Below are 72,089 nucleotides of genomic sequence, written 5' to 3' on the forward strand. Positions count from 1 at the left end.
TTTGCTGACTGAAGCAGGAAGCTTTGCTTGGTATTCTGGTAGAAAACACAAAGACTAAAGAAAGATCTTGTATTTCTCACCTCTAGTAACAGATACTCCAAGTTAGTGTTTGAGTCCTGTCACCAGCTCCTGAAGTTTTCACACTAAAGAGAAACTGGAATTACTGAAACAACTGCTTCCCCTAGTGCCTATGTCAAGGATCAAAGCCATTAGTTTTTAAAGATTTTTTTTTTATTATTGAAAGTATTCCATTACAGTATTAAACAACGTTATTTCTAAATATACTTCTGCTCCTATTTCTCCAAAAGCTGCTCTTCAGAACAACATCAGAAAGCAGACAGTTACTGTTTCTGTACCTAGCTCATGTCCTTTCATTCTGAGATCACTGAGACACAAACAATACACATTTCTCTAGCAGAATACAATGACATGTTCCAAAAGTTATCATTTTATAAATGGACTCTTTTTCTAAAAATTGAAACTTCATTTTCACTTAGAGTTACATTTGCTTTTAGGAGCCTAGAGGCTCAGTGACAACAGTTTAGCAATCGGTTATTTTCAACACAAATAAATTCTTAGTTTACATTCTTACTGGACATCTCTCTTAACTGATGTATACTTTAAATGCTATTGGTATAAATTTGTATTCAGTTTAATAGCATAATTTTTTAAAATATTATCTTCTAACTTTTCAGATGCTGGTGATCCTTTGTGTAATGTTAATTGTTTGCCAGCAATATTTATATGGCAAGACGCCCAGTATCAGCTGAACTGTGAAAATGGAAGTACCAAAATATCTCCCATGTATAAACTCTGCAAGAAATAAATATCACCCTCTGCTTAAAAAAAAATCCCACAAACCAATAAAACCCAACACCCTTACTAAGGAAAGCTTCAGACTTCAAAAATGACTGTAAGAGAAAAATCATCAGGAGCAAATTTTACCCTGTCAGAGAACTCTCAGTTTATTCTGCTTATATATTTGACCAAATAGTTATTACTTCTCACATCTCTTTGTAAAATATTCTAACATTTGCTGACTGAAAGTCCTATAGAATAATCCAGTATTTATCTATTGTACAATTACAGTATAATTTTTATTGCTTGTGTAGTTTTGTTATAGTAATTAAAGCCTTGCTGATGATTACAACTAAGACTAAATTTATTCTTTTGAACTCATGACTAAAATAGTTGCATTTTCTGAAAATGTACCATCAACATATTTTACAAAGATTAATTAATTAATAAATATAGATGTTAAACTAATAGTCAGCCAGTAGAAGATGGTTTGATATGACTTTACAGAACTATTTCCTATTTGTCTCTTCTGGGGAACAGAATTTGATAAGATGTAAAATTTGATGCACCTTTAGGTTCTCTTGGAATTATGAAATACAAGTTGGGGAAAACTTCCTTTATGTCTTACTCTCTATTACCTCATCACACAAATCCTACAATACCCAAGTAAGATCAGGTGCAGTTCCATTGTAAAGCTGGCTAATGTACTGTAAGAATGGTGAGAACTTCACTGGGCTACATGTAAATGAAAATACAGATGGTAAATTCAGATGCTTTTCCTGCCAGGACCAAAAGCCCCCCCTGATATGTCTGGATCCAAATTTAAGAGTTTCCAGAACATATAGAGTTATATATACACAAAGCAACCTGTTCTGTCTTCACATCAGACTCTGTTATGAGCAGAAGGTTGGAGTAGAGCCCTCCAGAGGTCCTGTCCAACCTGAATTATCCTATGGTCTTATTATCCTAAGGCTTTGCAATCATACTGTGTACAAGCCCAACAACAGATGTCTGCATCCAGATACTGCAGCAACAGCCCAACCAGTTGGTGGTTTGACTGGTTAGTGGAGTGGGTAAATAGACTCACGGGACCAATTCTGTTGTCACGCAACTTTAATACAAACCTGACATGCCCCAGACTCAGCAAAAGCATCTGTAGTCACAGGTGGATGGTACAGACACAAACATACCTGCCCCATGCCTGCTCTCTGGTTTCTAAAGCAAACCCACACAGCCCAAAGTAAGCTGAGCTCCTGTCAAACCACAAGATTACAAAACAAGGAGAGGTGAAGGATGAACATCAGCAGTTTTCACCGGTTATATTTTCTCTGTGTTCCTCTGTGTCTATTGTTGCCTCTGTACATTTGGAGTGTAAGTTCAGAAGCCAGAACAGGACTTTCCCCTAATGTCTTATGTAGTGACTAAGGAGGTGAAGAACTCAAGCCTCTGACTTGTGTTTCTAGGTGTGTAATAGCAACAACCACATGCTCTGAGAGACTTCCAGGGCAGAGAATTAATTCTGTCTGTTCAACTAATATACCCCTGTGAGAAAAGCATCTATTCTTTAACTGAAGCCCTTAGGAGATACCAGATGTGCCATTACTCATGGCAGCATATTCCAACCATTGATGTCTTCCACTGTTGAAAAATGTGTGTAATTTGTCTGATTTCAGTTTATAGTTATTTTTTCTTGTTACACCTCTCACAGTACAAGATTAAAGATCTCTGTAGCCACTTTCCACTCTTCTTTTTGAAAGTCAGATTGTGCTTTAAGTCTTTCCACGCAAAGGATATTCTCCAGCCTCAAATACTTTGTCAGCATTTTTTTGACAAGGACACCAGAGGCTAGCACATTTGGATTTCCACAAAAATCTGCCCAATGCCATACTGTAGAAGGAATATGTTTATGTAATATAGGATTCCATTATTTGCATAAAACTTGAAATCAATTTTAGCTGGCTTGACCACTGTCAACCTTTTATTTCTTTCCAGTCACTGCTCTCCACAACACAGCCCCTCACCTCTGCAGGCACAACCCCCTCACTGTATTTTTAAGTAATTCCACTTGTACCTGCATTAAAACATCCTGTCTATAAATTGAATGAATTTAGCAAACAATATAGATCTTAGGATAAACCCAGCGTTACTTTCATTTCCTATTTAAACACACTTTTTCTCTTCACAGCACATCAATTTTGCTTTCTCGTTGCTGAAAATACTAATACATTTTTTTGTTTTTCTCAATATTAGGATTTTTATGCTCTCCTGACAGCTCCTTGGAGGAACTTTACCCTTGGAAACTACTGTTCAGTAGCTCCCACCTGCCAGTTTCCTGAATAAACTGGTCTGTTCTCCTGAAGATAGGGTCTCTAGCCTACTGCTCTCCTTCCTCAGCACCCACAGGATCATGAAACCCACTCCTCAGTTGTTACAGCCAGGCTTTGATAACCAAGCCACTGATGACCACATCCCCCAGCTCCTCCTTGTTAGTGAAGGGCAGACCTAGCTGTGATGACCCCAGGTTGGTTTAGCCAGTATCAAGAAGTTATTTTTTATGCCTTTCAGAAATCTCCTTGACTGCTCACATTCTGGTGTGTGGTGCTTGTCGCAGATGTTGAGCAGGCTGAAATTCCCCCAAAACCCAGTCCGTCACCAAGAGATTTCCTTGTTCCTTGCTGAAGTTCTCAGCAGGTTGGCTGCCCGCTTGGCAAAGAGGCTCTTGTTGCATTTTGCCAGATGGATCTTGTCTCTCCCCAGTGATACAAGATCTGACTGATGTCCTGTTTCAGCCAAGGTTAGCTGCTACCCTGATCTGTATGCACTGCAGTGACTCTGTGACTGCTTTCAAAGCTCTGTGTCCTCAAGAGCACACAAACACACACACAGTCCTGGTCTACTCACCTTGTTTCTCCTTAGCTGGGCAAATACCTGGAATACTTCATCTGTGAATAACTCCCATCACCCCAAGGGGCTTAATGATGACAATTAAGTGAGGGATTCAAATTCTCTTACTCGTTTTCTCGTATTTTACCTCATTTAATGATCGATGGCATAGAAAGTGTTTCTGTGTTTATATTTTTCTCTATGTGGCCTGAGTTCAGTTTGCTCATAACACAAAACCTGACTTTACAGGGCATTTAAAAAAAAAAAAATCAGTCTCCTGTATGTTACTAATTTAGCACATTCCCTGCTCCTCTGCTCTAGCCACAATGAGCCCACACCTGCCAGATGCAGGGCAGGACAGCCATCCATCCCACACTCTTTTTGAACAGTAGTCCAATACTCCACAATATCTAATTTTTCCCTTGGAACTTCAGACAGAAAGAGCACTTCACGCCAAGTGTATTTTGTCTTGTTTCTCTAATATGGGTAGGAAGGAATTTCAAGGCAGTATCTGACTTTCTGCTTGAGTGCCTCTCAAGATTCCTGCAGTCTTCTATTGCCTGTTCCACTTGATGCCACATAATTGGTTCCAAACTGAATTATCTCCCAGATAATCTTACAGTCTTCTGCAGTAGTCCAATTACTTTTTGTATTTTTGCTTCAGGGAGACAGCATGCTGTCATATTTTCCTCATGTCTTTTTATTTTTGAAGACTCTGAATCCACTCTGGATTATCAAGTATTTCTCGAAGCATGTCTGATTAATACTTCAAGGAACTGTATTACAGATGTATCTTGCAGTGTTGTATTTCAGTGGATGAAGTTCTGGTTACCTGAAGGTTTGACACTGGCCAAACACCCATTTTGGGGTTTTTTATTGCATTTCTATTTCTTCTCATTCTCCTGAAGCTGTCCTCTCCCATGATTTCTGTAGCAACAGGTTCTGAGTGTAGTCATCCAAGAGGCAAAGATTTTTGCAGCTACTACACTTCTGAAATACACACTTCTAGAATACAGATATTAAATAAAGAACTGCTTCAGGATATTTCAGGCCTCAATAGTTCAGTTATAAGGCTTTCTGAAGCCATATCCTTTGTGTTTCATCTGAAGGAAACATTATTACTACCATTACTCAAGTTCCTAAATAATGCTTACTTCAGGAGATAATAGAAAGTATCATGACTTAATGTTATATGGTTTTTTACAGTGAAAGGATGCATTTTTGATCTAGGCATTACATGCATAGATATTATTCTTAACAGTAACGTTTTTATCTCTACATGTTTACTATACATGAAAAAAGACAGGGTGAGACATTACATGTCAAGCATTGGAACAAGCTGCCCAGGGAAGTGGCTGAGTTACCATCTCTGGAGGTATTTAAAAGATGTGAGATGTGGCACTTAAAAACACAGTGCACTGTGCAGTGCTCAGTTAACAGTTGGGCTCAATTATTTTAAAGGTCTTTTCCTATCTAAATGATTCTATGATTCTGTATCTTAGATGGCCTTATGCTTCTTTAATGCAGATATCAATGTCTTGAACAAATCATCCAGGTTTCTGTTGTAGACTGCAGATGAACAGGCACATCCAGGTGACTCATCTCTTTCCCAAGAAGATGCTTCAAGTTGTTGACTGCTATACAGGACAGTTTTATTTTCACAGATATCTGGTGCTGGGGTGTGCAAATTCCAGACTATGAGCAGCTAAAGAGCTGGTAATCCAGAGACAAAGAAAAGAGTTCATAGCTGCGTGCTTCTCCATGTCCCCCTCTTCCTAGGAGGGACGCTAGAGGAATTACCTTGACAGGACAATTGCTGTCCATATGTCACAAGTCAGCCTGAAGTTAGTTTGGCATTAGTGATTAAGGTGATGGAAGGCAAATTTTTTTCTATTTCTACTTTTTAACTTGCTTTTATTATCTGGCTACAAGTTATGGCCATTCAGCTGCCTCAGTTCTGTAGGACACAAGGGAACTCTGTCCCTGGAAGTGGCTCAGCACTTACATCAAGGAAGCATTGAATCAGAATTGTGTTGGCTGGATAAGATCTTTACATCCATGAAATCCAAATGTTAGCACACTGACAAGTCCACCGTGTCCCCTAGTACCACATCTACACATCTTTTAAACCTCTCCAGAGATGGTGACTCCAGCACTGCCTTGAGCAGCCTGTCGCAGTGCCTGAAAACCCTTCAAAGTGACGAATTTTTTCCTAATACCCAATCCAAACATTCCTAGACACAACTTACGGACATTTCTTCTTGTCCTATCACTTGCTACTTAGGAGAGACCAACACTCCCCTCACTACAGTCTCCTTTCAGGCCGCTGTAGACAGCGATGAGGTCTCCCCTCAGCCTCCATTTCTCCAGACCAAACCACTCCCGTTCCCTCAGCTGCTCCTCACCACTTCTCCCAACTTTCCGCTCCCAGCGCTCACACAGCGACCGCGTGTTACATTTCAGCTCTTGGGCCACAGGAGGTAGAAACAGAACCGCGGCGCCCCAGCGCTAACAGCAGTGCTAACAGCAGCCCGAACCAACCCTCACGCCCTTCCCTGCCGCCATGCCGGGGCGCGACGCTCCGCCCGAGGGCAGGGAGGTTCCGCCCCGCCCCGCCCCTTCACACAGCGCTTCGCGAGCCCCCGCCCCGCCCCCCGGGCCCCGCGCATGCCCGTTCGGTGCCGCTCGGTGCCGCGGGGGCAGAAGGGGCGGAGGCAGCGGCAGCCCCGGCCCCGCAGAGGCGCTGCCCGGCGGGCGGGGGGGCGGGCACCGACCGGGCGGCGCGAGAGACCGGCGGGGGACGGGTTGGGAGTCGCAGGTCGCGAGCGCCCGTGGCGCCGGTGGGAGCCGCGTGCCCGAGCGTCAGAGCCGTCGGGGCTGCGCGCGTCCCGCGGCGGGCGCTGGCGGGGGCGGTGAGGGCGAAGGCTGCCCCGCCGCCTGCCTGCCCGCCCGGTCCCTCCCCGCCCACTCCCGCCCGGCCCAGCCCGGCTCCCCTCGGCTCAGCGCTGTGATTGGGCGGAAGATGGCGCTGGGCGGATGGAAATCCTAATGACAGTCTCCAAAATCGCCTCCATCTGTACCATGGTGAGTGAGGGGCCGGGGCCGGTTCCCCTTCCCTCTCCTGACCTGCCGGGGCCGGGGGTGCGGGGCGGTGGAAGAGGCCGCGGGGAGTTGTACGAGGGGCGGGCTGCGGGGGAGGCCCCCGTGTGCGCAGCGCCCCGGCCGGGGGTGGTGCGGCGGAGTGGGGACGGGGCGGCGGGGAGGTGTCCCCGGCCGGGGAGCGGGAGCCCTGCCGGGGGCGGGGATCGGAAGCGGAGCGGGGTTAATCGGCTTTGGGAGGCTCAACCGTGGTGCGGACGCTGAGGGGAATGGGGTTGGGCTGGCGGCGAGGGGGGAGTCCCGTCTGCCAGCGGGATAGACTCGCGGAGTTACCGAGCACAGCTTGTCCCCAAAGAGTGCCGAAAGCGGGGACGGAGAGCTGTGAGAGCCGAGCTTTGGGTACGGGTTCGGGGCTGCTTATTGCAGGTCTGCTGGTTCTAGGGCAGGGTTTCTACAAGCGCCTTCCTTTTCCCCATCCACCGGGCGACTGTCCCCGGTTCGCCGAGTACTTCACCCGTGTGGTGGGGCTGTTGGTTGCCGTGCTTATCAGCAGACGGGGGCTCCTCTGGTTACCCGGAAAAGTGTTAGCATCCCGCCCGGTCTGCTCAGCCAGGCACGCTCCGCGCCTTGGCATGTAATTTGACTGGTTTGCATCGATCCGAGTCCGATAGGAGGCTTCTTCCAGTGATTGCTTTTTCATTACTCTGTCTCTTGATAAATTAGAGCTATTAGCAGATACACAGATATGATGAAGCTCCTCTCTCTCTCTCTTTTTTTTTTTTTTTTTTTTTTTAAGAGGGGTGTGGAGCTCAGTAGTTTCACATGATGGATAAATGCTGAATTTAAGGAAGGAAATATCTCTTTAGTCATTAGAAGTCACTGCTTGTCATGGAAGAGATGCATGTTCATAGCTGGAGATCTCACATTTGTTCTATTTTCTGTCTCTTCAGTAGTCAGATGAAAGTTCTTGTTCCCAAATCTGTTCCCCCAGTGGAAGGGGAAAACTGCTCTCTAGTGTGTTAATTTGCTGTTGTAATTTGGGATTATAACATATCATAACATAAAACAGTGAGAAATGTTTATATATTGTATTATTGGAAACTGATTTTTGGTTTTCATAAATATTACTGCAAAAAGGGTTTAATATCTCAAACAGACATTTCAGAGATGGCCCATAAGAATTTTGAATTAATATCTGTAAGCCTGTGGGGCACGATTGCTCAGGTAGTTGTTGATCAATTATACTAATGTTTTTTGTGATATAGGAGATCATATATTTTCATTTGGACTTGGAGAGTCTGACTTGTTGAACTCATGACCTGTATACCAAGATCTTTATATGGCCAAATATTGAAGGACACACACCATGTATTTCAGGAATTTTTGTTACATTTAATAGTTAGATTTTAGGTCAGACTGTTGAGGAGTCAATGCAATTGATACTTGAGCTAAGGCAGTCTCATTTTATTGCAAGTCTAGTTAGTATGTTTTCACCCACAACCTTTGTGCCAACAAAAATCCAGTGCTAGCCTCTTGAATTAGGCCCACTGTGGGAGCTCAGGTTTCTGCTCCTGGAAAGCACAGAAGTTGTAGGCCTGGACTGGCTAAGATGATAGTTTAAGATTAATCTGCATGTATGGTTATTAGAAACGATATGGTTATTATGTCGTTGACATTGTGTCACTGACATTTAGATCAGTCCCAAAACAATTTTATGAACTAAAAATCTTATGGTTAACCAAAGTGTCCATGTATATGAAGTTGGAATTCTGATGGCAATAGGTGTTATCTGCCCAACCATAATCATGTGCACTGAGGTGGAAAAACTCCAGGCATAACATCTTTCCTGTGCCTTCCTAATGCATGAGGTGTGGTAGTACTGTGAGATGGGAAAGCTATCATAAGATATTTGCTGTAAATGTTTTTTCAACACTTAATATAAGATTGTGCTTAAAAATATTCCGGTAAAGGTAGTGTGAAGAAGCACTTGGTATTTACTGTAGAGTTGTTTAGAGCAGTGTGTAATGGTCAGGCAGATATTTTGAGTTTTAATAAGAGTCATATACTCATGTGTAAGCAGATATTTTGCAAAAAAAACCCCAAAAACCAAAAAAACAAACCCTAAAGGAATCTACTTGCTGACTAATACTTTTTTTTTTTTTTTTTTTCCTCCGGCAGTTCTACTTTGTGTCACTGTTTGATAAACTGCCAGACAACTTCCTGAAAATTGCTTTAAGTTTTTCTTGCCTTTCCCCATGTCTCATACAAGAACTGTCAGGCTGTTTCTTTTCTTCTTGTGTTTGGTTAGTACAAAACCAGTAACAGGCAATTTTTGTCAAGAGGCAGTTCATGCCTACACAAACCTAATATACACATACACTTTCAATCTGTAACAGAACAGTCTGAAATTGTGTTGCAGAAGTTCTTCCATTACAAACTTGTATTTAATTAGTTCGTTTTTTGTATCCAAATTAAAGTTTCACTTCTGCTGACTCACTTATATTTTATGCATCTTATCCTTGTTGTTCAGGCTCTGAGTATTAGAAAGAAATATATTACATTTTACAGTACTGACGGGTTGTGTGGTTACAGTGAAGGGTGATACCCAGTATTTTTAGTTTGTTAGCCATGGTGCCTTTTGAGATGATCTTTGAAGGGCACATTATATCTACCAAAGACTGGTTCTTCTTTATGCATCATTAGTTCATTAATCTATCTGATGTTCAAACCAGTGATTTCAGAGCTCTTCGTGTAGTGCTGTGTCCTCGTGTCCTGTCACCTTTGAGCTACTTGGACTTCTTTGCTCTACATCACCACTCCCATGACTCCTTGTGCTCATGGCTGGAGATGGTCAAAAATCACTGGAAAAAACCTTTGCCTTTGAATACCTTTCTTGCCACTTGCATGTAGATTTTGTTTATTTTTTTAAAAGTCTTTGTCCTTGTAGTAGAAGTTGAACTTGGTCTTTTACCCTTTTCCATACATTAAACTAAAATCAAAGTCTTACCTGACTGAATTATATTGAGTTTTTATGCATGGCTGAGAAGTGGAAAAGTAACCCATGCTGACTGCAATGAAGATGTGCCTCAAACTATACTCTTTATGTAATAGAGGTTGAATCTGGTACTTTGCTTCTGCTTTCTAGAATTCAGACAATGCTTGCCAGCAGTTGAAAGGTATCAACTCTTAGAGTGACTGAAATAAAGAGAAGATAGAAATTATCATTGTAGCTTTAAAGCTATGAAAAGCTACAAAGACATCAGCCTCAGACATACAGAAGGAAGTTGTAATGGTGGTAGTACTTGTTTTTCAGCGTTTCTTCTCAAAACTGGTTGATTACGTTAGCACAACCTGAAGAAGTTTAATGAAATTTAAAAATCATGCTAATCTAGATGTAGCATTAGACATGAAAATGTTTTCTTCATGTTTCAGTATTTGAGTGTTCTTTCTCTATCTGCCAGTTTAGCGTCTTATACACAGGGTCAGTATCACTGAATGTGTTCAGTGATGGATTCAACCCCCCCAGCACTCGAAACAAATACATAGTTTGTAGCTAGATGTGGCTTGTGTGATGCAACAGTGTGTTCTGCATCACAAGTCTGCGTCTATCTTACAGTCAAAATCTTTGTTTTGTTTTTGAAAGGAGTAAGACTTGAGGAATCACGCCGAATGGCTGGCTGCTGGCCTTTTCCTGACTGCCTCCTGCCTAAGGGTACTGTCACTATTACCCTTTCCCAAGGTTCAGTCACATTTGACAAAGGTGAAGAGGCTTCAGAGGTGCTCAAGTTCCAACCAGCATCTAGGGAGAAAAAGGCAGCTCAGAGGAAACAGCTCCTGTAAGTGCCCAGTTGAGGCACGGCTGCAATGTATCCCCTTTGGATGTTGTAGCAGAGAGGCTTTATAAAAACAATTGTAGGAAAAATTTATAACTAACTGTGAGATATATACATAATAAATGGACTTCATGACTGCTTAAGAAATTACTTGTTTACAGTAGATTGTGAAATCTGCACTTAATGTAAATTGATGTTTGCTAGAGTTTGCAGTTGACCAGAAATGGCTATGGTGTACTCACTCCTGTTCCTTCTAATTGCAGTGTCTGCTCTGAAGCACGAATTATAATATGTAAACAGTAATTGATGATCAGGATAGCAGATTCCATAGGAAACCCATCGGGAAGAGTACAGAAGAAGTGAGAATTGAAAGTTACAGCAAGGAAAGGAAATCTGTAAAAAAAACATTGCCTCAGAGTGAGGAGAGGATAGAAAAGAAAGTAGAGGAGGAGGGGACTAAGGTAACACAGAAAAAACAGCAGTGTTATGGTATTCCTTTACCCAGCTGTCTGACTTGCTTATGTGGCTAAGTTGGCAAGAAGGAACATGTGCCACTGCATTTCACTGGCATTGTGAATCTGCCACCATCAGTGGACTGAAGTGTTTGGACATGTGTTCTGTGGTGATTCTCTTGCAAGCCCATTTGATTTTGAAGAAGTATGTTTTGGACAGTGAGAGCTTAAACCAAAGTAGGCAAGTTCACTCATCTGTTAAAGTTCTTATCAATAGAATATTTCATTATAAGTATGACACTATGATCATCATTTCTGTAGATGTAACGTGCTACAGTATGGTAATAAGTGATGAGTCTGCACATTTGCTCTTTAAAATCCTGGCTTTGTGACACTGCTTAGTATACTAATTAGTTCAGACAAATTTGCTTTAAATTTATATCAAAATATGAATTTGACTCTAAATTAATATACAACAGATGTAAAGTTTGAGAGATGAAAAAAAAATTCCTGAACTTGTGTAGCTATAAAGCAATACTTACATCAGCACAGAGACTCATGTGGTTGGATAATTTCAAATATATAAATGCTCCTTTTTCTTTCTACCTGTGTAGAAAGTTCTAAGGACAGAGAAGGAAATGCAAACTTGGACCTAGTTTTGCTGAAAGAATTTTTCACTGTGTCAGTGGGAATAACTGATCCTGTTAACTAGAAAAACTTGGTTATTTAGATTGGTCATTTATGTAGTCTTTGCATTTACTTTTTAAACTACTGAAGGAACTAATTTGCTTTAAAACTTCTAGGAATTACTCTGTGAAAATGTGTTGAAAGGGTTTCTGTCCATTAATTGCTACTCCAATGTACTTTTCTCTTTCAGAGTTATTGAAGGAAATGTATAAAATCCCTGTAGGGGGAGTAACTTAAGGTTAGGAGGTCTGGTAAAGTTAAATGCTTTTAAAAAATTACTTATGCAATGAGGCCTACCTGATCTTTCAGTTGAGGAGAAAAAAATTTCTAGAACTTCGGGTAGTGTAGAACCAGAATGTCTCTATAGAGTAAACCAGAACTGGAGAACATTTTTACCATCTTTCATAAACTCAAGTTCTTTTTATAATTCCATGAAAATGGGAAATGTTAAAAGCGACATAATTCTTTTTATGAGACAGCAATTATGTGGGTTAAAAAAGCACGTGAAATACTCTGTGGTGTGCAGCTTATCAACAAAAATGGTTGAGCAAATTTGTTTTTCTTTTTTCTGTTTTTTTCTTTTCTCCCTCCACATTGTCAATGATTAGATAAGTAATTTTTCTAGAAAATTAATATAATGCTTGTAGCTGTCTGTACTGTTTAGGCAGTGAAAAATTTCTAAGGTCAATATCAGATCTTCTTTGAAATACATCTCAGAGACTTCCTATCCTGTCTGCTAATTGTAATTTAACCTTCAACTGAAAGTGTATGAGGGTAACAGTTTTGATCTTTGGGGACCCCAATTTGTATCATTATGAGATGTCTTGCACAGATGGTATTGGAAATCCATCTGAACAGAGGAAACTGAAGCAAAGGCACCTGATATCATAAACAGTGTTACTCCAGGAATTTTCCAGTAAATATACAGTAGAAATACAACTTGTCAGTAGTATTTTGGTTTTTAGCAACATGATTTCATTCTGTATTGGGTGGGTAGTAGGTGAAGTCCATTTCAGGTCCATCAGCAATTGGGGAAGAATTGTAGAAGCATCAATAGATCTTACCATGTTTTGAAGATCCACTCTATGAAAGAGCCAAGAACAGAGCCCTAATCCTGAGTCTGAGCATCACATGTGAGAGTAACTTGTCTTTGACTCTAGTCTTTAAACCAGAAGGAAGTATGGCTGTATCTAGTTGCTATGAAGGAAAATATGCTGTATATGCTCAGTAGGGCTCAAGAAGATGGGTGTGGTAGACATACCAAATGTGAAGAGAAGGTAATTTTGTGCTATGCTATTATTTCCCATGCCCAGGCAGAAATGTTTTTGCTTTGTACTCAGTAAAAAAGCCTTTTGTCTTAGGGGTGTATGATTAGAATATACAGAACTATGTCTTAAGCTAATTAGTTAAGAAAATAGCACTAATTGTATTTTAAAAATATGAAATGAAACTAGCCAAATATTTCATAGTTAGATTAACAAGTTGTGTGTTACTAATGCATGTTCTTTTGCAAATGAATGAACAAGAAGGTTTACTGGACCTTGCCCAGTGTATTTCACCTCTGCTTCCTGCACTAGAAACAATACCAAAGAAGTGAGTTTCCATTTTGCTTGCAGTTGTAACAACAAATATGAACTTATTTAATATAGCTATTCTGTTAGCTCTAATCCTGATTCATATAAATAAATGGAAAGGTGTGAATTCACATTCTGATAAAACATAACTGGACAAGAAGAATTATGTATTTCTTCTTTAACAGAAGATTATGTCAGTGTTGGTGTACGCTATCAAATTGTGTACAATTCATTAGTGGCACAGACAGAGAGTCTTCTTCTAATACATGGCCAGAAAAATGAAGGCACTAGCACTAGCAAACGAGGGCTTTGATACTCAGATTTATTTTCTCTGATCAGAAATAATTAATTTTACACTTTTCATGTTTTGTTCAGGAAAACATTGCTATTCCTGGTTAAGGAGTTGCCCTTTTACTTACAATGCCTTTAGGTCATGAGGAAGAATAAAATTTTTGGCTTGTGTTTTTTTTTGTTGTTCACTCACATATAGCTAAAGTAATGTTTTTAAAAATGAGGCTTTCATATACCTATGCAATGTGGTTTAGTTATTTGAGTCACCTTTTTTCTTTACAGTTCCTTGCTTCTTGATGGAGGTGGAGAACACTGTAGGGAAGGATCTAGCATAGTGCGTGTGTGAAAGGATAAATGGATCTTCAGAATTTTGACAACAAATGTTTTGAGATGAGAAATTTCTCTTTTCCTTTTGGAGGAAAATAAATCCATCAATGCTGTTCAGCTGCAGCTGAGTGTTCAGTCACAGGGCCAGCATCTGGCAAAACCCCTCTGAAACCCAGTGTGTGTATGTCAGATCATAAACACCAACTGATTTGCTTCACAGATTGTCTCCAATTAGCTTATCCATATGTTAGCTGTTAGTGTGTCTCAGGAATACTGCTTTGACATGTAGCACCAAAATAGTGTGACCTCTGGGGCAGAGAGAAAAAGCAATAGTAAAAGCAGAAATAGCACTTAACAATATAACTGCTTTAGCAAGTGAAAAACTAAACAAACAAAAAAGCCCATCACATGCCTGCACTTTGTTTCCCTCTTCCCTTATCACTGAAATGTACAGTGCCAGGTTTTTACATTTATTTTAGAACTTTGGGAGAATGTATATTTGTAAAACTTGTAAATCCAGAAAATTCAACTGTACTTAATTAGAAAATTCTACACTTCGCTCTCCCACAGTGTTTTCTGGTCTTTAATGTTACTGAACTGAAATAAAACACAGATTAGGTTGATGTTAAATGGGTTAATTCATAGAAATATTGAGCTATTTTGAAAATAAAGTTGAGAAACTTTAATTAAGGACCTTCCATAGTAAAAAAAGGATTCTTATCCCTTCATTAAGATGTTAGCATCTAAGGGGATCTCGGATAAATCCAATAATATAAACTTTTTCTTGAACTTGGTGGGGGAGATAAGCAGTAAATGTTAAACTGATTTGAACATGCTTAAACTAAAATTACTCATAATTTATCTCATAGTTTTAAGTTACAGAGAAAATGAAGTGGACAGTAGCTGAGCTTTACACCTAACTTTAATTATGTGTGAGGACACTATTTTATAATAATTGATATTTTAACATTTTTTCCAGAATGGTTTTCAATAACAAATAAAAGTTAAGCAACTCTCGATTTCATAATGTGTTCTTGTATATATATCCTAGCTGCTGAACTTTCCACTTTATAAAGCTGTATCACCTTAACAGATATACATGTTCTGTAGGCCTGTGTCACAGAATCACAGAATGTTAGGGGTTGGAAGGGACCCCTGGAGATCAGCTAGTCCCAACCCCTGTTCAGGTTCACCTACAGTAGGTTGCACAGGATGGCATCCAGGTACATTTTGAAAGTCTTCAGAGTTGGAGACACCACACTCTGGGTAGCCTGTTCCAGTTCCCTGAAACCCTCAGAATACATTTTCCCTTGTGTTTCTATTGAACCTTCTGTGTTCCAGTTTGTGACCATTGCCTCTTGTCCTGTCACTGGACACCTCTGAAAAGAGTGGTTCCATCATTGTCTCCGTGCTGGAAGGGGTGCAGTGTAAGGCAGTGTCTGGTGTTGTGCAGGTTTCGTACTAATATGATGCAAAAACTGGTACATGTAACTACCATTGCACTGTGAGCTTTTTTGGACTTCAGTTCCTTCCACTGCTGGGGTATGCCCTTGCGTGCTTCTGCTCAGAAGAGCAGGGAAACTGGAAATAATTGTACTGGGAAAAGTTAATTATGTTCCTTTCTGTCCCTTTGCACAATATCAAAGCCAAGTTGCTGTGTGGGGACTGAGCACCTGTTGCAGGGGTTGTTCAGTGAGCCCCCAAAAGAAGTTCATTTTGGCATATTCCCACATCCCAGTTAAGAGGCAGAGGAAGAAATTCATCCCTGGTAAGTGCATCTTGGCTTGTGGAAAAAGAGAGGCTTAACTTCTGCCTCAAGCCTGTGCTGTCCCCCTGTCCAACAGATGGCAAGGTACCATAGTAGTTGTGGTGTTGCAGCGGTTCTCTGGTTCTGGTTCTCATTTTTGCATCAATAAATAGTCAGCTGGGACTGATAATGTGTAACATGCTGAATGGGAAACCTTTCATAGGAAGGGATAGTTAGGTGTTAAAACAGCTTTTACATGTCAGGTGTGAACATGCATTTTAAACATACTCTTTTCAGCCCCTGTTGCATGCTGTGCTCTCTCACCAGCCAATACACTGCACTGTATAAATGATTACTTTGAGGGGGGGGAATAACATATTTTATGATAGACAAAAAGAGAGCTGTAGAGGGAAGTAGTTTGTGGGGTTTTATATTGGTCTCAAACTTCCATGCTGATTTCTAGTAATAAAACATAAACAACTGTATTCAAAGACAGGTAATGCCATACTTCGAAATAATTTGAAAGTCTAATATTGAGTGAAACAGCCTTGAGTAATAAGGAGACCATAACTATAGTGGAGTATCTTAGCATGTCTTTCTAGTTGTCAAGTCAGGATCTTTATTGTGCTAGAAAACTAAATGCTGTGTTCAGGCCTGTACAAAACAAACACAAGTTTATACCATAATGGTCTTCCTTCCAAAGACAGAACACAGCAGCTGCTCCACCCTAGCTTTGAAAGGAGAGTTTCCTAAATGCCTGCTCTTGAATTTATTTATGTATTTTTAAAGAAGTAGAGATTTTAACAATAGGATAAAAGGACCTCACCATTTCCTTTTTTTCTAGTTTATTTGTAAATAATACCCACCATACCAGACCTCGTGGGTGTATTTCATAAAGCTGCAAAACTAAATATTCAGTAGTCACAGGACACTTTAATCTTAAGTGAGGCTTTATACCCCTTTACACCAACATCACCATTGCTTAACAGCTTCTAGAGTAGTAAGCCCTGCTGAGAAATCCCCAGTAAAGGAGAGGCTTTATCATAATTGCAGGGGATAGGACTAATGAAGAGGCAGCTGGAGCAGTGTTGTGCAAGGAGCAGAGCTGTACTCTCTCAAATGTGGAGTTACACTATCTTTTGCTCTATTCTAATTAAAGTTGTTACCTCCTAATGGGCCTTTGACCGTGTATTTCCAGTTTCAGAACTACTAAGCAGGATTGTGTAACTACTCCTGAGTTCTGCAGTACCACAATCACGTCATAGCAGATACAACATAATAGTTTCATTTTAATTTTTGACATTTTGATTTAGCCTTAATTATGTTCCCCTTCCTCCTGTCTGTAATTAATTTGTGAAATTCTCAATGCTGTTTTCAATGATCTCTGTGATTTTTATTTAATTTTATTGTTGTAATGTCCTATTGTATGAGAATACATGAAAATTATAAACTTACTTTGAGGTGTTTTTGACCAAAACATATTTGGAAACACAGACCTCTAAGCATTTTTTGATTATTCTGAACTAATTTTCTTCAGGTGAAAGAGTGTTAGGTTTTTTATAATAACTATAGAAGTATGAAGTTATGGCATAGAAGACTTGTCGGCACTATGACCTGTATGCAATGATTTTGTGGACAATATGAACATCCTGAGAGCGTAAATCAAAAGTGAAGTCAAAGCGATTATTTTTCTGCATTCATGGCCAATATTACTCTGCCTACAAGCTTGTCTTGGCTTAATTTGCCATGTGTGATTGCTAAGCTGCATCAAAAACTCCACTTTCTCTCCCTTTTACCATTCAGAAAGCAAGTTGCATCCATTGTCACTATTTAGTCTCATTTATTTTTGTCTTCCTCCCTCCTGACTAGAGAGAGCTTCAGTGGAAGTAAGTTTTGTAAACTTATGGTCTGAGATCTGGGGTTACTGGTTTGGTTGTAGCAAGGATGAGGGTGTGTTGGGTTCTTCTCAGGTAGTTAAATTCACTATGTAAGCAGTTGCAGCACTAACAGTTTTTCTTTTGTTTTTTCTAGGGCGCCAATGCCTCAGCTTTGGAGAAAGAAATTGGTCCGGAACAATTTCCAGTCAATGAGCACTATTTTGGTTTGGTTAATGTAAGTTTCAGTCTGTAAGTTCAATGCTTTGAGTTGCTAGGAGGTGGATTTGTTAAATTACAAGGCTAGGACTGAGTGAATAATTAAAACACTGAACTATTAATGTAATTGAATATACATATTAACTGAAATGTGTTTCAATATTCAGTGTATTTGTTGAAATATGCTACTGAAATAATTGTTGAAATTGAACTCTATTACTTTATTTCATTTTACTTATTGTAGGGAATTTTAAAATCTAGTTCTTTTAAAATCACTCTATTAAAAGTTTAAATCTTCAAAAGAAGATGCTTAAAATGTGAAGCTTTTAGTTCATAGTGTGAAGCCAATCCAAGTGAATAAATACAGTAAAAGATAAAAAAGAACCTGTGAAAGACTACTGATGTTGTGAAGCATTCATATCTAGTAGTTGTATTAAGATTTTTTTAAAAATACTGAGCCCAAACAGAAAAGCAGTGGTGGAAAAATATACTGAATTGTTCAATTCAATCATTAGGTTTATGGAATGCTTTAAATTTTAATTTCTGGTATTAGCAATGAAAATGATATCTTGTAAGAAAATGCATTATTCTGAAATGAAACATTAAATCATTTACTGAAGATTCAGAAAGAACATATTTATACCAAGTTGATTTAAGAAGAGCTATCTTCTTGTGTTTCTTAGTGAAACTTATTACTTCTAATAATGTCCTGCAACGATTCTGTGCCTCTAGGCTCTCTGCCTTTAGGTTCTTACACTGACATGGTTTAAGAGTCTGCAGTGGGAGTATGCCCTGTGCAGTCAGTAAGCACTCTGACTGATGGCTGACGTGTGTGCATCTCAAATGCCATGTCTCAAATTAGTAATTTTTTCCCTTTCTCATGAAAGTTGAAATACCTTCCAAACAATGCGTTGTTTCTCTGAAAAGAGGAAATAGAGTATCTTAAGTATGAATACTTTTTTTTAGCTCTATAGCAGAGTTCAGGCTTTCTGTCAAAGTTGTTCTTAGCTTTTCTCAACTCTCTTATTCTGTTGGCAGAAAACCTGTTTTCCTAATTTCTTGTTGAAGTCCGGAGAGAATTTGAGATTTAACAGTAAAATTACACTGTATGCCTAGTCTTGAAGTTTTACATATTTTATATATTTAAGAAAAGTTTCAATAAAGGACAGTCTTCCTCCTATATAATGAATACCAACAAGTTCTGTTTTTTTGTAGTCCAGAGTGAGTAGGAAATCTGACAAAATATGTCTTTAAGTCTTTGCTGACAACCATAAATACAGGAGGCAGGAAGCTAAGATACCTCTGACTGCTCTCAACATTCTGTGTAGTACAGAGATTTTGCTCATTTTAGTTTAAAAAAATAAAGTTTTATGAACCAAAATTCTTTGAATTGTAACAGATAGCAAAATGGGTTTCCATTACACCCATGACACAGTGATAATGTGTGTTTCAGGTATAGTGGCTAGGAAGGAAAATTCAGTCTTGTTGCTTCCATGGTTTTCAGAATCTGTACAGATTGTGTTTACCAACACAGTATGTATGTGCCATAAATGTGTAATAAGCTTGCAGAATTTAAATCTATCAGGAAGAGGAAAGGTAGTGACCTCTTCATTAACAGACAATGACCAGTGGCCATTCAGAACGAATAGCAGCACCAATGAAAATTAAAAGAAATATTAGATAATTAGATAATTTCAGAGTGCTATTAGATTGAGAGGATTAAGAAATCACATTTTTTGCCTTCAATGATTTCTCTAATTGTTTTCTAGCAATTACAAGAAGTTAAGTTCTTAAAGGTTCGTTAACATTTACTGCTAAATTTTTCCAGTCTATTGATATTGTTTGTCCTAACTTTATCCATAGTAATGGAAAAATGGAGATAATGTAGGAATCAGTAGTGCTCTTCTAACTGTGCTAGCTAGCCATTTGAGATGTCTGCAATATAGGAGAGGGTTTTAGATAAAGATGAAAATTCTGAAATAGAGACCTATCAGTGGTAAATCTGGAGTTTATCCAGAGGTAGTGTAAAATAAGAGAATGTAGAAGTGCTGTCTTATCTCCTCTCCAGCTTTGTGTCAGAATCCAGGGATTATCCAGCAGATGTGCTGAAAGCACAATTTGAGAGGTAAAAGAAGAATTAAGAAAGGGCATATGGAGAACCAGATGATTGATGAGATGTTTTATTCTGTCAATGAGAGCTCCTGATGGAAATTTAATCTTAGGCTTGCAAGGACAATACCATTCACTATGTTAGCAGGAAATATTTAAGATGTGTGGTAAGATAAAAATGTTAGTTGCATGATGTCCCATGCACGTGGACAATCAGGAGCATGAAGTCTGTGTATCATTCTTGTTTCCCTCTACAGTGAAGTCATGCAAACTGTGGAAATCCATGCACTTCACAAATTAAATAAATTATTTTATCCAGTGAGGATGAAATAATGAACATTTTTAACCTCTTAATAACTACTCTGGTAGCTCTTCAGCAGTTTACTGGACTTCTTAGAGTGCAAAGTTTGCTTATTCAATCTCTTGCACAAAGATAGTGTTCTAAGTAGATGTAAGTTCTTGCGTAACCATTGTTAGGTTTTGTAGATCTGTGGGGTTCAATACCCAAGTTTCTTCCCAGGTATGTATTGCATCAGGAGAGTAAATTAGAAGGCTTTAAGCCTCAGTGAGTTTTGTGGCAACTTTCCTGATTGTCTCATTTTTTATTAATTTCCACACAGGTTTGAGAGCTGAAGCTTTGATTTTGGAGTAAAGCAAACAAACAAAAACTATAACACAAGAAAACACAAAAAAGATGTGTGTAGGAAGCATACAGAGTGCAGTATTTTTGTGAAAGGAAATAATCTTATTTCTCAGAATTTAGAACAGAAGAACAATATGAGCTGAAAAAAAGAGATTTCTTTGTTTTTATTTTTCTTAGATATGCACATCTTTAAATGATCCTTACTGAAACAGTGATGCAAGCAATAACCAATTGAAAACACATATTGAAGTAACTCCATATATTCGTTATTACCCTGAATGTGATAGAGGGGTCCCAGTAACACTGAGTTCATGCACTGGCTGAAAGTTTAAGGCATAAAATTATAATGACAGTCTTTCTTCGAGGTTTCTACTGTTATTTTTAGGCAGATTTTGCAGGCATTTCTTTTTCCTACAATTATATTTTGCATAAAGATCACTAATTTGTAAAGCTAGTGTAAAAAGATTTTAGTTTTTGAAGTGAAGATGGGTGCGCAGGAGTTTGTTTTTAGACAATCTTCTTCTGCCTCTTATCATTCTGAGTGTGGTTGAAAAAAACATTGTATGAGCTTAATTTGCTGGCTGTTAGTTCCTATCCACAGGCGTGTGGGTGAACATACATTCATAAGAAATTAAGCTCCTGAATTTTGTTTAGTATTCTGAGTTCTCGCTTCATACTTTGGTTGTCTCTCACTGTATGTTTGCCCTTCTAATTATCATCAGACTGCTCCTTTTTTAAAATTGAAATGTTAGGAAATTTCTAAATTGTTGCTTTTTCATCTTTTGACACTTGCTGTAGCAATTTTAGCCCTTTCTCCATTTAAATTAATTTTAGGAACGTTAACATTTTAATATAGTTCTTCATTTGTTGGTATTTCTAATTGTAAACTCACAAATAGTTAGCTTACAATATTAAATAGAATCATAGAATGACTAGAGTTGGAAGGGACCTTAAAACTCATCTAGTTCCAAGCCCCTTGCATGGGCAGGGACACCTTCCCCTAGACCATGTTGCTCAAGGCCACATACAACCTGGCCCTGAACACCTCCAGCAAGGGGGCAGCCGCAGCTTCCTGGGACAACCTGTTCCAGTGTCTTACCACCCTCAAATTAAAGAATTTCTTCCTCATGTCTAACCTAAATCTCCCCTCCTCAAGTTTTAAACCATTTCCCTTTGTCCTCTCACTACACACCCATGTAAAAAGCCCTACCTCAGCTTTCTTGTAGGTCCTCTTCAGATATTGCAAGGTTGCTATAAGGTCACCTTGGAGCCACCTTTTCTCCAGCCTTTTCTCCAGGATGAACAGCCCCAACTTCCTCACCCTGTCTTCATAGGGGAGGTGCTCCAGCCCTCTGATCATTTCAGTCTCTCCTCTGGACACATTCCAGGAGCTCCATGTCCTTATGTTGGGGACTCCAGAACTGGACACACTCCAGGTGGGGTCTCACAAGAGCAGAGCAGAGAGGGAGAATCACCTCCCAGGTCTGTCCTTCTCTGGATGCAGCCCAGGGCCCAGTTGGCTTTCTGGGCTGCAAGCACACATTGATGGCTCATGTTGAGCTTCTGGTCCACCACCCCCCCCAGGTCCTTCTCAGGGCTGTCTGCAATTTGTGCATGGGATCTTGACCAAGGTGCAGAACCTTGCACTTGGCCTTGTTGAACTTCATGCAGTTTACGAGTCTCAAGCCTGTCAGGGTCCCTCTGGATGGCATCCCTTCCCTCCAGTGTGTTGACTTCACCACACAGTTGGTGTTATCAGCAAACTTGCTGAGGATGCATTTGATTCCACTATCCAAGTCACCAACAAAGATGTTAAACAGCACCAATCTCAGTAGCAGCCCTTGAGGAACACCACTCCTCACAGATCTCCATTTGGACACTGAGTCACTGATCACAACTCTTTGGGTCTGACTATCCAGGCAGTTCCTTATCCAAGAATGGTCCATTCATTGAATCCGTATCCTTCCAGCTTAGGGATCAGAATGTTGTGTGGGACAGTGTTGAATGCTTTGCACAGGTCCAGGTAGATGATGTCTGTTTCTCTGCCTCTGTCTACTGAGACTGTGACACCATCATAAAAGGCCACCAAAGTAGTCAGGTGGGACTAGCACTCAGTGAAGCAGTGTTGGCTGTCACAACTCTCCCCTTTATCTGCTTGTGTTTGCAGAGCCTTCAGGAGGATCTGCTCCATAATCTTGACAGGCACAGAGGTGAGACTGACTGGTCTGTAGTTCCCTGGGTCTTCTTTTTATCCATTTTTGAATATGGGGGTTATGTTTCCCCTTTTCCAGTCAGTAGGAACTTCACCAGACTGCCATAGTTTTTCAAATATGATGGACAGTGACTTTGCAACTTCATGTGCCAGTTCTTCCAGAAGCCATGGGTGAATCCTATCAGGTCCCATAGAATTGTTCAAATTCAGGTTCTGTAGGTGGTCTCAAATTGCTTTTCATTTACAGTGGTAGCATCTTCCTTTTCTCAGTCCATTCCTTTGTGTCTGTAGCAAGGAGTGTGTGACCAGAGTCCTTGCCAGTGAAGACAGAGGCAAAGGAGTCATTGAGTATCTCAGCCTTCTCTTGGCTGACCAGTTCTCCTGTTTCCTTCTGGAGTGGGCCCTCATTTTCTCTAATCTTCCTCGTATCATTGGCATACTAATAGCAATTTTTCATGTTGTCCTCAAGCCCCCTTGCCAGATCCAATTCTCTCTGTGCTTTTGCTTTCTTAAGTTGCTTGATTACTTATCTGTAGCTCTACCAGGGTATCTATCCTTGCTTCTATCCTCTATAAACTTCAGTTTTACCACTAAGTGTGTCCAGGAGTTCCTTGCTCATCCACAGCAGCCTCCTGGCACTCCTGCCTGCCTTTCTTTTCATTGGGACACATTGGTCCTGGGCATGCAGGAGGTTATCCTTGAATATGGACCAGCTTTCCAGGGCTCCTCTCCCATGCATGGCTTTATCCCGTTCAACCCTACTAAGCAGATCCTTGAACAGACTAAAGTCTGCTCTTTTAAAACCAAATGCCATCAATTTACTTGGCTTTTTCCTCGCTGCCCTAAGGATCTTGGATTCTACAATCTCATGGTCTCTGCAGCCAAGTCTCCCATTAATTTTTACATCACTCACCAGCCCATCCATGTTGATGAGAACTAGGTCTAGCAAAACTCCTTTTCTGGTTGGTTCCTCTACCATTTGGAGGAGGAAGTTGTCATGTCATACATGCACTCAAGGAACTTCCTGGAATGCTGGTGCTTTGCTGTGTTGTCCCTGCAGCAGATGTCAGGGTGATTAAAGTCCCCTATGAGGACCATGGCTTGTGAGTGCAGAGCATCTCCTATCTGTCTAAAGAAGCCCTTATCCCCTTGATCATCCTACTTGAGTGGCCTGTAGCAAACCCCTACTATATCACTTGCCTCTGACTTACCTTTAATCCTAACCCATAGGGTCTCTGTCTGCTCCTCATCCATCCCCAGGTAGAGCTGATGTAGAGGGTGACACCCTCTCCTCCCTTGCCTTTCCTGTCCTTCCTAAACAGCCACCCCCCCATGTCTCAGTGACACCAATGCCATCACAGCCCTGCAGCCAGGCAGTCGTGTGCAGCCCCTCATCTATTCCCCATGCTTCAAGCACAGAGGCATTTGAGATGTGCCCCTTTTGAAGAGCCTTACTGGCAGGGCTTATATCTACCTGTACACACACCTTCCTCTTGGCCTGTGATTCTCTTCCAGACCCAGGGCATCTGTTTGGGACTCTGTCCTTAGTGGAGTAAAAAAATTTTCTTGAACTGAGGTATGGGTTTCACCCCTAGAATCACCATGCCATCCCTAAGCTCATCTCTGCTGCTCACAGCTTTATCCCTTCCCCCCTTCAAATCTAGTTTAAAGCTCTGTCGATGAACCCTGCCAACTCCCAGCCAAAAATCCTTTTCCCTCTAGGACAAACTACTGTGTCATTGCATCTGCTTCCTTTAAGGAAAAAAAACCTGGTTTTCCTCTTAAGTTCATTGACCTACTTGAGTGAAGACTTGCACCAGGAGAAGCTCATACAAGCATTTTCCTTAGCTTAAAGACATACAAATAGTGGACATTCACTTCCTCAGTTTTTAATATGAAAATCTGAAGATAATGTGTTTTTTAAAATACTCTACTTACTCATTCTTTGACTGTGTCTTGGGTATTTAGAAAGTATTTTTCATAATTTATTAATTTAAAATAATGGAAAAAATATTGCTTTCCACTTTTCTGATTAAATTGCATCTTGTTTGTTATTGTCTTAATTGAGAGAGGGCAAAAACCAGTTACTTCCCTGTTTTCCTTAGGAAGCTAAAGCTTTTATTTCTTTCTTAGAAAGAACCTACTCTTAAAATATTTCTAAATGCACTGTTTGCTATATAACACTCTCCCTGTCACAGTATAATTTTAGAAATTGTTACCTATATATGCTACTATATTTTATATAAAGCATAAATATGATCATTATTTCCACATTTTACAAAATGTGTGTAGCAGCTATGGGCTTCAATTTGCAGGTTGAGTGGCTGCAGCTGAAAGGTTGGATTACTTGTTGAGGGCCTTATAAAGATTTTTCTCACATTTTCAGTGTTTCTTTGAAATAGGTTTCACTGGAGGAGGGCAGCATAAAATGAGAATGGCTGTAGCCACTGACAGCTCATGATGCCTTCACAGAGGTGATGGTGAGGTCTGCAGTTTTGGGGTGAGCTGGAGACAGTGTCAGGGATCACAAGACTCAAGTGCCTTAAGACCTGGAAGGAAGAGGGACATCTGGAGTGTCCTGGTGCAAAGTGGCTTACAGATGCTTTTTGTGCTGACTTTCTTGCCCTCTTTAAAATTGCACATCCCTCTCCCTTTGGTCTTAATTTCAATCTATCAGCTGTGCCACAGCTTTGAATCCTAAATAAGCCATGTTGCATTGTTTTAGAAAACTCCTGCATGCCAACCCTGTCACCCTAAAATGAGAATTAAAAATGTAGGAACAGGTTAAAGCAGTTATTTCTGATAAGATTTGGAGAAGTCAATTTCTGAAGTGTGTGAGAAACTCAATTTGCAGCTGAATTTCTTCACTGTATGAGGTCATGCTGTGCCTTGTTTTTAGTGTTGTGGCTGATATGTGGTATATGGATAGATATTTTTACCTTGGCACATTTTGAGAGTTGTGATATTAGTGATATTTGTTGAATATTTTGATCCTAGTAAATGGAAAATATTACTAATAAATCTACAAGCAAGACAAAATTATAGATTGTTTGAATTTTGACTTGTTTGAATTGCCTAGTTTTTTCCTGCACTTACTTAGAGTATACTTGTTAATCCTTTGCAAAACAGAAATATACTTTACTGAAGAAGAAATGACTTGTAGAAAATTTGCCTCTGGTTATGCATTCTCTTATCCTTTGGATTTAATTTTAACTCTCTACAGTAATACAAAGCAAACTAATAAGTCTTTCTCTTATTTTGTAGTTTGGGAATACATGCTACTGCAATTCAGTTCTTCAGGCACTTTATTTTTGTCGACCATTTCGAGACAAAGTCTTAGCATACAAGAATCAACCAAGGAAAAAAGAGAATCTCCTTACATGCTTAGCTGATCTCTTCTACAGTATAGCCACCCAGAAGAAAAAAGTTGGAGTAATACCTCCCAAGAAATTTATAACAAGATTACGAAAAGAAAATGGTAACTTTTTTTTCTTCTTATGTAATAATCATAGCAATTACGATTAATTCTGAAGTTGACATAGTGGAATTCCTAGATATTTTTTATGCATGGGGAGTGGTTTTGGTCCTGTACAATAAAGAAGAGGTGACCCTAGAATAAGGGTGTAACCCTGGAGCCATTTTGAGAGAGAATCCCATTCTCTCCATCTGTCTCCATGTAGAGCTGAGTATATTGTTGAAATCACTTGTCAAATTTGCCTCTGTATAAATTGTATTTTAATAATCAAGTTTCACTGTAAAGCTTTTTTTCTGTCTTTAAAAAAATATTATTCTTTGAATGCAGAGTCAGTCTCCCAAACTGTGTGTCTGGAAAGGATGATAAGATTTTCCTGCAAGAATCTAGCTTAAAAACTCACAAATTTTTAAATTAATTAATTTTTTTCCAATAGTTAGTTTGACCTACTTTTAAAAGTATTATTTAATTTTAAAATCACTGAGTAGTTTGGGCTAATTTTTTTATTAGGATGTCCTAAATTCTAAGAAATTTCCAGAGATTTTTAACATTTCTTGTGCCTTATCTGCAGGGCTAATTGGTCATCTTATAATCTGCTACTCAATTTGGATACAATTTTATAAAAATATAACAAAAATTTTCTAAGAAATAACTGCTAGATTTAAACTGTATGAGGCATCATATTTAACACTACTGCAACAGAGATTTTCATATTGTTGTAATCTCTCCAGGACTATATATGGAGAAAAAAAAAGTGATTAAATGTTATTATGATCCATCTCCATAGTAACACCAAGAAATAAAATATTATTATGATGTTCCTAATTTGACGTGACTCCTCCAGCAGATGCACACTATGACTTGTAGGACTGTTTTTTTAAAAAAGCTCTCATGTAATGTAGAGTAAGTTCCCTTTGCAGAATAGAGAAGTGTCAATCAGTCCTTTGGTAAGTATACTTTAGTAAGCATGTTTGTATGTTGGTGTCTTTACAAAACTAACACTAGAGGCAATATTGGCCCACTAAGGAATGAGCTGGGAGCCCTGGTGACAGAGGATATAAAGAAGGCAGAGGTGCTGAACGCCTTCTTTGCCTCTGTCTTTACTCCTGCGGGGTTTCCGCATGAGCCCCAGATTCATTTAGCCCCAGAAGCAGTCAAGATAGATGAGGAGTTTGACATGGTAGATGAGGATTGGGTTAGGGATCAGCTGAGTAATCTGGACATCCATAAGTCGATGGGTCCAGATGGAATGCATCCAAGGGTGCTGAGGGAGCTGGCGGAGGTCATTGCTAGGCCACTCTCCATCATCTTCAGTAAGTCATGGGTAACAGGAGAGGTGCCTGAGGACTGGAGGATAGCAAATGTCACTCCAGTCTACAAGAAGGGCAAGAAGGAAGACCCGGCTAACTATAGACCGGTCAGCCTCACCTCCATCCCTGGAAAGGTGATGGAACAACTTGTTCTTGTCACTATCTCCAGGCATATCAAGGACATGGGGGTCATCAAGAGCAGTCAGCATGGTTTTATCAAGGGTAAATCATGTTTGACTAACCTCATAGCCTTCTATGAGGAAATTACTAGGTGGATAGATGATGGAAGAGCGGTAGATGTGGTTTATCTTGATTTCAGTAAAGCATTTGACACCGTCTCTCACAGCATCCTTGTAGATAAGTTGATCAAGTATGGGTTTGGTGATCAGGTAGTGAGGTGGATCAGGAACTGGTTGAAAGGAAGGAGTCAGAGAGTTGTAGTCAATGGGGCAGAATCTGGTTGGAGGTGTGTGACTAGTGGAGTCCCTCAGGGGTCGGTACTGGGACCGGTGTTGTTCAATATCTTCATCAACGACTTGGATGAGGGTATAGAATGTACCCTCAGCAAGTTTGCTGATGACACTAAGCTGGGAGGAGTGGCTGACACACCAGAGGGCTGTGCTGCCATTCAGAGAGACTTAGACAGGCTGGAGAGTTGGGCAGAGAGAAACATGATGAAATTCAACAAGGGGAAGTGTAGAGTTTTGCATTTGGGGAAGAACAACCTGATGTCCCAGTATAGGTTGGGGGCTGACCTGCTGGAGAGCAGTGTAGGTGAAAGAGACCTGGGGGTCCTGGTAGACAAGAGGATGACCATGAGCCAGCAATGTGCCCTTGTGGCCAAGAAGGCCAATGGCATCCTGGGGTGCATTAGAAAGGGTGTGGTTAGTAGGTCAAGAGAGGTTCTCCTCCCCCTCTATTCTGCATTGGTGAGGCCGCACCTGGAGTATTGTGTCCAGTTCTGGGCCCCTCAGTTCAAGAAGGACAGGGAAGTGCTTGAAAGAGTCCAGCGCAGAGCTACTAAGATGATTAAGGGAGTGGAACATCTCCCTTATGAGGAAAGGCTGAGGGAGCTGGGTCTCTTTAGTTTGGAGAAAAGGAGACTGAGGGGTGACCTCATCAATGTTTTCAAATATGTAAGGGGTGAGTGTCAGGGAGATGGAGTTAGGCTTTTCTCAGTGGTGACCAGTGATAGGACAAGGGGTAATGGGTGTAAATTGGAGCACAGGAGGTTCAAGTTGAATATTCGAAAAAATTTTTTTACTGTAAGGGTGACAGAGCCCTGGAACAGGCTGCCCAGGGGGGTCGTGGAGTCTCCTTCACTGGAGACATTCAAAACCCGCCTGGACACGTTCCTATGTGATGTACTCTAGGTGGCCCTGCTCTGGCAGGGGGGGTTGGACTAGATGATCTTTCGAGGTCCCTTCCAACCCCAAGGATTCTATGATTCTATGATTCTAAAGTTGACAGACTGTGATAAACATGGAGAATGGTTCAAATGGAAAGCAGAAAGTAAAACACAGAAGCCATTAAGTTCATTTTTAAAAAGTGTTCTTTTTAATGCTTGATTATGTCATAACACTAAAATCCTAAGAAGGGGATGGGAAATGGAAAATGTTCATTACATAAATCAGATGTGAAACTTGAGCTCTGGTTGGCTTTTGGGGTCTCTTAAATTATACTCTCATCTTTTGCATGAATAAGTGGCTAAATTGTCAGGCAGAGATTAAATGAGCATCATATATGTGATGAAGTGCTTATTGTAAAAGTATATAATTTTGAGATTTGAAGAAGAGTGAGTTAAAGGATCAGGTAGGTGTGCAACACCAGTCTAGATTCTGCCACAGGCCGTACCCATCTAGTTCAGGGTAATGACTGAGAACATAATTTTAATGTATTTCAGACTACAATGCTGCTATTCCATATTTATATTCAAAGTCTGAATACAACATACATATATTAATGACCTTAAAGCCTAACTGGCTGGGAAGCAGCTGCCAGCTTAAACTCAGCAGAAAATACTGTTACATTTTCTTAAATTTCTTCTAAGCATAAAATGAACAATTCAGTCTTCATTTTGTTGTCCTTTGTGCTAATTTACTGGCTGGGCTCATAGCCCTGAAAGGTTTAAAAGGTAACACTGAAGAATCTCTGAAGTGTTTTACCTCAAGAGACTTGTGGCTCTTGTTCTACTTGACCTACTTCATTAAATAAAGACCTTACACTTGGCTAGATTCAGAGCTGAACTTACTCTTTCTTCTAAAAATAGTGTAGCAGTTCATTAAATGATCTACTTGGTGGATACTCTTGGCTGACCTATTGCACTACTTAACCTCTCCAGATTGTCTGGATTAGCATCAAATTATCCTAACTTTGATAATAACTCAGGATTTTTTTTTCTATTTGAAGTTTATTGCTGGATGGCATCAAATGAATGATAGGAAAGCTTCCATGTAATCCCTTTATGCACTCAAAGCTCAAGTTTGACTGAGTATCTTTCTTACTCATCTTTTCATCCCTGGTAACTATCCCTCTGGTCAAGGCCAGTCTCTTAGTATATGCTTGTACTGCAAGAAAATTCCAATCTACAATTAATTAAAATAGTTGCACATTAAAAGACTGATACTGATATTAGCCAGTGATATAGAAGGCTTTTTAAATTGGGAGGTAATTTTCCTTGTAACGATTCCCAGTCAGATAGAGATGAGGAAACTACTACTAAATCTGATTCAATGCCTTCATGGTTTCCTTAGTACCATTCCTAATGTGAGGATTTGTAGCAGCAAAGGATTTCTCAGGTTGATATCCCAGGGTATGCAATAACCAGTACTTAAAGGTTGTACCAATTTGGCTGGAAAAAAGAGAGTAGATTTTTAAGAAAGATAATTCAACTTTATGCTTTAATCTGTATCTTTGCTAAATATTGCGAGTAAGTGCCAGTGAAACTATTCCTGTTCCACTGAATTTACCCTAAAATTATTAAGCTTAGAAATGTTGACAAACTAATGACAAGAAGTGGAAAGCACAGCAAATCCATTATTTATCTATCCAGCAAGTCCACCAGTAATAAAGGTGCCACAAATGCCACTCTCCAAAAGCTGTATTTCAAATCTTGAAAGACAGATCTGTTTATTACTTGAGGTCTTAACCTGAAACCTGTTTGCTCTTGCTGTGGCTAGTACTTTTGGCTTCTACAAATACAATCTTCTTAAAAAACTTTGAGAAAGAAAGTAGTTGTTTAGTTAATAAGTTAGTTAAAATCTTATTTTCATTGCTACTAGTGATGAGACTGTGCTTATGACAGCGCAGCAGTGGAGTTAAAACCCCAAAAGTGAAAACAAATAAAGCAGTATTTTAAGCAGTTATTTTTCATATTCTTTCTTTGATAGAACATACAGATTATGAAAAAAGATTCCTGTCTTATGTCCTGAGTTTATTTCTGGAAAATACCAACATATAATGTCATTGGAGATGCTCTGTGTTATCCAAGACATTGACCTAAGCTTGTCAGTAACACCATAACCCCTGTAGGATATCCAGATAATTGTGTCCTGGCATCTGGAGGCTGGACAGGATAAGCTATAACATTCTAGGTGGCACTCACTATCTGTGCACCTCTGTTTAGGTAGTTGCATCATGCCATAGTTTTCATGCATAGTTCAGAATTCTGTTCATTCTGATCAGCTGATCATTTCTGTGAATGTAAGCTGACTTGCCCTCCCCTCTTCCCACCCCCTATATTTTTGTTTTAGTTTATGACATGGGTGTTGTAATGTCATGAATTTTTCAAGACCTTAAATTAAGACTGTTTTTGAAATTCAGTATCTTTTTTAAAAAGTTTATGTAGTATAGCACTAACCAACTAATAAAGTTTTCTGTTGTTTTATCTTGTAGAGCTTTTTGATAACTACATGCAGCAGGATGCACATGAGTTCTTAAACTATCTATTAAATACAGTTGCGGATATCTTGCAAGAGGAGAGAAAACAAGAGAAACAAAACGGTCGCCTACCTAATGGCAACATTGACAATGAAAATAACAACCCTCCAGACCCAACCTGGGTTCATGAGATCTTTCAGGGAACATTAACTAATGAAACCAGATGTCTTACATGTGAAACTGTAAGTCTGTACATGCTTAAAAAAATGCCTTGTTTCAGAATGTCGTGCTTCGTGAGTCATTTATCCCAAGAGTTTAACATACTAAATTAGTTTCTTTCTTTAGAAATCTTACATTCTTGTGAACATTAGCTTTTTGGGGTTTTTTTCTTGTTACAATTCATGTGTCAGAATGAATTGTAGGTTAAGGCTTTTGTTCAGTATTAGGAAAATGCCCAATTGAATTTTTGTCAGTGTGATCATAATCAACTTGAGAATTTAGGTTAGAAAATTCTGAATTGATGTATGCCTAAGAGCAGTGAAGCCTGCTACCTGGGGATGGGGAATTCTTCTCAAATTTAATGTCTTAATACCTTAATTTCATGCTTAGTGATACCTTGTATAAATAAGTATTCTGAATCAGTTTCCACCAATTTCTAGTTTTTAAACTTAAAGCTGGAAAAAATCAAGATACTATGGTTGGCTCTTGACACTGGAACAGTAGACTGAAATTCTCAAAGAGAATAACTTAATGTGCAGGTAAAATAATCCTTTCCTAAATGTCTGTCCACAGAAATTATTCTAATACAAGGCCCTGAGAAATAAAGTCCTGTAGTGAGTTACACTAAAAGTTTTTTCTAGAATGGTTCTACAGTCAGCAAAAGCATGTATTTCCAAAGACTTTATAATTGAATTTTACCTGCTTATAGGTAAAAAAAAAGCAGTACAATTTGAAAATTTCAGTAAATTCAGTAAAGCATGGTCTATGCCTTAGATACTGTAAAAAGGTAGATTATTATATTTTTTTGTCTGACTATTCACAGCTATTTTCCTTAACTTGATCAGAGTGTGCACTTTATCAGGATGATGTTGGTAAAGAGGAATTAATCAGATTAAATCTGTATATTTCATATGTCAAAATAGTCAAATAAAAGTAGTGAAAACTTATAAATAACAATTATTATTTATACTGGTTTTGTTTATTTTTACTACTTTTCTCCATTTTATAGAAATACCCACCTCTTTCATTTCAAAGCAAATAGCTTCCTAATGTCATATGTGGTGTAACTGCATGCTTCAGTAAATCGTGGCACTTTGGGTAATTTAGCTGCTGATTTATAGCTACTTTTTTTTTTTTTTCCTGGTAGATTTCCCCTTCCTAGTAACAATTTCATAGCAACTGTGACTTGCTTCTCTTTTAGTTCTGGCACTTATTTTTTTTCTTGAAACACAGGTTCAGGTTAGTCTCTTGACATGACTGACACTGTTACCTTTCCTCACTGTGCCATAGTGAATCACTGCTGTCAGAATTTTGATTTAGGTAGAGTCCTATAAATAATCTTACAATGTTGATACACTCTTTGGCAGCATATTTTATTGGTTGTTAGGCCTATCACAATTTTGAGAGTTCTATTAATATTGCTCAGTTCTATCTTTCTGTTAGCTTGTTGCTTAGCTAGATGTGCCATGTCTGTTTGCCACTGTGCCTCCTTGGCCAGCTGAACTTTAAGTTCAGGGTTCTAATATGCTTGTTCTGGTATATTAGTGTATTTTCCAAGCCCTGATAATTTGGAAACTATTTTATTAGCTTCTGTCCATTCAATATGTTAGCTTGTGTTTAACTAAAACAGTAACCTGATAATGGGCTCTTGGAAACACATCTAAGTAATATTACTGTGAAGAGTGTTTTATTCTCAGATATGATAATAGATGATTGTTTAATACTTGTTGGAAGCTTCCTGTGTCTGGAATTATAACTTAAAATGCCAGGAGTACTTGGATGTAGCTCATCTAGAAGGTTACACAGCAGTAGAGGATGAACTGGTGCTTCTACAAGACAGTAACCTTATTATCAATTTTAATTTGGGATTTAATGCATACTTAAATATAAAGCACAATGCATATTTGCTCTAATTGAGGACAGTCATCTTCTGACTGGCCAAACCTACTTAAAGTTCTTAAAATTATCATAGCAATATTTTATTCTAATTTCAGGTGTTGTGATTATGGAAGTCTTCTTTTCAGGGCACATGGGGCTCATTGGTTAAAAATGAACTGACTCAAATTAAGTATGGACAGTGGAATATAAGGAATATGATATGATTTTTTAACAAAGATTTGTGTCATGGGTCAAATCACAATAAGTAAATTACAAAACAGACTTTAAGTTGTCTTTACATGCTTTCAGTGTGATTTCTTGTCACGTTCCTTGATTGAGGTAGTTTGATGAGGTAAGTATTATAATTTTTTGCCACTAATTGATAAAAATACTCTAGGAGTTCATTGGTTTTAAAGTTTTCTCTCAATTTAAGGAAAAAATAACACTGAACTAGAAAATAACGTAATGTATTTCACTGAGATTAAATTTGAAATGGCTTAATGTGGGCAGTACTTCTACTGAGAAAAATAGAAAATTGTCATGGATCAAAAGCACCAAACATATTGGTAATGTTTTTCTCCAGTTGATAGTCTTGCTCTTGTGTTCAAATGTCTTAATGAGGCATAAAATTCTTTGGCTCATTTCTGCTTTGGACTGAGAGAAGGCAATAAGGCAAATTTCAGTGGTCTCTCTTTCATGAGGATTATAGTAGCCTTAACTGTGCCCTACTTTTTCTTCCCTCTTTTTTTATACGACCAAGATAAATCATGCCCTTAGTTTCAGCTTCATCTAAAAAATACTTTCTGTCTTAGCACACGTGGGAGCCTCCAGCTGAAAAAGCTTTGTCAGTGAGCTGATTCACATTCACTAGTGAAATGTCAATCTGAAAGAAATAGAGATTCTGTGAGTGTTAAGCTTCTGAGTTTTCTGGTCTGGGTGGCATTGGTCATCAGAGTACAGCTGAGCTGTTTAGTTCCAAGTTATGACCACAATGTGAGAACAACATAGCCTCCTCTTTAACAGACTATTGCAACACCCAAGTTCTTCACTATCATTGAGATGCTCTTATTAGGAACACTCAGATGGCTTTTTGAATCTATTAGGGCTTGATTCTGCAAGTGATGAGGTTTTTTGGCTGTGTCAATCTCTTTTTAATTCTATAGATGAGTGAAATATATAGCATTGGTGACTTCAGTCTTATCAGCTTAGTGATGTTTATTTGAAACAGAACCACTGTAGGGGAGAGGGGGGTTAGTTAGAATGTGACTCTTAAAATAACTTTTTAAATTATTATTATAAAAGGATGAGTCAATGTTGGGAAAAAAAGATATTGTTTGAAGGCTAATGTTCAAAAATGTTAAAAATTAGGAGCAGCAATTTCTGAATTATCAATTTAGGTGGAAAAACTCCACTTCTGTACCCTCTCAAGAAATGTTTCTTCATGATCCTTTTCATGAATTTTTTGTGAACGTCTGGTTTCCCTACTAATGTCCTTTTTAACCATGTACAACACATCCTTTTACTCTTCTCCATCTCCTCCCACAGCTTCTGTATGGGATAAAGCTACCTATGGAATCTTTACTGGTTCATGGAATCTTCTTTGATTACACCAAGAGAGGAAGAACTGACTAATTGCATGTCTGAATAACACTGATCATGTGACTATTTAATTCCAGCTGTCTGAGCTGAAGACTGCAGCAGAGTATTTTCTAGAAGTAATTTTTTTCCCTGAGCTGTTCTTAATCCCTAGGCTAAGATGATTTACTTCCACCAGAGTTCTTAGTGTTACAAACTCAAGTCCAAAAGTGACTTGTCATGGGATATTTTGAACAATTGTCTACACACCCAAACCATAGGACATCTCTGAAAGGAGAAAATAAAGATGGCTTTTTTTTTTCCACCCTAGAAACACCTTGGAAGCTTAAAAGTATAAATGTTACACTTCAGCATCTAGAATATGTCGTAGGTGGGATGTTTACTTGCATGATGATATATCTTTTGAACATGTAAACTTATTCTTGGAAAGATTAGCCACAGAAAAGTGGAAGGAATCCTTGCCCAGTCCTCTTGTACATGTTAACAAAAGCTTTTAACTTACGAAATTAAGTTTTTGGATTTGCCCAGCATCATTAAGTCTCTAAAATAATTGTCTTGACCACCTATATTTTTCTTTTTATTAGCCCATTACTGTGTGTATTTCATCTCTTGATGATCAGAGAGTAACTTTCCGATTTTTATTGAGTTGTAAAGCAACATAAGTTTCATGTTTCAAAGGTAAACTTACACTAATTCACCTGTAGCTGTTTAATTTTTCCTACTTTCAATCAAGGAACTGCAGCCAGGAATCTTTGCTGAAAGCATTTACTTGTATAATTAGGAGTCATAAAGGGCAGAGGACATTCTCCTCAGTGGCACTGAGTGTCTCTGAGTAGTAGGAAACACCAGCAAAAAAAAAAGTTAAGATTGCAGATTGCCATTTCCTAGGCTTTTTAATATCATAGTTAATTTTTTTATCAGCTAGGGATTTGTATCACCACTATTTTTCAGGATTTGTGATCAAATTTATTCTCTACTTCTAGGATTTTCTTTTTTAATTGTTCTTAGGCTGTGGCTATGTACTATTCTGCCTCTATCAGACCAACTCCCAGGCTCTCATTTACCAACAAATTTGCTATTTGCTGCTCATTTATGAGTCTAGCCAGGAAGAGGATTCAAAATATTTGTGCTCCTTCTTAGGGACACTATCATATGTAAATCCTTAACTTTCAGTTGGAGCAAGTCATAGGGAAAGAACAGAGGTGGAAGTACGAAACAGAAGAATCCTAATGCTTGTAATTTATTTTAGAAAAGAGTGTGGTGTATAGGGAACTTGGCATTAATATTGCTGAGCTGAAATCACAGCCCAATGACAACTGGCATTTTATACCCCACAGACACGTAGAGACTTCCTTCTTCCTCTTTCTGAACAAAACTAGATGTAGCAAATCTCTGAAATTTCTATTTCAGAAAATATACTGGCCATTTGTAAAAAAACCTGAAGGCTGTTGTAAGGTTAAAGATGCATTCTGTCAAGAGCAAATGATAGTGAAAAACTGAGGCAAACTGATAGGTGTGTTAGAGTCTAGGCAAGGGGACTGTGCAGTGGGTGGGGAGCTGCCTGACAGGGCACACTCAGAGTGGAGGTAAATGTTTCTTTTTCAAACTGGCAATTGGTCACAAGTGGGGACCCCCAGGGATCCATGTTGGGCTCAGCACTGTTTAATATCATCATAACTTATCTGGAGGTTGGAATCAAGTGCACCCTGATGAATTTTGCAGAAAAAACACAAGTTGAGTGGGGAAGTAGACACTCCAGAGGGAGAACCACTTTCCAGAAAAACCTGGACAGGTTGAAGGAGTGAGCTAACAAGCACCCTGTGAAGTTCAACATGGACAAGTGTAAGGTCTTGCATCTGGGAAAACATAACCCAAGAGTGCAGCACAGACTGGGATCCACCTGGCTGGAGAGTAGGGAGAGTAGCTCTGTGGAAAGGGACCTGGGGTCCCTGCAGCAATAACATGCTGGGATGCATCAACAAGGGCATTACCAGCAGAAACAAAGAGTCATCATACCATTCTAGTCATCTCACACAGGCCACAGCTGGAATACTGTGTTCAGTTCTGGTCTCTTCTACACAAAAAAGATGGGGACAGTTTGGAGAGGGTCCAGAGAAGGGCCACAAAGATGATGAGAGGACTGGGAAGCCTGCCATATGAGGAAAGGCTGAGAGAACTGGATTTGTTCAACCTGGAGAAAAGAAGGGAGGAAACCTTATTGCTGTTCTTGGTAGCTTGGTGGCTACCAAGAAGATGGAGACTCCCATTTACAAGAAGTCACATGGAGAAGATGAGGGGCAATGGGTGCAAGTTAGTCCTGAGAATACAGCAGTCAGACACCAGAAAACAATTTTTCACAATAAGAACTGTTAGACATTGGAATAATCTCACCAGGGAAGTGGTAGATTCTCCAACACTGGACACTTCAGACTCAGCTTGACAGGATTCTGTGCCACCTCATCTAAACTGTGATCCTATCAGAAAAGTTGGATTAGATGATGCTTGAGGTCCCTTCCAACCTGGCATTCTATAATCCAAAGTAGTATAACTAATTGTAACTATAAACTTCTGACTCTTTTTTTTTTCCTGCAGATAAGCAGCAAAGATGAAGACTTCTTAGACCTTTCAGTTGATGTAGAACAGAATACTTCAATCACTCATTGTTTAAGGTAGGTACAAAGATCTAAATTTTGTTAATTTGTCTTTCATCGTTAATCTAAAAAGCAGGAATAAAACTAAAAGCTTAGCAAATTTTAGTTTTTGTAGACTTAAGAGTATAAAATTTTTTATATTGTACATGTTTGTATGTGTATTTCAGATAAGGAATTAGTATCTATAGCATTTCTCTTTTTTTTTTTTTTTATTCAGGGGTTTCAGCAATACAGAAACTCTGTGCAGTGAATACAAATATTACTGTGAAGAATGTCGCAGTAAACAAGAAGCACATAAAAGGTACCTCAGGCTGAGGAGGGAAAAAAATAACCCAAGCATACAACGAAAGCAGTCTTTATGTCCTTATGTGTGTGTATGAAGCAGGGGGAGAGCTTTCTTTTTCCTGTAATTTTTCTCACTTTTTTTCTCACTTGTCTCACTTTTCTCCCACTTAAAGAGTAACCTGTTTCATCCCTCTTGCTTGAATTCATTGCATTACTTTTAATCATTTATTTTACAAGCAAGAAGAATGGTGTTAAGACCAAAAATAAGTTTAGAAGATAAGGTAAAACAGAGTGATTAATCAAAGATTATGGATGATGATGAAAAGACACTGATTTCATGTGACTTTTTAAACTTGTTTTTGTCTTGGTAATAAAATATTATTTCCAGTTTCTGTAAGAATCGGTTTGATATCAGTTTATGTCTGATTCAGTCAGAATGAGGCTTGTAACTTTTTTTTTGTTAACTGAATTACTGGTTTCTTAGTAGTGCATAATTCATCGTGCAAAACTTCTGCTTGACAGTTCTGAAAAGCATCAGAAGCTCTATGGAAGCCTGAAGTTCATTATGTTTTAAAACAATTCTTGTCTGCCTAGTAATCCTTCTAGTGTTGTTTACTCCTTAAAAAACCCTCTGATGTTTAGTGTCTGATGTTAGTATCTGAGAAAGGTTTGGCTGCTTATAGATGAATTGAAGAGGTGATAACACTAAATTGCTCTACTACTTATAGCACTGATTCTGGTTATTTGGTTGATCATAGATTCAGCACATTGCTTTTGGTGTATCTCATCTGCAAAGTCTGCCTTCACATGTTTTCTAAGCTTGCTAATTGGTGTGCATTAGAGGGTTGCAAAGCCAAGGCTGCCCTGTTGTGTTTTCTATTGCCTTAGCTCCTTTTCTGGATGGGAGGTGATGTGATCCCTTACCAATATAAGCTGTGTTGACATAAACCTACTCTGTAGGCACTGCCATATTGGCAAAACACAGCTCTTTTTGTTTATATTTTGTTTTTCATATGGGGCTTAAGTTCAGTTACAGCACAGTTGTAATTTTCTTTCATCTCTGTAACATGGGGCTTATCTGTGGTTGTCTACTCAGTTAGCAAAGGTGTTGTACTGAATGTCATTTTCAGTGGAAGAGCTCCTATTATCAAACACAATTGCATTATAAGAGGGGAACTTCTATTTGGAAAGAAGAAATAGAGCAGAAATCATATCCCTATCTCAGTAACATAATAAAAATATAACTCTCCCTAAAAATAGTTGCTTCTGTCATCTTTCTGCTCTTCTCCAGCTTGATTCATTTCCTATTCCCTTGCAGTGTAGCAGGATTTCCTATGATTTACTGTCAGTCTCAGTTTAATGAGAAAAAGGGAAGGAAGATGATTTCTTAAGGATTCTGTCCCCAGCCCTTTGTCTTTTACAAAAGGATTGTCTTGGACAAACATATTTCCTGACATGCTGAAAATGCAGTCACAGTAGGAATGGCTGAAACATGGACTATGTTGTTGAGACTTTTGAGCTGCCTTTCAGGGCTGAAGATGGTTTGAAAACATCAGCACAGTGCTAATCTAAGGCCAATGAGCTGTGCCTAGGAGCTGGGTTGCCCTGTCAGTATGGGCAAATTTACTGCCCAGAGAGTGGGAATCTGTTTGCTGCCAGGCCAGCTGTAGTTGGGTGATGAGGATTTGTAGGCACTGAGGAGTGCCCAATACCTCAGACTTGGGAAAGGGGCCAGTGAGCCCTCAGTAAGACTGGATTATTGCTTTCTGGCTTTGACTGCTATAAAATAAGTGGCACTTCTGTAGAAAATGCTAGAGCACAGCATTATCTATCTTGTTTGAGTAGCATGAGGTGAGGTGAGTAACAGTGGGCTATTTGTATCCCTTAGCAATGTTAATGGCTTGATAGGAAAACTTGGAATGATGCGTGTGTAACAAAATGCTGTAACAAAGATTTTTTAAAAATTTTTGTTTGACTTGGCTACTTTACTGAGAAATTCAACTGGAATAGGGTCTCTGGAACAACTTTGTTGCAAAGCCTCTATTGTATACCAAGCTAGATTTAGGTTTTCCTTTGGGAGCTCAAGAAAGCTTTGGGGAGATGTGTTTAAAAATTGAATTCTGTGCTCTACAGTCATCGTATTTAAATTGATATGTGGGTCCATCATGGCTGTTCTTATTATAGATTATTATTTTAAATACATTTGCAGTTCTCTCAGATGTTAAAAACCACTTTTAGCTTAGCAACACAGGACAAATTCAACACTTGTTAAATGATTGTTATTTGAACTTCTTTTAATGCTTGCAAAAATTTTTAAAGACTTCAGTAAGGCAGCTTCCCTGTTTGTTGATATGAATTGAATGTTTTTGCTGTACATTGGAAATACTGTTGTCTTTCTTTTTGTTTTTTGGGTTTTTTTTTAGGATGAAAGTGAAAAAGCTGCCTATGATTCTAGCTCTCCATTTGAAAAGATTTAAGTACATGGATCAGCTGCATCGATATACAAAACTCTCTTATAGAGTAGTTTTTCCTTTAGAGCTTCGTTTATTTAACACCTCGGGAGATGCCACCAATCCTGACAGAATGTATGACCTTGTTGCTGTGGTAGTTCATTGTGGAAGGTAAAAACTCTATTTTATGACAGGGGGTTTTGTGGAAGTTTAACTATATTTCAAAACAAAACACTCAGTATCAAGTAACTTGTTATTGGATTTAAGACCTCTTAAAAGGAAAGTTTCTGAGGAAAGACTGCATTGTGGAGACATCCTGCTAATCCCAACAGAATATATGGCTTTCTTGCTATGATAGTTCTTTGTGGAAAGTGATTACAGTGTATTTAAAGTGATGGATCTTTGTATGAACTTAACTATGATTTAAAAAACCCACAAAATATGCAGTATCATGTAACTGCAATAACATTTAAAGATAATTTATGAAAAAAAAGTTTCTGAAGAAGGGAAGCATTATAAACCATATTTCTTTATAAAATATTTCCCTTAGGGTGGGCTTTCATGAAGGCTTGAGCAATGTTTTCTGAAATATATCCATAAATTATGAATTTTATTGATTACTTTGTTTCCTTGCTATCAAAATATGACTATAAGATTTGTATTTGATTTTGCTATATACAACAAATGTTCTTATGGTTTCATGTCCTAAAATCAGGGCTGCTCTACAGACAGCTGGTTGGTAGATAAAAGCCCTGAAGTGGAAAATACTGAGTTAACCTATAGAATCATAGAATAATTTGCATTTTTAGGTCAACTACTTAAAAGCTCAAAGCAGCACTGGCATTGACATCAGATTAGGTTGCACTGTGCTCAATTTCATGACTAAGAATACTAGTCATGCCTCTTTGCACAATTAGTTCCAGTCCAGAAAAGTTCTCACAGTGATTTTTAATTTTTTTTTCCCTTCTATCTGGTCAGAATTTCCCTTGCTACACTTTGTGATCACTGCCTCTTTTCCTTTTGCTGTGCATTTCTGAGAAGAGCCTGGCTCTGACTTCTTTATAACTCTTCCTTTTTGGGTAGTAAAAGACAGTGGTGTGATTCCTCATTTAGTCTTCTCCAGGCTGAATGAAGCCAGCTTGCTCAGCCTCTCTTCATCCATCTGACAAACGTAGTGGCCTGCCCCTGGACATCCTCCAGTTTATTAGGCTTTTCCTTAAATAGACAAAATCATGTCTGGGATTCCATGACCAGTTCTGGGATTCCATGACCAGTTCTGTGTCCCAGAATGCGGAATGGTGGGGATTATCATCACTTCAGTGTCAGCTCTGCTCTTACAGCACAGCCCTGCGTGTCCTCAGTCCTCTCACCAAAGTGATGCCCTGCTGCCTCATCTTGTTCACTTTCTTGGCCCAACCAGGCAGCTGATTTGCAGCTGGTGCTGTTGGATGGAGTTAGTCTGGCACAAGACTTTGTATTCATGCTTGTTAAACCTCATGTGATACTTACTAACCCATTCTTCCAACTTCTTGAAGTCCCTCAAATATTAGACCTGGCCTCAAGTTGCCAATTCCTGCCCTTTGTTCCACCCCCATTCTTCCCAAGGTAGACCTGTGATTAGATGTCTAGATCTCAAGTTGGTCAGGACAGTTTTGGAAAATAAGGACTATGGACTTTGTTCCATAGTCTTCTGGGACACTCTTTTTCTGGATTTTAGGGAAAAGAGAACCAGTCTATTTCTGACCCTTCTGTCCAGTTCTGACCAGTTCTTTCTCCTTCATTCAAGCTGCTGTCTTGGCAACTTATCCGTTCTCAGAGCTGTGGAAGGCTGTGAACTCTGTTGTCATTTGGTTATGCAATTTGGTGCACAGATGTGTCCTTCAAAGATGGAAACCTTCCCTCCCTGATCTAGACATTAAAATTGTATGAGTACTTTTAGCCAGTTCAGACAATTCCAGAACTCCTTGAACTAGTTGTCCACATTCAGATGTCAGGTTCAGCTATTTCAGGAAATGTTATTTCTTTATTTGAAATCTGATTAGAAATAGAACACACTTTTAAAGTTTTGGATTTTTATTATAGTTGTGGGGAAATTTCTTGTGAGCCATAAACTGAAGAGCTTTGCATTTTAACAGTTTTAACTTAATTTAGGGCCCTTCTCATTGCTGTGAGGATTCTTGAGGCTGCCAGTTTAATTCAGTTTTTGTTTAAAGTGGACCAGATAAAGAGATTCATGACTGAGCCTGTAAATGAATAGCAGCTCTACAGATTTTCCTTTCAGAAGATTGAAAATAGTTTGGTATCTGTCCTGTCCCTGTGAAATATCAGAATGTGTTCTTAATCTCACTTATTTAAAAAAAAAATCATGTATATTTTCAGTGCCTGAAGTTTTAATCTTTTTTTTTAGCACATAACTAGAAGTAGAGATAAATAAGACCTTATTATGATGAAGGTGATAAAAGTAGAGGGGAAAAAAGAAATATTTAAATAGGAATTTTACTGGTAACCATTTTAATTACACTCAAGTAGAATCACAGAACCATTAAGGTTGGAAAGGACCTGTAAGATCATCAAGTCCAACTGTCAACTCAACTACACCAGCCAATGAAACATGTCCAAATATTGCTTCTCTACAAGGAAAAAAAGAAAAGAGCTACATTCATAAATACATGCATGTTATTTTCTGTGATCTTTTCTGATTTTATTTTACAGTGGCCCTAACAGAGGACATTATATTGCAATAGTGAAGAGTCACGATTTTTGGTTGCTTTTTGATGATGATATTGTTGAGGTAAGCTTTGTGTAACCCTTGACTTCTTTCTTGTATCACCCAGAGCACATGAACCTCCCTTCTGTATGGTATTACTTAAAGAAAATACACTGGTATGATAATGACAAGAAATTTCTACCCCAGTCCTAAATGGGCAATAACTGAGTGCAGAGCTGTGCCTTTACAATTTGAATATACAATGCTATGAATTGCATTTTGGTTTTATACTTTTAAAAATAAGCTCCTTTGTTTATGGCCACTGTCTTTCACTTTTGTTGAATAAGCTATTTCTGCAGCCAGAAGACATGGCAGATGAAGAGATATATAAATTGATTTTATTGGAATTCTTTTCTGGGGACGATTTTTTTTGAGCAAGGCATTTGTTCATATTTTCTAGGAGCTTATGATTTAATGGAATGGATTACTCTGGTAGTCTGCTTTATCAAGTATCCTGGGTTGTTTCAGACAAAGTTGTAACAAATACCAAAATAGGAAGAAAGTTCAGATTTTAGAGATTTAACCCAAAAATTTAAAAGTTAATTCCTGAAACAGGGGCCTTTTGCCTCTGGTAGTATTCTTGCTAATATTAGCAAGGCTTCCAGGAATTCTTATTATTTAAAAAAAAAAATCTTTCTAGCTAACTTCTTGGAACAGAGAAATTACATTCATCAGTTTTTATTTCATCTTTCTGTTTCATCAGTTATCTTTTATTCTTTATTGGGAGAAAGAGCAGAGACTGCTGTTGTCCTAATTTAATCTCAGGTTTTGTTGTTCTATCATCTTCCTTTTTTCCTCTTGTCTATGCTTATGCTTGAACAAGACCATGATTGTGCTCTCCAAGTCCATTACTTTAATTACTTAAATCTATAAAACAAATACTTTTACACTTGCATTACAATACACAAGAACTGCATAATTCAGCAGAAGAAAAATGAGTGAAACAAGTATTGGTCTCACATTGTTAATTGGCAGGATGAGTTAAGGGTATTGAAGAGGTCTTCTCTCCACATTATGGATGGTTCTTCACATAGGAAATGACAAATATGGAAATACACAGAGCTATTGGAATTGCCTCTGTGCCTTATCAAGATAACCAGTAAATTGAAATATCTCAATAGGGTCAAAAGTTCACTTTCTTCTGGGGAAAACAGGAAGAGCTGCAGCAGATCTCATATCATGTCACAAACATCAAGGACAATCTCTCCAGTTCCAAAGGAGTAACACCTGGCATTAATGTATTTTTTTGTCCTCTTGGCCTTCTAATGGGGAAGGAGGAATAATTTTATTCATAGAAGCATCTAAAAACATCTAATTGACTTTTAGGCCCATGGTTCATCAAGTTGGAATGTTCACTGTTTGCTGAGAGAGGTTTTATTCCAAATGAAATTGGAATGAAATTTAATAAAGCAGGCCTGAATGAAGAAAAATGCATCTTTCCAGCTTTTTGTTGGTTATAGCCTGATTGCCCTTGATTTAAAATGTGGCAAAAGATCTTGCTTTCAGTTTCTTCTGTTGGTGAAAACTATGGCAGTGAAAGCCAGACAATATTCTTTTCATCTTCTTAATGGAGTGTTTTGCACCTTTCCACAAATCCTGGTTATAAGAGGCTTTCCAAGTTAACAGTCACAGGGAAACATTCTGTGTAAAAAAAAAATTGAAGACATCCTTCATTCTCTGTCTTCTCCTTAATCTTCTCTGCACTCAACTGGCTTACACTGCTTAGATGTAGAAATGACAATTTGCACTTACATTCAATTCATATTGAATTTAAAGTCTCAGTGGTATATTGTTGTTTTAAAAGCTTTTCTCTGTGAAATTCATGCAAGCAATACATGTAAGGTTTCACTCCTGGTAGGTTCACGTAATACTTAAAATGTATTTCTGCTGCCCTCTGTGCAGTCCATGGCAGAGGGAAAATCAAACCATAACAAGTATTAAAAATATTTGGCTCAGCTGATGTGATTCTGTGAAAGTTATCTTTGTTTGACAGTAGTTTTTAGGCTGGAACTTAATGCCTTGTTATATGTTGTGTAAGAAATTCTTACTTTACATGTTTGGGTTTTTACATACAGAAAATTGATGCACAAGCTATCGAAGAATTCTACGGGTTAACATCAGACATCTCAAAGAACTCAGAGTCTGGTTACATCCTCTTCTATCAGTCTCGGGATTGAGGGGGAACTACAGTGAAGAGAGATGTTTATGCCTCACATCTTCTCTATCTTGGAATGGAGCAAGCACTGAAAAAAAGGAAAGCAGGGAGCTCCAGGGGCAGTAGCACAGTTTGCACACAACTAAGCAAAGTGTTTGGGATTCTTTGTATCATTTGAATTTAATTTGCTCAGGTATCATGCTGACTACACATCTCCACTGCACCCAGTAAGCAAAAAGAGAGATACCAGCCACTCTTGCAGGAGCTTTCCATTTATTATACTGTATGGTCCTAATTCAAAGCCCATTAAGGTCACTGGAGAACCTTTCATGGACTTCAGTGGAATTTGCATCAGGTTCTAACTGCACTGCCACGTTGGTGCAATAGGAGAGATAGCAAACTGTATTTTATACAGACTTTGTGCATAAAAGGTAAAGAACTCTTTGTGAACTTAGTTTCTTGTGCTTGAAGTTTAAAATAATGAGGGTGGAAGGGTTAACATGTAAAGAAGAAGATATATCTGGGCCCAACACAGTTGCCTTCTTGATGGTAGTAGGTTAAGTGAAGATGTAAACTGGTGTCAGGGAGGCAAGTATGTTTTGCTTCTCTGAAGAAGCTTACACTATTTATAATATGTGATCAGGAACAATCAGTCAAGATTTTAATCTCCGTATGGGGAACGATTTGGTTTGTAAGAGTTTATTTTTATTTATAAATTATTGTAACTTAGGATCTTGTGTATTGTCCTTTATTCTAACAAGTATTCGAGATTTTATATATTGATTTGAAATAAAAATAATTATGTTTAAATGTTATAGAAGAGCCAATATAAATTCCATAAACAATTCCTACAATGTCTGTAAAAAATGAATAACACAGAAGTGAGATTTCCTTCTGGAGAAACTGGTATCTAAGTGAGGTACTTTGTTTAATTAAATTTGAGTATCTTCTTTCCATTAATGAATGAAAAAAAAATTATTTATTACATAGAAGACTTCAAGAGGACGTATCATAGGAAAATGATGGTGCAGTGGTGGTATACTGGTCTTTCTAGTTCTTTAATAATTTGTTAAGGTTTCATACTCTAAGCAAATTAGAATTATTTGGATCAAGGAACTTTTCAGAATATTAGTTGCTCTCCTAAAAGTGGGTCAATTTCCATTTCCAATGGAATGGGTGACTATCTTAAAAACCACTCAAGGTCTAAAGTATAAATTATATGTGAGCAGGAAAAAGAAATAGGCTTGGAGTTTCACAAGACCAAAGATACCACATTCCTTTAAAACACTGCAGTCCTATAGGGGGGCAGTTTCTGAAACTAAGCAGTTAATTTGCTCTAGGTTTATGAAACAGCATTCAGAATGAAATCTTGACAAAATACCTGATCTGTAAGAAATGTGAACTATTGTGGTTTGACATTATTCTGCTTACCAGGATGTTGTTTGACAGTAGCTGAATGTAACTTCTGGAAAGTCATGGGATGTGCATTCCAGATTATGGCAATCAGGCCTTGGGTGTCCTTGTCACTCCCCCTGCAATTAGTGATTTTTATGTTACTGTAGCTTTCTAAGGTTATTTTATTGATACTGTTACAACTTCTACAAAGAATATCTCCTGTCTGCTGCTATAACTATTTACTTAGCTGTATCTTTTAGCTCAGGAAATGGCTTCACCTATTCTTTCAGTTGAACAAATCTTTAACAGGGCCATCAAACTAATTGGGCTATTTAGCAACAGTCATACTGTAACAAATTACTTTTTGTAAAATGCAAAGTTTCTAAAGCCTTGGTTTGGCTAAAATTCTTTTATATATATAGTGATTAAACTACCAGCATTATAAAGTACAACTTAAATATTGCGAGAGATGCAGAAAATATGATTGGATTTTTCTTGAAGGATTCAAATAATTTTAAAACCTTTTTTCAGCTTTCTGTGGGATTCATCCCTTTTCTAAGGGGTGAATCAGCTGGATAATGGTGCATGACAGAATGATGAAGTCCTTTGCATACTAAAGGTACAGTATTTTAAAAGAACTGTCACATTACTTTTTGCTTATTGAAAATGGGTTTTTTTCCTTTTTTTTTTTTTTTTTTTTTTTTGGTGTTGTTAAAAGCTAAGGCTAGTTGCTAAATATTTTATACCCTAACAAAATGTAAAACATTTTTGTTGTATCACTGGTTTTACTCCTGCAATGTATTTTTATAAGATACTGACTTTTTTTTTTTTTTTTTTTGTATAGGGTTTTTGAGATAGTATTCCAAATTATGTATTTAATTTTTCTTTTAGTGCAGCTGAAATAATTGTAAGTTCTTAATTAAACTGATACCAGAAACTGCAACTTAAAACAAAAATCAAAGAGGCAAGGAAGTAAAAAATATAAGTGGTTGGTATGTAAAACATCGTAGGTTTTTTTTTTTCTTGGCTGTAATACAGTGGGGATAGTGGAAAAGTTGTCAGTTGTTGTAAATGGTGGAAATTATTTGCTGTGTAACTATGTAAATGTTAATTGGGACTGCAGTCCCCTATTTTGTATATTGGAGCAAAAAACTTCTATTAAATAAAGTATGTTCTCTAAAGGTAAGTACTGGATCCTTTGTGAAGCCCGAATGGTTCGGCAGCTGCCTTGTGTGCTTTTTTTGTTTTCAAACCAAAAAAGTATCTGGAATTCCCTGCATTAAACTAACTGAATGAGCCATGGGGGAAGAAGTGTGTTTAAATACACTTCGTTTCGTATCTTTCTAGGTGTGTTGTTATGAAAATACTTCGGTGCCAGACACATTTTGGTGGTATACTTCTGTAGAATTAATTTTTAAGTAAGTTGTTGGTTTCTGAGGTAGGAGAGAAGGGTGTGTTTTGAAGTACTGTTCGTTCCTGACTTTGCTGTACAATATGTAGCTAAATTACCTAAGCGATTTCTTGGGTTGCCACCTTGTGGGAAGGGAAACAGAAGGAAAGAAAACCAGGAGTGTTTCAGCAGTAACATAAGAGGGAGACTGACCAAAGAACAGGAGCCCATCATCAGAAGAAAAGGTGCAGGTGGTTACAATATCCACGGATGATTTGGTATCAAGTCTTTCTTCACTTGGCATATCTACTACTGTTTGTAATTAATCTATCTACTTGCAGTTTTACAAACAGTTCATATCCAGCCGTATGTGTAGTTGTGACACTGACATCCATAGCCTTTAGCTGCATGAAAATAGTGACTTTTAGGTGTTGAGGTACATGTCTGAATGGTTAAATTGAATTGTGTCTTCAGAAGTTTGCCAAAAATCAGATTGCGTATCTTTAGGTGGCATTCAGGGGTTGGCACATAGGGATATGGTGCCACTTTGGATCTTATCATAGAATCATAGAATTGGCTGGGTTGGAAGGGACCTGAGAGATCATCAAGTCCAACCCTTGAACCACCGTTGCGGTTGCTAGACCATGGCACTGAGTGCCACATCCTGTCTCTTTTTAAGTATCTCCAGGGAGGGAGAATCCACTACTTCCCTGGGCAGCCCATTCCAATGCCTGATCACTCTCGGTAAAGAAATTCTTTCTAATATCCAACCTAAACCTCCCCTGGCACAACTTAAGACCATGCCCTCTTGTCTTGCTGAGAGTTGCCTGGGAAAAGAGACCAACCCCACCTGGCTACAACCTCCCTTCAGGTAGTTGTAGAGAGCGATGAGGTCTCCTCGGAGCCTCCTCTTCTCCAGGCTGAACAGCCCCAGCTCCCTCAGCCTCTCCTCATAGGATCTGTGCTCAAGTCCCTTCACCAGCCTGGTTGCCCTCCTTTGGACCTGCTCCAGGACCTCGATATCCTTCCTAAACTGAGGGGCCCAGAACTGGACATGGTACTCAAGGTGTGGCCTCACCAGGGCTGAGTACAGAGGCATATGGCATTCTGCCATAGCTTTTGACATCTGCATAAGACTGCCTGGTATAATACAACATGCACAGGAGATCTGCATCCTTCTGGAGCAGCAGCTTGAAGCCAGGCAGAACATTCTGGCTTGTTCCCCATGTCTCAGTGTTTCCACAAGCCCTATTGCATATGCACTATTTGCATCATAGAGATGAACGTCTGTATTGCTTGGTTACTTTTTTGTGGTGGTGTTTGTAAAGTTTAAAATCTGAAGTACCTGAGGCCTTCAGTTAGTTTCGTAATTTTCTCATTAAAATTAAAGGAATTTTATCTTGTGCTGTTTGGTCCAGTCTCTCAGCAGTGAGTTTAAGATGATCACGAGTAGACTTAATCTCATCCTTGTAATAGATTTTGACATATGAAATTTTCATTTGGAGCTTACTTTATTTTTGTTTCTTCTTACCTTTTCTGCAGAAATTTACAATTGCCCTTACCAAAAAAAGCTATGGCAGTTAATTCAAAATGAATAGTTGTCCCATACACCGTGTTGTCTACCTGCACAACATGAACTGTAGAAGAAGGGGGATGAATTCTCTTATACACAAAGCTTTGTCTACTTATACACATGAAGAAGTGACCTCTCTTGTCTGCTTAACTGCTGATTGTTCAGTTTCAGGTATCAGCTCTGGTTGAAAGACTGAGAGTGGAAACTCAGAAAGTGTTGAAAATGCATCAGCAGCTGAGGATGCAAAAAAGGGGTGGTGGTTTGTTTGCTTGTGGTGGTTGTTTTGTTGCTGGGGGCTGGTTAGTATTTTTTGGATCTTGTTTTTGGTTTTTTAGGGGTTTGTTTGTTTGTTTTTTCATTTTTGAGTTTGTTCAGTTTCTTTTTTTCATTAAAAGTTGCCTGAGAGCAGTTATTTGAAACTAACTTGTCATCCCTTTGGATGTATTCATAGATGAAACCATCAGTACATGTATCTCTTCAGGTACCTTTTATCTGTAAGAGGAGAAAACTTAGTTCCAGTACTTTTAAATTATCTGTCAATTGCAGTATTACATTGCAGATACATTTGTGACTTTTTTTCCTAAAAGTAGATGTGGTCTGTTTGCTTTCAAAGTCTAAGCTGTCCACATTTCCCACCACATTTGTCTTGGTTGTTCTTAAGCTTCTGTGCTTAGAAATTCAGTCTTTGTTTCCCTCTTGCTGATGCAATGTGCACATGGCTTCTGTCTTGTCAGGCTTCAAAGTCCTCTAACCTCTCAAAGCATAACATGAGATGTATAATATATGAATATCTTCACACGCAAGCCCCCAAGTACTTAATTATTATTGTAATTAATTTTCTACATAATCTGAATCCGAGGGTTTGCCAGTTTTGCAGCAGCTTTGCTACAGATAAATTGTTACAAATGAACTATACAGGTCAACTACAATGCAAACCAATACAAACAATTTCATCTTCTTAATTCAGAGATCTCTGGAATCTCTTGTTTCCAGCCTTAATGGCAAAGTGTGCTGAGCCAGAAATAAGATTACTTTGGCCTGTGTTCAAAAACGTCTGCAAAATTGCCTGTCATTTACCTTTTTTCTTTTTCTCAAGTGAGTTAATTTTTAGGCTAAACCTAACAATCTACTGCTGTAGTTGATGAATCCCTTTTGGAGGAACGTGTGTAAGACTGTGTTGGATACATCATGAGGATTGGTTTTAGACCTCTTCAGTTTTAAAATTAACTGAGTAATATCGTCCCAAAAGCACAAATAAATTATATTATTTATTTCCCTCCAAATGACTTGTGGTTGCTGCCTGCATAAGAGATTGTAAGGGTTCAGAAAAGGGCAAGGTGCTACCTACCTATTTGTATGGAACTGATGTTGGCAGAATTAGGGAGCTTGTAATTACAGAAGGATCATCAGTGGTGTCCTTGATCTGCATTCTGCAGGTTATCTAATGCAGAGTAGGGAAGACACAGCAGGATCTGCCAGAAAATATGGAGAAGTAGCTTTACAGTTATTTGCTAACACACTAGATATAAAAGCAGCATTTGCCCAAGACAATACACTACATTTAATTTCTGGTGTCTGGAGAATTTAGGGAGTGCTCAAAACATTCTGCCACAGTAGGCTTTTGTTGTTTATCAATTATGATTTTGAGTTTGTGTTTAATTTGCTATTTAAACCTCTATTTGAAATTTCCATCTGTGTACGTATTTGTTAGGTTGATATGATTGTATTAATGAGTACTCATATTTATATATGTATACTCAATATATACTCATATTTATATATGTATGCCAATCAAATGGAATATAATGTTTCATGGTCTGATCAGCAAAGCACTCTCAGCTATTTGCTAGGACTCATTTCTGTAACTCCTGTTACTGATTTCAAGTTAGAAAAAAAATTAAGATCTCCAAGTACTCAATTAGCGTGTTACATTATTATTCAAGAGGGCAGGGTCTTAAGTTGTGCCAGGGGAAGTTTAGGTTAGATATTAAAAAGAATTTCTTTATGGAGAGAGTGATCAAGCATTGGAATGGGCTGCCCAGGGAAGTAGTGGATTCTCCCTCCCTGGAGATATTTAAAAAGAGACTGGATGTGGCACTCAGTGCCATGGTCTAGCAACCGCAACGGTGATTCAAGGGTTGGACTCGATGATCTCTGAGGTCCCTTCCAACCCAGCCAATTCTATGATTCTATGATAATTAAATGATTCACTATCCATGGATGCCTGAAAATATCTGTTCTGTTAAGTATCATCTGTTAAGAATTTTAATGCCATCACATCATAGCACCAGCTGATACACATCAGCTGCTTTGAGATTGGTGGTTATGTTACTTCAACTCTATTTCACTAAATGTTGCCTAATTGTAATAGTTACTGTAATCATCTCAGGACATCTAACAACATTCATCTTGGGTTGCATACTTCCATGCATGCACATTTATTTGTGTTTCTAGGCAGTGATTATCCTAATGCTATCTCATGTCAGTCTTTTCTCTGCATCTTTTATAACAAGGCAGACCGCCGATACGCAGCTACAGGCAGTGTTTGCCAAATTACTGAGCTTGGATGTCAGAGATTAAGATTTTTGCACTGAAAATATCTGGAGCTTTTTGTCTTCTGATCTTCATCCCTCTCAGGTGAAAGTACTCCTCAATATCAAAACCACTCTTTGAGAGTAATAGGATTGAACAAATACAACCTTGTTGTATCTTTTTCTTCTTTTTAAGGAGAATATGAAGGGCATTGAACATTTCTCCCTAAAACTTACCCCACCAGACACATATTTGAAATGGGAAATGCTTATTTTGTAGAAGATACCCTGCAGATGGTTTTTGACTTTGCTTAGAGTTCAGTGTTGGAGGTGTGGTGATGTTACACAGACACCTATCAGAACCAGCAGCAGGTTGTGATTAGGCCTGTTGGGAGCTACATACTCAGGAGGTATCACTGTATTTGCTAATCCCAATGTAATCTAGCAGGACCCAGATTTTGCAAAGCAGCCACCAAGAACCATTAGTAAGTATCTAGGAAAAACTGCACACAGTAGGACTATACTTGCTAACCAGATGCAAGAGACTGCTGTAGTGAAATGAGGCAACCAGGTGCCACTAATTGCCAGGGAGTGAGCATGAGCTTGTGTCAAGCCCACCTGTGCCTAATTAGGGTGAGCCTCCACTGCGCATGAGGTGAGGCTTGAGTGGCGCAGCCGGCTAAGACCCAGTACTGCAATGCCAAGGCCCCAGGCTCCAGACTCCTCAGAGCCTCACCCTGAGGGCGATGAGCGTTAGTGGCGCAATGAAGGTAATACAGTGCTCCAAGAGCAACTGACCTCTCTGCAAAGCGTGCTCAGGACTGAGCTGAGCCTGTGCTTCAGGACTTACCTTTTATTGGCCCCCTGGTCCTGCTCATGCGCAGTGGGGGCCCACCCTAATTAGGCACAGGTGGGCTTGACACAAGCTCATGCTCACTCCCTGGCAATTAGCGGCACCTGGTTGCATCATTTCACTACAGACTACTGCTCTTTTCCATTATCTTTTTTTTTTTAAAATAAAATTGAGACCATTTTAAAGATCCAGTTCTGGTATCTTTAGGCTATATATTCACTTTTTTTTTTTTTTTTTTTTCCTTCCAATAAAACTCTGGTAACTTTGAATTGCAGAGTGTTAGTGGGAGGGACTATGGGTTGGGATCAAGATGTTCCACACATGGATAAGAACACCAACTTGTTTATTTTTGATATATATTCTATATTTTTAAAATTGTAATTTGTTGGAGGAGAAACAAGACAGCAGTTACTACAGCTGTCTGTTTCTTCATTATGGGATTGTGTGCCAGATAATGTGTGGGGGAAAAAGGTTAAAAAATATCTTGGACATTAAAAAAAAATTCAATGCCTGATAATTTTGTGCTTTTGTGTTGAATAATAGTAATTGTTAAAGAATATGAAATAGTGAAACAGATTTTGGCCACATTTGGTAACTTTAAAAAATAAAACCAACTAGCATACTGAAGGCTTATTGGTAAGGAGTGAGAGGAAAAATGCCCTGCCATCTTCTAAAAATAGCAATCATTCTACTAGAATAGAAGAAAAAAAAAAACAACGAGAGAAAGAACAAATGGTTTGTGCAGTCTGATAGGCACAGTCAGTGTTATACAGATTATCAGCCTGCACTGTGAGGCAGCTTGTCCAGAAGTGGAACCTCCTAGTGTTGGTGCTGTGTGTCAGGGGCATCCACAGGCATCCGAAGACACGGCTGTTCATTCCAGAGAAGACTTCCATAAAGGATTTAGTAGTAGTGGTAGTAGTTACAGTACATGAATTTTTCTCTTTCACTGCATAAATATTGGCTCAGTCTTGGAAACTGGAAGGCAATAATGTTCAAAGAGCTCCCAGGAGTCCCAGAAGCATAAGTCTGGGACTTAGGCATATCCCGGGTGGATTTAGATTCAGGTAATTCCTTGCTCTAACTTTGTTTGGTAGTTCCTAACTGAGGTGCATTTAGCATCTGCTCATGAAGAATATCTAATTAAACCATGCTCTGTCTGCAGTTTCCATACCTAGCAGAGCATGGATAGAAAGCACTTGCTGATATTTCGTGGCTGTTGATGTAAGTAATAAGAGCAGTACTGTGTTTCCATCTAGTCCTCAAGGGCTGTAGGGATTACCATGCAAGGAGATTATAAAAGTCCAATTAATCATTACATTTAGTAGGAGTTGTGTATTTTAGGTGCCTTTGTGGATAGGGACCATAGATAGCGTAGGAGTCCTCCAAGTTTGTGGTCTTGAATATTCAAAAGAACAAACCTGCTGGGTGCTCCTAAGAGCTTATGGATCCTCAAAATGCAATAGCTCTCCCTAAGAATTGTCTTGGAGATGCTGAATCAGTGCAGATGACTTCTCAGTGCCAAAAACCTTCTCTGGTGAAATGGAAAGTGGTGAAGCATTTTTCCCCATGCCCTGAGCAACATCTACATGAATTTTGAGGCTGGAGATGGTTTCATTGAGAATAAGTTTGATGTTTTGTGATTAATAATTTACAGAAATACTTCCCAGAGATCATTAAACTGGGTGAATTGAAGTTCTAAGTCACCTTATATCAGTGCTGGTTTCCCATCGCTGCTTTTATTTTTTTAATTGCAATAAGGAAAAAACAGACATTAGAAGTCAGCTGTCACATTAACATTCCATTTATTTGGCAGATTGGTCTGTTGTGGATGTCTAGATAATTAGATTTAAATTACTGGCTCTTGCTAATGGCCAATTTGAGAATTTTTTCGTACAAATCTTGTCAGTTCTTGAGTGTTTCTCCTGAAGTGTGAGAAGGAATTAAAAACATTTTGACATAGTCATGCAAATCTAAGTTCAATGTAGACATGCAAATTCTTACAGTCTACAGTATCTATGAATGCTTTCAAACTGCTACTTTTATACTGGAAAACAGGCTATGTTTGTACTGGAAAACAAAACCAGACTTTTTAAATGTAAGCGCCTGAAGTTATTTGCCTCAATGTGAAGTGAAATTCTACTTGTTTTCTGAATATGTTTTTCAGTGTTAATGGTAAAAGTGCACTAAAATGAAAAGGAGCCACATCATCTCAATGTCTTTGTAAAGGTCATTCTAATGTAGGTGACAAATACAGAGTTGAAAGATTAACTTTTTACACAGAGTTGACAGTTTGGGCGTGATTTATAGATAGAAGAATCCGTCTCATAGATGGTGGTGAAAATCTGTATAGAATACAGATACGGAACTGTAGTTCCATATACCTGAAAATAATTTTTTGCATTGTTAAATCTTAGTTTTCTTAAAATTGCTGGAGCTAGTAATAGAAATGGTCAAAGTGCTAGGAATGTTCTAAGTGTAGCATAATAGGGTAGCATATCCAAACCTTTGTGAGCACAGATCTGTGTTTATGGATGATTAATGCTCTTCATACAAAAATACTAACACCAACAGCAAGAGCTTTCAGATGCCATGTGTGGGAGAGAAGTTCTGTCTTCTTTAAATAGTCTTCTGAACACAGTCTTTGCTCATAACTTTACTGTGCCCAGTTAATTGCACAGATCTTCCACCAGAATTCTGATACCCTTCAGAATACCATTTGGGGCTCACAGAACACATTCGCAGTAAATTTGGATTTAAACTAAAAGTGAGTTGAACAATGCTGTCCAACCTTGTTCCTTCACATCCATCTTACTATGTATAGAATTTTAAATCTTCAGAACTGAATTAATAATGTTTGAAGAACTGTTCTTATTCTGGTTTCTGAGACTGCTAGCCCTACCCTTTTTGGTTTTGATAAGCACAGGTGTGAGAAGAAAAGCCCCCTTCTATGACATGAAATAAACTAAACTACAATGTTGTATAAATGTATTTCTGTGGAACTGTATGTCTGATTAAATATCAAAATAAACATCAGTGGTGATGTTGATTAATAAAGTGCAATTCTGAGCTATAGAATGGGCAGCTGACTGGAGGGTTTGGGGTTTTTTTTTGTTGCAAATGGTGCTTTGATTGACAGATATAAATATTGATCTTTCCCTAGTACCTGTGTCTTTTCAAAGAGTCCTGAGAATAAAAGCTGACTCTGGTGTTCTGCTGCTGGATTAGAACTGGTAAGCAAAGAGGAGTTCTGGCAAAATATGTGTGCTCAGTTTCATACAAACTGTGGTTCGTGTTGCCACGTGTTACTCTAGAACAAGGCAAACCAAGACACTGTGATTATGGAACAGATTTATCCAAACTCATTATTTGATGAAGAGACAGCTGAGGGCTCATGGTGGGACTCACCCTGTGTGACTCCCAAGCTGTGCTGACTGGGGGGAGCATCAGAGCTGCTGGGACACCCCATTCCCTGGGCTGCAGGTGTGGCTCTGGCTGGCTTCTGGGAGGACAAACATCAGACAAACATCACCCTTTGCCACAGCATTCAAACTCTCATGTTAAAGCAGCCCTCCCAAGGCAGCACTACATATGAGATGCATGAAGTACTCAATTGTCATCAGGAATTCAAGTGGTGACTGATCGTGTATTGGGGATTTTTTGCTTCACAGTGCTGTTGTGACAAAAAATAGCTGTGCTCATGGCAGTGGGAGATGCTTCTAGAAGCAGGGCTGCTTGAGCAGCTTTGTGAGCAAAGGGAATCTAATTCTGTTGAAATGTGTCTCTTTTGGTGTCAAAAATTAAATCCAACCATTTGCTTGGGCAAACGGGGATTGTAGGAGGGAGATTTGGAGAAGTTCCAGCTTGTTGAACATGCAGTGGGCCACCTACCAAGCCACAGTGAACACCTCAGTGCCCTGAGCCCTGTGTGAACTTCCAATAAGATACTGGCTCAGAGCCATCATCTGCTCCTGGTCTTCAGAGCACTGGTGGAATGTGCCTCAACTTTCTCAAATCCCATCCTCTCTCTGATTAGAGAGCAGAATCATAGAATGGAGATCATCAAACTGCTAAGGGCCTGGGTAAAATCCAGTAGTGAGGTATGGCACTTTCTGAAGAGGCTCAGCTCCTAATGTATGTGTCCAGTTTTGTCTCCAGAGCTACAGCTGGATAGGAATTTTTCAGCAAAGTATTTTGTTAGAAGCGAGTTGAGAAAACCGAAATGCGTTGTGGAATTTGCCAATTTCTGGTGAAGCAGCTGTAGAGATAAGACAGCAATCAGCTTTCTTGCCTCCCAGGTCATTGGGAAGGTTTATGGGGTGCCCAGAGTGTAGGACTCGGGCATAACTTAGCTATCTGAGCTCTTCAGTGGTAGGAGATCCAACCTGGTGGAGCCCTTAGCTCACCAGGCTGCTGGGTAGTCAGGAGACAACAGAAGTATCTGACAACCAGAAGATGCTGGTTTGGTTGTTCAGGGGCTTCACATGCTACAGTGGCTTCAGTCTAAGCATCTGGGTGTTACTGCATGTGTACCAGGAGGCCTGTTTGTACCCTTAGCATGCTTAATGTTCCAAACATAGTAATATTCACTGGAGTTTCTTTGTAGCTTTCTGGATTTTAGTGAAAGCAGGGAGAAGCAGAGGTATTTTCATGTGCAGATAATTTATTAATCCTTACAAGGAATGGATGCTCGGGATTATTTGTTTTTTCCCTAAAAAAAAGCATTTGCATTTTTTCACTTGAGCTATTAGAGCAAGAGATAGAATAGTTGTCTTCTGAACAGTTTAGTCTGAAAAGCAGTGAGACACATGAGGTTGCAAGTAGGCTTCACAGAAAATTTCTGAAGAAAATAGGTGACCTTGGAGCAAGCTTCTGACTCCCTGGCTGGAGCAGATGGTTTCCCATTTCCCTCTCTGTTGTCTTATGCCTGCCCATGGCATGTTTTTTTAATTGCTTACCCATGCTATTGTCATTTGCTTTTTACTCTGGAGAGTCCAACAGTGAAAAAGCAGAAACTATTGCCTTGCTAAAGTGTCTGTGATCAGACCAGTTTGTTGTTTCTTTTTCCATTTGTGTCTTGAAAACACCCAAGGTGGACACTGCAGTCTCTCTGGGCAACCTGTGCCACTGATTGAATGTTCTACATGTGGAGGATTCTCCTTCTGAGTCTGAACTTCTCTGTTCAATTTATGATGATTCTTTCTCATCCTCCCATCGTGTATCACAGAGAAGTGCCTGGCTTCCATTTTTCATGTTTTGAAACAGAGTTATTATTTACTGTGACCTCCTGTGTATCACAGAGTTAGAAATTTCATCCTGCTGCTCCTCTGGGACACCTGTAAGTGGTACATGATTCATCATTTAAGGTGTCTCTTGCTGGCATTTCTAGCAAGGCTAATTTGAACTTGGTACCTTTCTCTTCCTTCACACTTCTTGTATTGCCTCATATATGGTCAGTCTGAACCAGCCATTTCCTCCCTCTCTGAACCAGTCTCTCCCTCCCCATGCTTGCCTTCACCTTCTCTCCATGACTCTGGAGAAATCTCTGTGCATGTGAGTTTCAGTTTCCACATGAGCTGCTCTCTACCTCCCCACACCACCTGCATTCACATGGTTCTGAATTCCTTTCCTCCCTCTGCTGTAGAGAAACAAGATAAACCAAATGCCTCGAGTTGCCAAAGAGTGGGTGTGAGTCCACCTGTGCTTGGTTAGGGCAGGCTCCCTATTACCAGGGGGCCAATAAAGGTGGGACACACACCCACAGAGAGAAGCTCACTCTGGTGTGAGGCAATGAAGAGGCCAGCAGCTTGTCGAGCCTCAGAACAAGAAAGGCTCCTCCCGCTACACTCTGCCTTCCTCAGCCTTCACTCTTGACCTGAGTCATGGCACCAGCTGAGTCCTGGTCTCCTCTTGCGCTCCCTCTCATCCTCTGGAGACAGTTTCAGACTTGTTCCCTCTGCATTCAGACCCTGGCTCCTCCTTGCCCGTGCTCAGCAGGAGGATGCTGCTGCTGCAGATTCAAGTCTAACCCCAGCCCCTGCGTTTGGCTTGTGACTCCTGAGTTCCACCTTTGAGACCTGCAGATTCACAATGCAAGGGAAATGATTCTGTGATTCCATTATTCTAGTCTGTGTAACACAGTTACCTTTTGTGAGAGCCTGAGCAAGGCTGCCTGCCAGAGAGGATACTACCACCTGCTCTGGTTTCAGCATGGATACTCCTGCCTCTCCTGTGAAGTGTTTTCGTTGTATGATACAAAAGCCACGTGTTTTTGTTCCAAGACTCCCTACCTATCAGTGGTCTGCTCCTCATCTCTATCTCTATTAAGCTAACAACCATGTTAGCTTAATTTTCCTAACAAAGTCACAGTACCTTTTCCTTCATCTCCATTCATGTATAGTATGAGTGCTCTGTTTATAATTCAGTCAGCTGCAAACTAAAAGCATTGGCAAGATGACTTAGCTTCATTATCTTCTTCTAAGCAAAATTATCCTTGAAACTCACCTGTAAAATCATCTGCTGTACTGTGTCTGATGCTAGTAATACCATAACTTTCTTATTTTATAATTTTAAATTTTCACCTCATAACCATTTATGTCTCCCAGTAAATTATTTTACATTATAGGGGGACAAGCTGTTGCCATCTATTTACACAGCATGAGTCCAGTGGGTCTGGGGCCCTGTATGCTATGGAGGGACAACCTCCAAATTCTTGTCTATGCAAGAATTAGATATTCAGACAGGAGTCATTTGCTACCATGCTCTAATTCATAGAATTAGAGAATGGTTTGTGTTGGACAGGACCTTAAAGGTCATCTCATTGCAACCCCACTGCCATGGGCAGGGACACTTTCCACTATACCAGGATGCTCACAGCCCCATCCAACCTGGCCAGGGATGGGGCATCCACAGCTTTCCAGGGTCTGTCTCACCACCTTCATACTAAAGAATTTATTGCTTGTATTTACCCTCTTTGAGCTTGAAACAGTCACCTCCTCATCCTGTCACTCCATGCCCTTGTAGAAAGTCCCTCTGCAGCTTTCTGCAGGCCCCTTCAGGTACTGGCAAGTTGTTATAAGGTCTCCCCAGAGAAGAGGGGGAGGCTGAACAAACCAAACTCTCTCAGCCTGTCTTCATAGGAGGGGTGTACCACCCTCTTATCATCTTCGTGGCTCTCCTCTGGACTCAACTCCAGCAGCTCCATGTCCTTCTTATCTTGAAGGCTCCAGAACTGTACACAGTACTCCAGGTGGGCTCTCACAAAAGCAGAGTACAGGCGTAGAATCACCTCCCTCAACTTGCTGGCCTCACTTCTTTTGATACACCAGGGATACAGCTGGCTTTCTGGACTGGAAGTGCCCATCGCTGGCTCATGTTGAGCTTTTCATCAATCAACATCCCCAAGTCCTTCTCCTTGGGGCTGTTCTCAATCAGTTCTTCACCCAAACTGTAATTATGCTTGGGATGGTCCAGAGCAGGACCTTACACTTGGTCTTATTCAATTTCTTGAGATTGGCATGGGCCCATCTGTCAAGCCTCTCAAGGTCCCCCTGGGTGGCCTCCCTTCCCTCCAGCTTGTCAATCATGCCATACAACTTGGTGTTGTCAGCAGACTTTCTGGGGCTGGCTGTGCTCAATCACACTCTTTGTGCTGTTGACAGAGTTGCTAAACAACACTGGTACCAATACCAATAGCAATGCCTGTGACAGTGTTGGAATCTATTTTTTTTTTTTTTTTTTGTGATGCTATTAGTTCAGTATTATTTCTAATTCCTTTATTATTTTCTCTCTTTGGTAGTGCTGGTGATTTCCACGTGCTGTGAGACTCCTTGTTCTCAGCTCCATGTCACTCATTGCCATTTTCACATTCTGTCCTGCATAGGAGGCACACTGGGGTTTCCTGCTGCTCTAATTAAGCTGTGGTTGTGCAGGCCCAGGGCACTGAGGGGTCTCAAGGAGGTGGACTTGGGGCTCAGTGCTCCAGTTGCCCTGCTGCATTCCTTGGGGGGTTTGGGCCTCTTACCCAAACACCAAATCCGTAACACCCAGCAGAGGCAGAGAAGAAAAGCTGCACTAAACCAGTGTGTTTGAGCAGCTTTTCTGTATACAGCTGTCTTTCCACTGCTGTGTTTAGCATCAGACCTGTCTCATCTCTTCTGCAATTACAAACCCAGCTTGCCAGAGGACTGCTTGCTGCCCAACAAAGAGAACAAGACCAACCCTGAGACTTTCTGGTTTTCTAGCAACAAATAACAAGCGCACACGGGATGGACCCCTGAAAAGTTGTGCCTTTGTGTTCGTGATGGGGAAGTGAGTTGTTATCATTCAAACAATGCTCCAGTCCAATGCACTGGTTTTCAGTGGAGAGAGATGGAGTTTCCCAGTTGCTTGCACATGGGATGCTAATGCTCCTGCCTTAGGCAGCACCTGCCCTTTCAGCTTGCTGCTATGGATGGCTGACCCCCACCTCAGGAGGCACATCTCCCCACCCCCCTCCACATCCCTTTCCCTTGTCAAAATATCAGCTCTTGTTCTCTCCCCACCTCCACCCTGCTGCCCCATCCCCCAGGAGATGAACATCTTGGCAGCAAGGCAAAAAACCTCAGAAACAAAACTCTTGAGGAAGGGGTTCATAAACATTGTTCTAATTCTTTACAAAGTGGTGTGAGACTGTAATCAGGAGTAATGAGAGGAGGTGGAGTTCCAGCATGCTGCTAATTAGGTACTAAAACACTGAGCACAGTTGTCAGCACCTCTCTCTTCTCCAGTGGCAATTCAACATGTGGTATTCCTCCCCTGACAAACCCTCCTTGATGAATAAATAAAGAGGCATTTGGTTGTAATCACCTAAAGTTATGGCAAAACCCATTCACTTTCAGCTCTCACGCATCTAAGAACAGTCTCTGGTAACGTCAAGAGGGCTCATTCCAATTACACTGAAACATGAAAATATATCGCTATCTTTTTTATAAACAGTTACTGCAAATTGCACTTGTTATTTCCCCACAGCCAATGGTAGTAGCTCTGCTTCCTCACGGGGCTGGGCTCCAGCCCCAGCCAGCACTGCATGCTCTGCTCTGGCTTGTTTGGGAAATCAGCTCCTGAGCTGTAATTTATCCCTCCAGCTGGTCCCTGGGCAGTGTTACTGCAGGGATGTGCTAATTGCCTGGTATTAATTCAAGCAGAGACAAGCACACTGCACTTTCTAATTTGTAGGTAGGATGAAGATGTCTGACAGTGGTCCTGCCTTAAACAGCCTTTTGGTTTGCCTTGGTGGTTGTTGTGCTGGGCAAACCCAATGTTACTGGCTTGTGGGAAATCTTGATATTTGGATTTTATTTCCTCTCTATCCCAGATGAGAACAAATATACAAACACTGGAAACTTCCTCTGAGTCAGAAAGCCTTAACACGCTAATTTTGATATTTAAAAATTTCCTGCAAAGTGGATGTCATTTGAGGATTCCTAGCTGTACTTTATAGTGGTTTTGGCAAGCCATGATGTGAAGGGTTCAGACTGCCCATACTTACTGCTGAAGTCTTGGGGGAAGGGAAAGTGGTGGCTTCCATTAGAAAATCTCTTTTCTAGATCCCATTATCATCTTTTGTGTGTGCAGGCACCCACTGAATGCCGGGCTGTGCAAACAGAGATGCTGGGCAGCAGTGAAACTGTCTGCAAGGTGCCAGGGATGCTCGGGAGGCTTCTGGTCCTCTGCTACTGCTGTGCCCAATGCTGCCCCAGCCAGGAGCTCCTGGGGTGGCAGCCTATCCCAGCCAATCGAGCTTCCCAGCCAGGGGAGGCCTCACCAAGGGTGGGGAAAGGTTTCATCCTTGATCCCCAGTGGATTAGAAACTCCTAAATGATAGAAACCCCGATAGTTGGCAGTACTGTTCTTGGTAACATGTTGGATTAACCAGGATTTCTAAGGAGCCTGTGGCTGTTCAGCATCCCTGCCCCTGGTTCCCCCTTCTCCTCTTGTTCCTGCTGCTGCCAGCCCTGCCCTGAGGAAGTACATTTCCCAGAGCTTTGAAGGCTGGGAAACTAGAGGTGAAAGTGCTTACCTCTTCTGACATTTATAGTAGAAGCAAGAACAAAATTCAGATCAGTGATGGCAGACAGGTTGGCAGGAGGTACTGAATCCAGGAGTCTGATGAACCAAGCAGATGGATTGCTTTTGCTTTGGAAGGGAGCAGACCTGGCTGGGGAGCCAGCTGACACATCAGTGGGCTCCACAGGATCCTCTCCTCATCCTCTGTAGCCCATGACTCCTCCTCACTACAGAGTGGTTTTCCTCACCTGAGGGATCATACTGTGAAAATGGTTTGCCAAAATTTTGTGCCTTACTCACAGCCTTCCCTCCATAATGTTTCTCCAGCAACTTCTGAAGAAAACCTGAGCAAGGCACAGGAATCTCAAAGGTCATCAAGTTTCCCCACACTTCATTTGTGCTGGTGGATGAGTTCTTTGAAAAGAACCAAAGATTGGGTTTGTTAGTTAGTTTGTTTGTTTGTTTTTTGAGGGGGGGGAAGTTTTGAGGTACTGAGGAGTGAAGACCATCTTTGAGAGATGAGGATGGAAAAAGCAGCTCCTTGCCAAGTGCCAGCGACTTTGCTCCAAATCCCAGGGATGTTTCCCTCCCAAGCTCTAAAAACAATTCAGGATTTTTTTTACAGCACTTTCCCTGGACAGAGAAAACTATGCATTTTTTTTAGGTTGAATGTAATTTTATTTCCATCCTAGTTTGTATTTTCCATTTAGAAAAAAAATATTCCTCCAATAGCTCTATCAAGACCCACGTCAGTGCTCATTTTTGCTGAATATTTATATTCCTTCATTACGTTTATGCTGAGACTCTTCTGAGAAGCTTCCATTAGGAGCTCTCAAACCTCAGCACAGGGAAGCTGGTCAGCAGGTTTACGTGCTGGCAGCATTTTTTTATTCCAGTTACGATATGAAAGTATTAAGCCTGGTACCAGTGCTAAGGGCCCCAGTTGTGGTCACCGTGCCTTGCAGTACCTGGCTGATGTGTAACTCTCTTAGAAACAACCTAAACTAGGACATGCTCTTGGCATAAGCAAATAATCCAGAACTCTGCAGCTGACGTGACCTCCAAGCCCTTTGCTATGGACAACATCATTGAAATTAAGGTCAGCAGCTGCAGCCAAGTGCAACACCTTGGCAGAGATGAGATGAGTCCTCCTGCCTTGGAAGTTCTGCTACCACACTGCAGCTCTGCACCAGGCTGAGACCCAGCTCTGCTTCCTACCCGGCTGTGCTGAGCAGCAATCCTGAGCAGCCAGGCCCTGCCAGTGTTTGCATTTCTTGAGGTGACCCTTTCACCTCTTTACTCACACCTCCTGCTTTGAAGCTAGGTCTATGTATTAAAGTTCCACAAATATTTCAGCTGTCATCAAAGACAGAAAGGACTTGAGCGGGCAGTGACTTATTTTTACAGCTGATGATAAACTCATGGAAAGAGTTTTGTGGTTGCATCCATGAATATCTTTTCACTTATTATGAATGATTCACCCACTCTGCCACACTTTGTTTGTCTGGAGTAGGCAGTGGCTTTGACTTCCAGTCATAATTCCTCACTTGCCATGTCTGAGGATCCTTCCTGGCATGGTTTACACCAGCTGGCTTGGTGGTGGGCTTGTGTCACCCCCTTGGGTACATATGACTAGGGCAAGGGAAGGACAAGTGGTCTGTCAGCTCACTGCCATCAGTAGGGAGGGGAGGGGGGACTCTGTTGGACTGGGGCCTGGGACTCTTCATGATTCTCCAGGCAGCTGAGGATTTTGTACTGCTCTTAGCAAAATGGACCATCACCCTCTACTTAAACTCTGTAAAAATAACCTGTTCTCTGGCAAATGCTTCTAGAAAATCAGTGACTGCAGGGAAGAACCAGGGAGTGGAGGAGTTCTCCTGGCAACACAATAGTGGTCTCCCTAGTGGACCATTAGCACCACGATGGCTCAGGTCTGTGTGGTTGACCCATCTCTTAGTTAATTGATTGTTGTTTTACAAACTGTCAGACTATCAAGATGGATGATTCTGTTATTCAAGGTAGAGATACTAGCAAGAAATCCAGAAAAGGCCTCTCGGACGCAGTGAGCAGTGGGTGTTGGGCACAGGCAGAGCTGACCCCATAGCAGCTGCCAGCCATGTTTTCCCACAGTACTTAGGGCCTTTGTGAGAATCAGATTGCACTGAAAGTGCTAAAACCTGCTTGCAAGCAGTCCTAACACTGATACTGAAATTTGAGCAGAGAAATTCTTGGTCTGGGATGAAGTTAAAAGACCCTGGGGGTGAGCATGGACAGTGTCTCCAAAGTTCTCATACCCCATGCTCCAGAGCCTTGACAGGTGTGGGAAGACAGTCTGCGGAGGCTTAAGGATTCCATGTGCACATCAATATGATTGTATGAAATCGTTTATTAGCAACTTGCACTCACTTTATATAGAGAAGCCTTGTTTACACCATCTTATCATGCAGGTGGCTTTGTATTCCAATTACACATACCATTCTCACGGAAAGATTCTTCTCACATAATTATTTTCCTCTTCTGTTGCCAATCAAGTTATCTCTTTCCCAGTAGCTCATTCTTAGAAAGCCTCTAACTAGGCCTCAATAACTATGAACCCAATGTGGCCTAAACTGAAGTAAGTCAGGATTGCTCACAACCTGTATATTTCTGAACTGTTTCCCCAACAGACAGGGTTTTTGCAAGGAGCAGTACTAACAACAACCACTGCATCCTTTTCACATTTACTTCTACCCAGGTCTACTGTGTCTATGCTATATAAAGAGACCAGGAGCAAGACATCCCTCCTGCTGAGAGGACACCACCAGCTGAGTATGAAAAGGTTCATCCTGACTCTGTTTCCACCTGTGTGCTGCATTATTTGTTGTCCCACACCTCGATTCAGCAGGAGGAATGCTCAGGCCACATGCTCAGCCAGGCTCCCATCCCCTGGCTAAGCACCAAGCCACAGGTGAACATGGGCATCACTCTGCAGGTTGGAGACAGGAAAGAGATGGCAGGTTTGGGTCACTTGCTCTCTGCAACATTTTCTGCTGGCTTGCTCTGTGCAGCTCCCTGCTCAGAGGGCAGGACTCTGAGTTTGAGCATCTATCCCCTGCTCCATCTCTGCCACCGTTTTATTTCAGTGAGGGAAAAGAGGTAAAGGGGGTGGGTGCTCGAAGTCTGCATTGCAACTGCCTTGGTCACTTACTCAACTGCCTTGGTCACTTACTAGACCTTTTTGTGAATTATTCCTACTTCACATGTAGCATCCTTATTTCAGGTGTTTTATGTGACAGATGTAACTAAAGAATGAGCAGTACCCTGACATGGTAGCACCCTGACATGAGTGCCTGCAGAGGGGAGCAGCTGGTGCTGCCTGCAGCCAAGGAAGCCCTGAGGATCTGGGTGCAAGGCAGCTGCAGGTGGACACCTCTGAGGTATCTCCCTATGGCAATGCAGAGCCCCAGATGCTACCCTGGGCCCATGGCTCAGTAGCCAAACTCTCATGGGGACAAGCCCATGTTAATGTCCCCCAGCAGACAAGGCAGGGGTAACAATCCCTTTCAGAGAGTCAGCTGAACTTTCCCTAAAGAGACAGCCAGATCCATCTTGGGTTGGCTAAAACAGCACATTTATTTTAGGCACAGACAAATAAGTGATTCAGCAAGACCTGAATCAAACCTTCCTACAGGAAGGTTTTCAAAACCATTTTTTAAATCCAAGTCTGTAGGAGTTGAAGATATTAGACTGTAATGCTCACACTGGGCTGTGTGGTTTAGTAGGTCAAACTGAACACAAATGTAATTTCATTCCCTCTTCTGCCTGCTGTCTTTAGATATAGGCCAGTTCCAGTCAAACAGTAAAACATCTGCTTTCCAAAGGTCCAACCTACCTATTTTCCCTGCTGCCTTCAGCAAAGGTCAGGAGGTCCTGCTGTGCATGAGGAACCAGAGCCCCCATACTTCACACATACATCTTTTTCTCTGTAGTTCTGCAAGAGTCCAAAATCTTTTGTCATGTGAGATCCCTCCAGGTCAAAGGGTTCATCCGAATCAGTGAGTGGTTTGGGTTTGTCCACTGTTGTTCTGCTTTTCAGCTGGTTGTGCCAAGCTCCCTCCTGTGCTTGCTTGGAAGGAGAGTCTGGAGGGAAGGAAAAGTTCTGTTGGGCTGAGTGCCATGAGAGCTGATGGCTGCCAGGAAACTAAGGGCTGTGGTGGGGCTTTTGGGGAAGGATCACAGCATGACTTTGGACAAATAAGTTGCAAACTCTAGGGTCTATCACCTCAGTCCAGGTACCTCTGGGAATTCCCTGCAACATAATCAGTGTCTCCTCCAAGAAAGGCTTACACTGCTGGGAAGTTGCAGGGGTCCTGGAGGCTCTTCTGGTTGGAAAAAACAGCAGCTGGAAATGGGGAAGAGAAGAAGGTCCTTAAAGTGAGACAACAGGAGTGGAATATCCTGCTACAACTCAACTAGAGGAGCAGAACAGCAGTGGGAAGACAGATAATCTTCACGCTGCCTCTCTACAGCCCACTTCAGCATCCACCACTTCTCTGAGGCAATGAGGTGGGACTACCTCAGAGAAGGGGATATTTGCTTCTCCAAAGTGTGCAGAGAAGCATGCAGGCTTTTATGAAACCTTCTGGTATTGCCATTTCCATGCAGGGAGTACAAGACAGTGCAGCTAGAGTGGGCTGATAACTCTTGCCACACAAATTTGCTGGAGGGCCCAGGGAGAGATTTCACAGTGTGCCAGAAGGGTGTGGAAACATTTATGCCCTGTCCCTTCTAAGAGGGTGAGGCCACCAGCAAGCCAGAGCTTCAGTGAGCTCCCTGCCAGCACAAAGCAAGGCTCTTGCCAAGAAGGAATCCCTGCTCCTCTCCACCAGAAGAGCAGGATACTCCTGTCTGCCCCCCTTTCCTTCCATCAGCTCACGTGTGATCCTGACCTGCCTACTGGGATAGCATTAGCACGCCTATAAATACTATAGCAATATAATTTATTTTAATTAACCTCTTCTCTGATAAAGTGGCCAAGCCAGTAGTCACACGTTTCATAGAAAGGGCCCTCAGCATATTCAGCATATTTTTTCACCACTAATACTGTCAGCTGAGTCATGGGAACCTGAGATTCAAGAGCTGAAGTGTCCTGGGCTTTCTGCCTTCTTGGTCGTGTGCCCACCATGGATGCTTTCTGGCACCCATCTGAGTCAGTAGGTCAGTGCCATCAGTACTGGGACAGCTGTGAGGAAAAACTCCCTTCAGCAATATCAATATTTTCTTGTTCAATCTGTGATGTCCAGGATAGCACTGCCACAGCTTCTGGGCTGAAACTGCAAGTGATAGTTCACAGGATCATAGAATGGTTTGGGTTGAAAGGGATCCTTGAAGATCTGGTCCATGACAGGCCATGAACAGGGACACCTTGCACTAGATCAGATTGCTCAAAGCCCCATCCAACATGTCCTTGAATACTTCCAGTGATGGGGCATCCACAACTCTTCTGGCCAACTTGTGCCAGCATCTCACTATCCACATCATAAAAAACTTCTTCCTTATGAGCTTATTCTTTTTCATTCTAGAGAAGAAGAGGCTCTGAGGTGACCTTATACCAACTTTGCAATATCTGAAGGGGGCCTGCAGGAAAGCTGGGATAGGGCTTTTTACACGTGTGTGTAGTGAGAGGACAAGGGGAAATGGTTTACAACTTGAAGAGGGGAGATTTAGGAGGAAATTTTCTTCTGAGGGTGGTGAGACACTGGAACAGGTTACCCAAGGAAGTTGTGGCTGCCCCCTCTCTGGAAGTGTTCAAGGCCAGTTTGGAAGAGATCTTGAGCAACCTGGTCTAGTGGAAGGTGTTCCTGCCCGTGGCAAGGGGGTTCGAACTTGATGAGCTTCAAGGTCCCTTCCAACCCAAACCATTCTATGATTATGTCCAGTCCATAATGAAATCTCTTTCATTCTAAAACCCTTGCCCCTTGTCCTATCACCACAGTCCCTGGTAAAAAGTTGTGTCCCCCTCATCATCTGCTGTATTTGGGTCTGGGACTGTGGTTTCTTCTGTGCCCATGCTGAGGTCAGGCCCTGTCTGCAGTTCAGGTGGGGAAGGACCAGGAGGTGGTGGCTGGCAGCTGCAGCAGCTCCTACCAGCACTTCCCTCATCTGAATCCTGTTTGCAGGAAAGCTGCTGGGGTGTCAGGAATAGGTCTTGTGCCTACAGTTGTGGTGAGAGCCTGCATCTTGTTGCTTTTCTCCTCAACAAATTGTATGTAGGTGGAACCAATTATATGTAATGTGCTTCAGCAAGCCTCCTAAATGCAAAGCATAGGAGATTAAAATGTGCCCCAGATTGACGTCAGCAGTATTTCAAGTATGTAGCTGAAGGCAGCATCTCTTTGGTATCTGTCTATTAGTATCTGTTTTGCTGATGTCACAGGTAGTTCTCCCATTCATCTGTTCAGAATTTTTTAAAACCTGATTTTATGCAATGATTTTCACCAGCAGAACAAAAGAGAATTAGCAAAGACTAAGGAAGGGGGCATGTGATGGTTTCAGGAATATGATGCTGCAAAAAATATTCCTTTGAGTTTCCTGGGTTCAGAAATAAGCCCAGAATCACATTCTTTGGAGGTGTGAAGTACATCACTTGCAAGCCAGTGGACTTTAACCTGTGCCCATGTTTTCTGGCTCTATGGGATCCAGGTAACAATTTTGCTTTCATAAGCACATCTATTCAGTAATAAACTGTTCCTCAGCAGCTCCAGAAATGTCAGAGCTGTCTCAAAGCTGTGCTGGCAAATTCATTTCTGTTGCAGGCAGTAGGCAGGCAGCAGGGAGGGAGGAGTGTGGAAGGAGATGTGGGGCACATATTTGAGGGGGATGATGACAGGGATTATCCCTTAGTATGCTGGGATATCCAGGGGCTGTTTGTGGGATGCATCTCTCTTTGCCCCACAGCACCTCCTCCCTCATTCCCTTGGGGAAAGGACAACTCCACATAAGCCTCACCTCGTTTCCAGAGCCAGATCCACCCTTCTGTCACCCCACCAAATCAGCCCCTGGGGAGAAGGTAGGAGATGCACCAGCAGCTGGGGAACATGCAGGAGCATTCCCCCAGGTAGACAGACACAGTTCCTGTGAAGGGTGTGAGATGGGCCTTCCAGCAGCTCTGCAGCATTCAGCAAACAAACAGAAGTTCATGGAACTGCACAACAGGCTATTGGAAGGTGCATGCTTCTTGTCTGTGTGGAAATGACTACTAAATCAGCCAAGGACAGAGATTTATTTAAGATGCTAAGCCTATTTAGTTCAATGAGTAACCAACCATCGCTTGCACCAGTCAAGATTTAGCGGCACGTCAGGCAGCCCCCACTGCCTGTATCCTTCACTGCTATTGATGTTTTTGCTGCCTGGGGGAAAAGAGGGAGGAAAAGAACAAGAAAAGACCACACTTTCAGTAGCTGCTGACAAGCTTCAGCCATTCATTTAATTTCATTTCCTAATGGAATATTCATAGTAACGCTTCATGCTGAGGTATAAGCAATAGCTCTACATATGCTGCTTCTTCAGAAAACTCGTATTCACCAGCTAATAAAGAGCAATTAGTAATCAGAGCCCTTAATTATATTCTTTTGGGTGGTAGCAATGTCACTCAGTTCTCTGTACCATTTCCTGAAAGCCCTGACAAGTACTTCTGCCCTCTTGATAAGGCTGCTGCGCCAGGAGTTGAGAAATGAGGAGTGAACTTGAGCACGCAAGCAATTAGTTGAAAGTACATCTTATCCCTTCAAAAGCTGGTCCTGTTAAAGGGCACTCAGCTCACCACACTCAGGCCTTACAGGAAATACCCCAAGAGATCATTTGGAAATAATTGTTATAGAAAAACAACATGTACCAAACCCACTCAGGTAATATGGGATTTGGGTTCTTGAGAAGGCAGCAGACAGCACCTGGAGGGCTGCCTATGCTGACTGCTCCTGGCAGCCCCCATTCCTCCCAGTGTCCCATCACTCCTCCTCAGCATCCTACAGCCATCACACAGCTCCACATCCAGTGTCTCTGCTGATCTCACTTCATCTATTTTCCCCTTCTCTCCAGCACTCCCTGTCTCTGAATTCAGCCACTTCACCCATCCTGCTGCCCAGTTCCCAGGGTTGCCCTCCTACCCCACCTGCAGCTCTGCTGAGTGCTGGGGTCATTCTCTCCTGTAGCAGCAGCAGCAGCAGCTGGAAGGGACGTGGGTGGCTGGGGAGAAGCTGATGGCTCCGTGCTCAAGCTCAGCCAAGTGGGATGAAACCTGGAGCGGTGAGTGGATGTGGGATGGATAAAGCTGTGCAGGAGGTTATGAGTGAATATGCAGGGTTCAGGGAGGAAGGAGATGGGGACTGCTGAGACCTCTCTCAACAGGTCCTCCAAAGCCACAAATGCTGAAAACTATAGTAGTTCCCCTTGTTTCATGCTCACAAATGCAGCACAGCAATTTTGCCTCAACCTGCTCCAAGGACACATAAATCTAATGCCTACCCTGGAAAAGCAGCACAGAGTTAAAGCTGGTAAATTTAGACACAAATAAAAGCTGCTTTTCAGAAGGTGTCTGGACAGTGGGGAAAGGCTCAGCCATACCAAAAAGACTGTTCTGAGCTGGGGAGCATCTCTCCTCAAAAGATAAGTAAACTGTACTGATGCAGACTGAGCAATGCCACTGTGCCCTGTCTCCTTGAGGAAGTCACTGGCAGCACTGTGTTTCATCTTAGAGTAGTACCCAGATATAGGCTTGTACTGGGTTTATTTTCTTTCTATTGTTTCTTTCTCATTCCCTTCCAGAAAATGTACCTCACCTGACTGATAAGATCAGCCAAAAAAACCACACCATGTTTGGTGTTAAATGCAGGCAGAGCATTCCCTCAGTCAT

At 40.4% G+C, this 72,089-nt stretch overlaps 1 protein-coding gene across 2 annotated transcripts; it reads left to right on the forward strand.

Moving 5' to 3' along the window:
• Window positions 1–6,638: 6,638 nt before the first annotated feature.
• Window positions 6,639–48,102, forward strand: USP12 (ubiquitin specific peptidase 12). Of its 2 annotated transcripts, XM_030469251.1 has the most exons (9): window positions 6,639–6,765; window positions 17,723–17,803; window positions 26,013–26,226; window positions 31,425–31,651; window positions 37,695–37,771; window positions 37,971–38,054; window positions 40,462–40,659; window positions 43,201–43,279; window positions 45,331–48,102. In XM_030469251.1, the coding sequence occupies exons 1-9, from the start codon at window positions 6,718–6,720 to the stop codon at window positions 45,430–45,432; spliced, it is 1,110 nt and encodes a 369-aa protein (XP_030325111.1). In that variant the 5' UTR covers window positions 6,639–6,717; the 3' UTR covers window positions 45,433–48,102. The 2 variants fall into 2 exon arrangements, with proteins under 2 accessions (XP_030325111.1, XP_030325112.1); XM_030469252.1 differs by lacking the exons at window positions 6,639–6,765; window positions 17,723–17,803 and adding an exon at window positions 20,755–20,785.
• The last annotated feature ends 23,987 nt before the right edge of the window (window positions 48,103–72,089 follow it).

The sequence above is a fragment of the Calypte anna genome, chromosome 1 (genome assembly GCF_003957555.1).
Source record: "Calypte anna isolate BGI_N300 chromosome 1, bCalAnn1_v1.p, whole genome shotgun sequence".
NCBI classification, from domain to species: Eukaryota; Metazoa; Chordata; class Aves; order Apodiformes; family Trochilidae; genus Calypte; species Calypte anna.

Coding starts and splice junctions, on each gene's coding strand:
- USP12 (XM_030469251.1), top strand. CDS start 6,718: ATGGAAATCCTAATGACAGTCTCCAAAATCGCCTCCATCTGTACCATG. Junction 31,652..37,694: donor GATGTCTTACATGTGAAACT/GTAAGTCTGTAC, acceptor TTTTTCCTGCAG/ATAAGCAGCAAAGATGAAGA. Junction 43,280..45,330: donor TTGATGATGATATTGTTGAG/GTAAGCTTTGTG, acceptor TTTTACATACAG/AAAATTGATGCACAAGCTAT.